The following is a 72089-nucleotide window of genomic DNA, read 5'->3' as shown; positions in this document are numbered from 1 at the left end:
ACTACGTCAGGAATTTGAGACCTAGGAACAACTGGACCACAACGAGCAGAAGAAATAAAAAGATATTATAGAAAAAAGAAATAAAGATCATCTCTAAGACGGTCTACAATTCTGTGAATCTTACAAATTGGTGCAGGAGATAGAATAGGACAAAAGAGAACTGACTAATCACACCAGAGAAGACTGCGTCAGGAATTTGAGACCTAGGAACAACTGGACCACAACGAGCAGAAGAAATAAAAAGATATTATAGAAAAAAGAAATAAAGATCATCTCTAAGACGGTCTACAATTCTGTGAATCTTACAAATTGGTGCAGGAGATAGAATAGGACAAAAGAGAACTGACTAATCACACCAGAGAAGACTGCGTCAGGAATTTGAGACCTAGGAACAACTGGACCACAACGAGCAGAAGAAATAAAAAGATATTATAGAAAAAAGAAAAAAAGATCATCTCTAAGACGGTCTACAATTTTGTGGATCTTACAAATTGGTGCAGGAGATAGAATAGGACAAAAGAGAACTGACTAATCACACCAGAGAAGACAACGTCAGGAATTTGAGACCTAGAAACAACTGGACCACAACGAGCAGAAGAAATAAAAAGATATTATAGAAAAAAGAAATAAAGATCATCTCTAAGACGGTCTACAATTTTGTGGATCTTACAAATTGGTGCAGGAGATAGAATAGGACAAAAGAGAACTGACTAACCACACCAGAGAAGACTACGTCAGGAATTTGAGACCTAGAAACAACTGGACCACAACGAGCAGAAGAAATAAAAAGATATTATAGAAAAAAGAAAAAAAGATCATCTCTAAGACGGCCTACAATTCTGTGGATCATACAACTTGGTGCAGGAGATAGAGTAGGACAAAAGAGAACTGACTAACCACACCAGAGAAGACTACGTCAGGAATTTGAGACCTAGAAACAACTGGACCACAACGAGCAGAAGAAATAAAAAGATATTATAGAAAAAAGAAAAAAAGATCATCTCTAAGACGGTCTACAATTTTGTGGATCTTACAAATTGCTGCAGGAGATGGAATAGGACAAAAGAGAGCTGATTAATCACACCAGAGAAGACTGCGTCAGGAATTTGAGACCTAGAAACAACTGGACCACAACGAGCAGAAGAAATAAAAAGATATTATAGAAAAAAGAATTCTGTGGATCTTACAAATTGCTGCAGGAGATGGAATAGGACAAAAGAGAGCTGATTAATCACATCAGAGAAGACTGCATCAGGAAGTTAAGAAAACAACTAGATCACGAGAAAAAAAAATGAAAAAGGAAGAGGGATCGCCCATAAGACGGTTTACCAATCAGTGGATCTTACAAATTGGTGCAGGAGATAGAATAGGACAAAAGAGAGCTGACTAATCACACCAGAAAAGACTACGTTAGGAAGTTGAGACTGGGAAAACAACTGGACCATGATAGCGGACTAAATAAAAAAAGAAAAAGAAAAGAGAAAGAAGGATCACTTAGTAGAAGGTCTACCAATCAGATCCTACGAATTGGTTTAGGAAATGAATAAAATTGTAATAAACTGACTGAATAGGGATGTCAGACCGAGAAACAACTGGACAACAACCAATAGAAGAAATAAAGATAGGGATAGAAAAATAAAGAAGGATCAACTATAAGACGGCCTGCCAATCAGTGAATAGTACAAATTGGTGCAGGAGATAGAGTGTGACAAAAGAGAGCTGACGTCTACCAACCAGAGGATCGTACTAACTGGTGTAGGAGAAACAGTGTATATATCTATAATACCATGAACTGTTACCATTTTTATTTTTCGGAACAAAAGGAAAATGGCGAAACATTAACGCTGGCGTCAACCAGTGAGGATTTTCGTTTTCCTTAAAAACGGAAACTCAATTTTTAAAAATCGATTCCAATTAATGCATTCCTACTCTTTACACATTTCAATTACCATTAGGAAATATACGAACAGATATAAATTAATTCTGATAATTTTGAAACAATTAAAATCCTTTTCAGTTCCTCACTCGAAATCCACAAGACAATGAAAAAGTTTTTGAAGTCAATAAAAACAAACAAGAGTCAAAAGGCATATAGAAAAGTGCATAGTCGTTTTGGTGTTTGTTCTTTTAAATATGCTGTTACTTTTTTTACCAAAAAGTCAGTATATATATAATAGTTTAGTTTTAGTTCAATACTTCATTCCATTAAATACTAATAATTAGAAATTATTACCACGAGATTTATCTAGTTACTGTAGGAAAGAATCCTTCCGTAGATGTTGGAGAAAATAACAAGGTTAGTGATAGAAACATTGATGACAACGAGGAACTTAACATGGAGATTGTGAACAGGTTTCTAGTGGGTGCAAATCCTAGATTGCTCGCTCTCTTTTTGGAAGATTTAATGCTACTGCACCTTCTAAACTCTTGGACATACTAGATGGTATATAATGCTTTTTAGCGATCCATTTTCTTTCATTTATTGCATAATTTCATCCATGACAAGTTTCTAAGAAAAAATCCCGCAGAACGATATTCGTATAATAGTCTAAAACAACTATATGCCTCGGTTGATGTTCTGATGTTATGGGTAGATAGATATCAAAAAATAGTTTTACATTTTCTTTAGTTATTGAATTGTTGAATAACTAAAATCAAATATAAATATTAGTTTTATCACGCCTAAGATGAAGCAGCAAGGTTTTTGCTTATCGCCAGTTACGCAGAAAAGAGATTATAGATAAATTAAATACGTAGTATGTCTATCTGTCACGTTTTTATGGGGGATGATATCATAAATACATATACGTTGTGATGTTTGACAGTGCCGCGTGAGATGTATTATTTATAAAGTCAATTTTATAACAACAAAATTAGAAGTTTTCTATGAAAAGAGTGCCGACAATGTTATAAATGTTGAGAATCAAAGTAAACATTGATAAGGGAGGAATTTATATAATCTCAAATTTTTTACTATTCCACTGAAATGTATCTTGACGTATTTCGACTTATATAGGGTGCCACGAGAAGTAATGGTTTTTCGCTTTGTTTGTGTAAAATAATTCTATCTATCAAATTTCGCCTTGTTTGTACAAAAATCTTTCGTGATCTCGGTGGCTGCCTCACCAATCCATATATTAGGAAACTTTATGTCCAAAGGGAAAGGAAAAACCATAGTTTCATTTACATCATCAAATGGGTTCGAGAACTATAATATTTTTTGTAAAATTAACATTGTTTTCGAAACATATGGTGGCTAAAATTACTAATCAGTGTGTGTGAAATCAAATTATTAGTTATTTTCTTAAAGAATTGAGAAAATTTACTAAAATTAGGTGTAATTTTACGATTTTTCAATATAAATTGCTTATTACTTTTCAATAAGATTATAAAAAGTTTCAAGATTTTGATTTACTATTTTTTAGTGTAGAATTACAAAAAAAAATGTGATGGAAACACGTCGTATACATTTGAGCTTGAGTCTAAAACACACAAGTCTCTTATTTTCAACTAAATTTAATTGAGTTTTTGATTTAGAATAACACGAGGATTTTATATAAACAGATAGTTTGTTGTATAGTGAACAAAAAAGTATTTTCAGTTTTTCAAATTGAGCTCAAGCTAATTGAGTGATGGTGAGTATCCCTATGATAAATCTTTGATTGAAATTACAAAATTATATAGTAAAATTGCTAATCAAATTTTCTAGGTACCGCTTAGTAGATTTCATAAAATGTTTTTTAATTTTTTCAATAAGAATTAAATTATTTTGTTTCGTAAATTTAGTAAATTAAAACTTCCTTCACATTTTTGGTAAAATTGCCAAAGAAATTTTTAACAGTATACCATTAATACATTATGAAATTAATGCCAACTATTCCTGTCCAAAGATTTACCACAAATCTATGTTTGGATAATCCAATGTGGATTTTCTGCAGTACGGGAATTAAAAATCAAAAAGAAAAATTAAAATCGCACTTTGGGGACTTATAATTGGAAAACTAAAGCTTGTATTAGAAAAGTACTCTAAAATTTTTTTGTCTGATACCACACGCCCTGTATCTAAACAGATTTTTTTCGAGAATCGGTATTAAATACTTTGAAAATCAGAGTACCATGGGTCAGACCACTTCCAGGATAATATTTACGTAGTTTTTCTTCGGTTTTTACTTTAATACTACATTTTTTACTTGTTTATTGGTATAATTTTAGAAATTTTGACATGTCTAGAAGAATAGAAAAGAAAAAACTTTCTTTGAAGATAAAATTCAATATTAAATGATTATAGGATATGAATCCCAATGAATTTATTAAATTATTAAGTGATTTATTTTGTAAAAAATATTGAACTCAGATTGGTGACACTTCTAAGGGTCTCCCGCATAAAAGATGGTAAAGACTAGACGCTTATAGGAGAAACAACTTTCATATACTTACTAAGCTTTCATTGATGACATAGATTCGGGTGAGATGTGCTTTCAACAGCATGTTGCTACGTGCCATACGGCAACTAACGACTTTGATTTATTTGAAAAAACGGACGTACCATATTGGCCTCTAAGTTCGTGCGAATTGACACTTCTTGATTGTTCCTAGAGGCACCGACATAAAAGACATACGATTCTTGAAAAATTTTGCAGAATCAACCATATACCCAAAATCAATTCCAAATTTCGTGGATGTTTTTACAAACAACACGCATTACTTCAGTTCAAATTGAGTTCATCGTATTTATAAAAGTCGTTGCTTATTGAAAAAGCGAACAATTTTGTTTGATGTATATTTTTTGTGTGAGGTATTATTAGTTGGCTGTCCTATGAGAACATACGCCTTGCGTAGCCCATCAGAGGGGAAAAACAGTAGCTACATTGGTCGACTACCGGGTACATCAACATCGCTTACCGTATTGGCTCACCATCGCACATGCCCACATACTCCTCGAAAATACACCGCGATGGCGTTCTTTTCAAACATGCTCAAAAAATTTCGTCTAGAAATTTAGGCCGGGTATTGATTATTCCTATTATCAATCAATCGACCGTTTTTTTTCTTTCTTCTATTTGAAGACTTCAAATCGGCCACGATGACTGTTGTACAAGACGGAAATTTTGAACTATGAATACCTCGGAAGTTGAAGACAAATCAGTAGAACTTCTTCAAATTGTCAACGACAAAAACATGGATATCTTAGTTGAACTTATTCGAGTTGATAGAAGACATGTATTGGACTCAAATCCAGCAAGTCGTTGGACAAGAATGTGTCCTATATCGATTGTTGCTTAACCCAAATTTTAATAGGAAAGATCAGTGACTAAATATGACAGTTGCTAAGACTTATAACTCATATCTCGAACGTGGTTCCTCACAGGAAATCATTACTGAGTCTTACAACTTACAATTGAGAGCGAAATCGATGGCCACAAAGGTGAAAGAAAACAACAAATCTCCGGAATAGATAACTGAAAACTTGCTGTTTTGATTGCTAACGTTAGGTAAGAGTGTTTTAGATTCACACAATTCAATACTCAATAAACTTTACCAAGTATAACTATATAGTAGATACTCCATACTGTTGATACTGTTGAGTTTTTGATGAACAATGTCCGCGCATGTCCAAATTTCAGCAACACAAATTTAGTTCTGCCACTTACCAATCGTGGTGCTATTGTAATTAAAAGTGTCATAACTGTCAATGTCAATTGTCAAGATAAACAAACATTTGTTTCAATTTCCCAAACGGTTTCCTGATGTATGTTTTAAATTGGGAAGAATTTTGTAAAATTGAATGGTCAATATCAAATTATCGCTTGTGTGAAAATCATTTTCAGGAAAGTGACTTTACAAATTTCAATAAAAAACATTTTTACCTCTCATCTGCCTTCATTGTCTACTTCCTTTTATGAAAAACATGCCAAAGTTCATGACTGTATATAGTACAGTAGATATCCTGTGTTGTAAATTTAAATGAACCGCGCAAATATATTAGTTCTGCCACGTACGATCGAGGTCACTGACATCGAAAATCCGCCATGTTGTTTCCACTGAATAACAACTAAGTTTGCATTTCTTCTTAGGGTATATTCTGTGGCTATACTGAGCGTCCTTCAGTTATAAGGGAACGTAGTCAATTCCTTTCAACCCTTTCCTTAATAAATAGGTGAAATTGCCTTAAGATAATTTTGTGTTCACACGAAAAGAATTATTCTTGTAGATCATCCGGTATAACTTTTGGAGTTTTATGGCATTACTTCTCACTTCCTTGCGATTACTACATCTTAACAAATTTTATGTCTTCTTAACTCGCTCAGCAATTGGTCGCAGATTGGAAATAAAGTATTACCTACTTCTCCCACGGGACTTTCATCGACTAGTGTCTTAATTATTCTCTTGTGAATGCTTCTGTATTTTTTCTGAGCATTTTCTTGTACCAGCTTCTTCAGAAGCACCTAAAGATCCCCTTTCGTTTGCTATGAGAGTGACGAGAGACTCGTGGAGCCTGGAAACTACATCTTCATCTGCTTGTAAAACTTTAGAGACTATATCGAATTGTTTTAACACAGATTCCCAAAAATCCCGATAGCCTTATAGCTTGTTTTAAACCAAAGATTTTTGGACCAATTTTCCAAACCCTAATACAAGTTGAAACAAGTGAAGAGCGAATTGCTACCAAAAATTACACCAGCCGATACCACCGAAGACGAAACAAGCAACGACGAAACATCGTGTCTAGTTCTCATCCACCCTACGTATCCTTTCGCCCTGAGTTATAGCTCCCATGGCCACTGGGGTGGTATACGTATTTTGAAAGCAGAAAAATGATATGTAGAGTCTTGTACAAAATACCTCCTAGGTATAGAGCTGCTAAAAAGCCAAAACGACTTCCTAAAAATCTAGATACAATGTTGTGTAGCTATTGGAGGGAATTGAATTTTCATTGTGCCTTAGGTAGATACCTATATAGTGGAAACGTGGAAATCGGTTATGAAAAATGAAAAAAACAGGTCGAGGTCATCGATCCCTAGGGCTGTTTCCCTGTAAAAGAGAAAGAAACTCCAGTACACATAATCTGCAACTGTCGTAGGAGAATTATCTGATTGTCTAATTCTATAGGGAGACTCTAAACGCTCTAAATCCAGTGACTCCTGGAGGATTATCTAATTCTCGAGGTCTGAGGTTATCAAGGAAACTGCGAAGGGATTTTCCAAATAATTAAGATCGACAAGGTGTCTCCATTGTTTGTAAAGATAAATTTCAAAGAAAAATAAACCATAGATTGACTCCTGATTTGAATTTGAGGAGACAAAGATATTTATGTATCCAAATACTGGCCTAAAACATTGTTGGAGTAACTTGACCTCTGAACCGACAGGAGTAAGGGCAGCTCGCTACTAAAAGCCCAGAGGGGCTTTCCCAGCATTCCACCTATGGCCCTGGGAAGTTCTCAAGATGAATCACATATTTCTTCGGCGGCTAAATGTGGTTTACTGTAGGAGCGTTTCATTTTATGGCCGATGACTAGAGGGCATTTTCTATACATTTTTTTTTTCTTCTGTCGAATCATTTGTGGGCTTCACACTGAGAAAAATGCGTTGAGATACGCAGATGAGCCCGTAATTTGCGATAATGTTTGTACGTGATTTGAATTCTAAAAGTTAATTACCTCAAGACGGTCCTTTTATATCGGCGAAGTAGCCCGAGGAGAGTATACTAAAAGTTTTTGATTGGTCTAATTGGTTTTATATAAGAGTGGATGGATCACTATAGTTATTGCAGTAATTTCGATGTAATGAAATTATATTTAAACGAACGGGGAAAAATTTTTCAGGGAAAGAACGTTTTGATCTGCTGAATAGCGAAACAACTTCTCCTAACTACAATTGAAAATGTCTATTGGTAGAATAATAAAGTAAATTCTCATTTATTAGATCCTTTTATAAATTTTTGTTGAAAACAGCCTCGATTTCAGGTATTTACAGATTGAAAATTAGTTTCGAAAACATCCGGCTGATTTCTTTGGTGATGAATTAGATCCAATTGTAATTGCATATCTTAGTTTATTAAACAATATCCTTTTTGTGTGCACAAAACGTTCGTTGATTATCAATTGAGTATTAATGTACAAAATGTGGCGAGTCCACAGCCTGAAGCTTCCAAAATAAACAATATTTTTTGAGTATTTTGTGTTGCCAGCAATTTCTTTCATATACCGTCACTCAATTAGTCGTGTGACGGACACACAGATGGCGCTGCTACTGTCAAATCCATATGACGTTTATGAAGTACCAACTTTGAGAAGATTATGTGTAAAATTTCACATTTCAAGTAGCCAGAAAAAAGTGACAGCAATGTAAGTGTTTGTTTGTTTTCAAAAAAATTACGTCTGTTAATTTATTGTTGGTTCTTGATGGAAAAAACCCTGTACAAGCTCAGTAATGGCTTTAAAAGTGTTATCTGAATTCCGCTCTATTGAAAAGTGCCATTTGGTTATTGGTTTGTTGAATTTAAACGTGCTCGTACAGACACCGATGATGGTGAACGTTCTGGTCATCCAATTTATCCAGAAAACATCAAAAAAGTCCACAAATTGGTTATATCTAATCGTAAATTGGAATTGCGTTAGATAGTTGAGGCAGTAGGGGTATCAGAAGGCAGTGTTTTTATAATTATATATGAAAATTTGACCATAGAAAACCTAATTCAAAGTGGGTGCCGCGTTTACTCAGAGTCAATCAAAAACAACAACGTGTTGATGATTCAGAGCAGTGTTTGGCCATGTTTACACGTAATAAATCAGCTTTTTTGCATCGATATGTGTCAATAAATGAAACATGGATCCATCACTTTACTCCGGAATCAAAACGATCATCATCTGAGTGGACAAAGTCACAACAGTCAACTGGTAAGGTTATGTCTTCAGTATTTTGGGATGCGCATGGAATATTGGTCATCGACTATCTTCAAAATGGAGAGACAATCAATATCGAATAAAAAACGCTGTTACATTAAGACAAGTCGATGACAACGATGGTTAAATTCAACGAATTACACTTCGATACGCTTTCTAATTCACCGTATAGTCCAGATAAAGCCCTCAGTGACTACTGTCTATTCGCTGATTTCCAAAAATGTTTGCTGGTAAGAAATGCAGCTCAAATAAAGAAGCAATTGCTGAAACTGAAGCCTATTTTGAAGTAAAAGACAAATCCTTCTGCAAACACCGCATGGAAAAGTTGTAATGATCTAAGCGGAGGTTACATTGATGAATAAAATCGATTTTTGACAAAAAAATATGTTTTTATCTTAGTAAATCACAGGACTGTGTGAGTAAGTGACTTAATTTTCTTCCCATTGGCAAAAATAAAACTAGAAGAATATCATCACTTACATTTCCAACATTTTTTGAGATATCGTCATTCCGTAAACGCCATTTTAAATTCTTGCTTCCCCACTTGTTGTTTCAAAGTATGTCTCATTTTCTTTTGTATCAATTTTAGTGGAATTTTAAGAGCAAAATAAAAAATAACGGAATCTATCATATTTGATTTTGATATTTTTACAGTTAATGTTGATGGGGATAATTTTTTAAATTTTTATTAATCAATATTGTCACTAATTTTACCAGACACCCATTAGTTAGAAGCTTCTATCTTTAGAATATTGAAGTAATTTTTTACTAAGTGATATTTTGGGTTTGTAAGTATATATTTCAAAATAACACCTTCCTTGAAGGTAACTTAGCTGTCGGTGAATTGTTTTCTTCTTTGAAAACACCATTAGTCACTTTTGTTTGCTATATGTATCGATTTTCGACACATTGGCGTCCGATTTATTCACTTCATTGGTACTAAACTTCAGAAACTAGAAAATAATTCTAACTAACATGTACGTTATCTTAAATGTTAAATGATTCAAATAATTTATTCCATTTCATATTTTTTTTTCATGGAAATTATTTTTGGATCACAAGTAGTTTTCCAGGCGTGCCAACGGCCATGGAAAATGGGGAAAACCATCTAAAAATATTGGTATTTCGTCTATAACTTGGAAGAAATTGAAAATTTCGATACAATGTTTGAAGTTTTGTTTTTCAATAATGGACTCCTGGTGCTAAAGTTGTGACAAACATGTTCGTGATTTGAGTAGACTGAAATCAGAATAATTGTTATCAAGTTGAAAGAAATTATAAGAAATTGGGATTTTCGAACTGGAATAAACAGAAGATAAGGCAAAAATTACTGGTACAAACTAGAATGACTGAATTATTATTATCAATTATTGAAACATCAACATTATCATCATCATAACCGTGAGATATGGTCTCTTGGAATTTCAAAATAAAACTGATTACGACACGAGATTTCGAAGAACAAAATGAAGGTCACTGCAAGAAATAGCAAGCTCTGAAATACGGATTCTCACGTAGTAGATAAGATAAACTTACTAGTCTTATAAAAAGAATTTCCACCAGACATCGATCAGAAAAAATAAGCAAACTAAAAAGCAACGTGTTTAGAAAAATGTGATTGAATTTGGACAAAGACAAGATGGGATGCCGTCAAAAAATCTTTTTTGACGGCACTTGTCAGCTGTATATATAAATTGCCGGAGGATTTTTCTTCAAAATCCCGTTTACTTTGGGACTTTTCACCCAAAAAGAAGAGATTTCAGTCGAGCGTCACGAGTTGTTTAAAAAAATAAGTGGAGACCTTTTTTGTGCAAATTTTCACATTCTACAAGTTTGTTCATATACATTGTATACACATTTTCAACCCCTTCGACGTTATTGTCAAAATACGAATTTTCCGGGAGTTTTTCCTAGTTTACATAGCGTGCAAGTAGTTTTTCAAAAACTGCTCGCGTATTTATATTGGTTTTACTGTCAGTTTAAAACACTTTGTTCCTGGACTATAATTTTTTTACCACACGATTTTGACGCCTATCTTTATCATCAAGCATTCAAAATCACTCAACTTATCCCCTTCTTAAACACGACTCATTTTCCGTTCATATCCGATGTTTTTGTAGGTTTTTTCTTTCATATCTCCAATTTTAATTGAAGTAGGATGTTCGTTCTAGTCTAAAGGCCGCTTGACGTGACGCAAGACAAAATATTTCTCGATGAAAAGTTTACGTAGATGAAGTCCAGTTTCTGATCTCCTGCCAAGGATTTCGGAGTTATCTTATATTTCATTTTTCTTGGGAGTTCGTCAAATGTATCTTCATCCATTTTAAATATATAATTTTGTATGTTTTCTCGACTAATTTATTTTTTCCCTTATTGTATCTGTCCAGGGTTTGGCCCACCATCCCCTAGGTGCTCTTTTCCGCCCCACAGACTCCAAAATATAAAATAAAATTTGAGGAATTTGTTACTTATGGAATTTTGACTAGTGGAAACCTTATGCAATGGAAAGAGACTTGCGAAATGTTAAGCAGCTTTTTTGATCATCCAAAAATTGCATGCAATTTCTTGCCCGTTGTCTTGCCTCGTGTAAAACGGTCTTAAGAACATTGAGTAAATCAATTCCTTTCATTTGATATATGAGTGAATGGGTCGAGTCACAATTATTCATAAATTTGTGTTCTCTCATTTGAAATTTCACCTCATTTATATAATTTTTTTTTCATTTCCTTAGAATTTCGCAAACGGACGCCTATGATTATATCTGGTCATACAAAATTGAACACGCCTCATTAAATATCCTGTCATCAAACTCGCTTTTTAATTTTTCTCACTATCTTGTTTACCTCCTTCATGGAAATTCCTTGGCATTTGTTCAAAGATTATTTTTAATTATTTAAATAAGTCAAAAATGAATATACGTCATTTACAATATAAATAAAAACTGATAATTGATTGTTTAGAAAAAGGACCTCCCAGTTGGATGTTTAAGCAATATTTGGATCACTACGTAGAAACAACAAATAAAAGATGAGACCGCACTACTTGGACACACTCAAAATATTTTGCATTAGCTTTTAACAGTTTATGACACCAACAAAGGTGTAAGAAATATTTATATTATCAGATCATTTCCTGCTATTCAAGTAAATATACACTTCAACACTTTTTACCATAGAACATTAAAAGTTTTTACATAGACAAATTAAAAATAAATATTGATAATTGGATATGGCTTTAATGTTGTTCAAAAATATTCGCCATTGAGATCATTACACTTTTGAGTGCGTTAGAACCAACTGTTGAAGCGAGTTTTGACCATTCCAACTGAGGTACCTCCAAAGCATGTGATTTAAACGCTTCTTCAGGTCTATACGGTGGAAAATCCATCGATCAATGTTCAAAAACGTTTTTTTCGAACACTTCTGTCAAACTAATGCTGATGTTCTGTGTTCTACGTTGCTGGAATGGAACGGAAGCAACATGTCCAGTTATTTCACAAAACCAGCTTCGTGCGCGAAAAGCTTTTATTGGATTTGGCTCGTTGGCTTTAATGTTGTTCAAAAATATTCGCTATTAGAACCAACCGCGTTAGAACCAACTGTTGAAGCGAGTTTTGACCATTCCAATTGAGGTACCTCCAAAGCATGTGATTTAAACGCTTCTTCAGGACTATACGGTGGAAAATCCATCGATCAATGTTCAAAAACGTTTTTTTCGAACACTTCTGTCAAACTAATGCTGATGTTCTGTGTTCTACGTTGCTGGAATGGAACGGAAGCAACATGTCCAGTTATTTCAAAAAACCAGCTTCGTGCGTGAAAAGCTTTTATTGGATTTGGCTCGTTGGCTTTAATGTTGTTCAAAAATATTCGCTATTAGAACCAACCGCGTTAGAACCAACTGTTGAAGCGAGTTTTGACCATTCCAACTGAGGTACCTCCAAAGCATGTGATTTAAACGCTTCTTCAGGACTATACGGTGGAAAATCCATCGATCAATGTTCAAAAACGTTTTTTTCGAACACTTCTGTCAAACTAATGCTGATGTTCTGTGTTCTACGTTGCTGGAATGGAACGGAAGCAACATGTCCAGTTATTTCACAAAACCAGCTTCGTGCGTGAAAAGCTTTTATTGGATTTGGCTCGTTGGCTTTAATGTTGTTCAAAAATATTCGCTATTAGAACCAACCGCGTTAGAACCAACTGTTGAAGCGAGTTTTGACCATTCCAACTGAGGTACCTCCAAAGCATGTGATTTAAACGCTTCTTCAGGACTATACGGTGGAAAATCCATCGATCAATGTTCAAAAACGTTTTTTACGAACACTTCTGTCAAACTAATGCTGATGTTCTGTGTTCTACGTTGCTGGAATGGAACGGAAGCAACATGTCCAGTTATTTCACAAAACCAGCTTCGTGCGCGAAAAGCTTTTATTGGATTTGGCTCGTTGGCTTTAATGTTGTTCAAAAATATTCGCTATTAGAACCAACCGCGTTAGAACCAACTGTTGAAGCGAGTTTTGACCATTCCAACTGAGGTACCTCCAAAGCATGTGATTTAAACGCTTCTTCAGGACTATACGGTGGAAAATCCATCGATCAATGTTCAAAAACGTTTTTTTCGAACACTTCTGTCAAACTAATGCTGATGTTCTGTGTTCTACGTTGCTGGAATGGAACGGAAGCAACATGTCCAGTTATTTCACAAAACCAGCTTCGTGCGCGAAAAGCTTTTATTGGATTTGGCTCGTTGGCTTTAATGTTGTTCAAAAATATTCGCTATTAGAACCAACCGCGTTAGAACCAACTGTTGAAGCGAGTTTTGACCATTCCAACTGAGGTACCTCCAAAGCATGTGATTTAAACGCTTCTTCAGGACTATACGGTGGAAAATCCATCGATCAATGTTCAAAAACGTTTTTTTCGAACACTTCTGTCAAACTAATGCTGATGTTCTGTGTTCTACGTTGCTGGAATGGAACGGAAGCAACATGTCCAATTATTTCACAAAACCAGCTTCGTGCGTGAAAAGCTTTTATTGGATTTGGCTCGTTGGCTTTAATGTTGTTCAAAAATATTCGCTATTAGAACCAACCGCGTTAGAACCAACTGTTGAAGCGAGTTTTGACCATTCCAACTGAGGTACCTCCAAAGCATGTGATTTAAACGCTTCTTCAGGTCTATACGGTGGAAAATCCATCGATCAATGTTCAAAAACGTTTTTTTCGAACACTTCTGTCAAACTAATGCTGATGTTCTGTGTTCTACGTTGCTGGAATGGAACGGAAGCAACATGTCCAGTTATTTCACAAAATCAGCTTCGTGCGTGAACAGCTTTTATTGGATTTGGCTCGTTGGCTTTAATGTTGTTCAAAAATATTCGCCATTGAGATCATTACACTTTTGAGTGCGTTAGAACCAACTGTTGAAGCGAGTTTTGACCATTCCAACTGAGGTACCTCCAAAGCATGTGATTTAAACGCTTCTTCAGGACTATACGGTGGAAAATCCATCGATCAATGTTCAAAAACGTTTTTTTCGAACACTTCTGTCAAACTAATGCTGATGTTCTGTGTTCTACGTTGCTGGAATGGAACGGAAGCAACATGTCCAGTTATTTCACAAAACCAGCTTCGTGCGCGAAAAGCTTTTATTGGATTTGGCTCGTTGGCTTTAATGTTGTTCAAAAATATTCGCTATTAGAACCAACCGCGTTAGAACCAACTGTTGAAGCGAGTTTTGACCATTCCAACTGAGGTACCTCCAAAGCATGTGATTTAAACGCTTCTTCAGGTCTATACGGTGGAAAATCCATCGATCAATGTTCAAAAACGTTTTTTTCGAACACTTCTGTCAAACTAATGCTGATGTTCTGTGTTCTACGTTGCTGGAATGGAACGGAAGCAACATGTCCAGTTATTTCACAAAACCAGCTTCGTGCGTGAAAAGCTTTTATTGGATTTGGCTCGTTGGCTTTAATGTTGTTCAAAAATATTCGCTATTAGAACCAACCGCGTTAGAACCAACTGTTGAAGCGAGTTTTGACCATTCCAACTGAGGTACCTCCAAAGCATGTGATTTAAACGCTTCTTCAGGTCTATACGGTGGAAAATCCATCGATCAATGTTCAAAAACGTTTTTTTCGAACACTTCTGTCAAACTAATGCTGATGTTCTGTGTTCTACGTTGCTGGAATGGAACGGAAGCAACATGTCCAGTTATTTCACAAAATCAGCTTCGTGCGTGAACAGCTTTTATTGGATTTGGCTCGTTGGCTTTAATGTTGTTCAAAAATATTCGCCATTGAGATCATTACACTTTTGATTGCGTTAGAACCAACTGTTGAAGCGAGTTTTGACCATTCCAACTGAGGTACCTCCAAAGCATGTGATTTAAACGCTTCTTCAGGACTATACGGTGGAAAATCCATCGATCAATGTTCAAAAACGTTTTTTTCGAACACTTCTGTCAAACTAATGCTGATGTTCTGTGTTCTACGTTGCTGGAATGGAACGGAAGCAACATGTCCAGTTATTTCACAAAATCAGCTTCGTGCGTGAACAGCTTTTATTGGATTTGGCTCGTTGGCTTTAATGTTGTTCAAAAATATTCGCCATTGAGATCATTACACTTTTGAGTGCGTTAGAACCAACTGTTGAAGCGAGTTTTGACCATTCCAACTGAGGTACCTCCAAAGCATGTGATTTAAACGCTTCTTCAGGACTATACGGTGGAAAATCCATCGATCAATGTTCAAAAACGTTTTTTTCGAACACTTCTGTCAAACTAATGCTGATGTTCTGTGTTCTACGTTGCTGGAATGGAACGGAAGCAACATGTCCAGTTATTTCACAAAACCAGCTTCGTGCGTGAAAAGCTTTTATTGGATTTGGCTCGTTGGCTTTAATGTTGTTCAAAAATATTCGCTATTAGAACCAACCGCGTTAGAACCAACTGTTGAAGCGAGTTTTGACCATTCCAACTGAGGTACCTCCAAAGCATGTGATTTAAACGCTTCTTCAGGACTATACGGTGGAAAATCCATCGATCAATGTTCAAAAACGTTTTTTTCGAACACTTCTGTCAAACTAATGCTGATGTTCTGTGTTCTACGTTGCTGGAATGGAACGGAAGCAACATGTCCAGTTATTTCACAAAACCAGCTTCGTGCGTGAAAAGCTTTTATTGGATTTGGCTCGTTGGCTTTAATGTTGCTCAAAAATATTCGCCATTGAGATCATTACACTTTTGAGTGCGTTAGAACCAACTGTTGAAGCGAGTTTTGACCATTCCAACTGAGGTACCTCCAAAGCATGTGATTTAAACGCTTCTTCAGGACTATACGGTGGAAAATCCATCGATCAATGTTCAAAAACGTTTTTTTCGAACACTTCTGTCAAACTAATGCTGATGTTCTGTGTTCTACGTTGCTGGAATGGAACGGAAGCAACATGTCCAGTTATTTCACAAAACCAGCTTCGTGCGTGAAAAGCTTTTATTGGATTTGGCTCGTTGGCTTTAATGTTGCTCAAAAATATTCGCCATTGAGATCATTACACTTTTGAGTGCGTTAGAACCAACTGTTGAAGCGAGTTTTGACCATTCCAACTGAGGTACCTCCAAAGCATGTGATTTAAACGCTTCTTCAGGACTATACGGTGGAAAATCCATCGATCAATGTTCAAAAACGTTTTTTTCGAACACTTCTGTCAAACTAATGCTGATGTTCTGTGTTCTACGTTGCTGGAATGGAACGGAAGCAACATGTCCAGTTATTTCACAAAACCAGCTTCGTGCGTGAAAAGCTTTTATTGGATTTGGCTCGTTGGCTTTAATGTTGTTCAAAAATATTCGCTATTAGAACCAACCGCGTTAGAACCAACTGTTGAAGCGAGTTTTGACCATTCCAACTGAGGTACCTCCAAAGCATGTGATTTAAACGCTTCTTCAGGACTATACGGTGGAAAATCCATCGATCAATGTTCAAAAACGTTTTTTTCGAACACTTCTGTCAAACTAATGCTGATGTTCTGTGTTCTACGTTGCTGGAATGGAACGGAAGCAACATGTCCAGTTATTTCACAAAACCAGCTTCGTGCGCGAAAAGCTTTTATTGGATTTGGCTCGTTGGCTTTAATGTTGTTCAAAAATATTCGCTATTAGAACCAACCGCGTTAGAACCAACTGTTGAAGCGAGTTTTGACCATTCCAACTGAGGTACCTCCAAAGCATGTGATTTAAACGCTTCTTCAGGTCTATACGGTGGAAAATCCATCGATCAATGTTCAAAAACGTTTTTTTCGAACACTTCTGTCAAACTAATGCTGATGTTCTGTGTTCTACGTTGCTGGAATGGAACGGAAGCAACATGTCCAGTTATTTCACAAAACCAGCTTCGTGCGCGAAAAGCTTTTATTGGATTTGGCTCGTTGGCTTTAATGTTGTTCAAAAATATTCGCTATTAGAACCAACCGCGTTAGAACCAACTGTTGAAGCGAGTTTTGACCATTCCAACTGAGGTACCTCCAAAGCATGTGATTTAAACGCTTCTTCAGGACTATACGGTGGAAAATCCATCGATCAATGTTCAAAAACGTTTTTTTCGAACACTTCTGTCAAACTAATGCTGATGTTCTGTGTTCTACGTTGCTGGAATGGAACGGAAGCAACATGTCCAATTATTTCACAAAACCAGCTTCGTGCGTGAAAAGCTTTTATTGGATTTGGCTCGTTGGCTTTAATGTTGTTCAAAAATATTCGCTATTAGAACCAACCGCGTTAGAACCAACTGTTGAAGCGAGTTTTGACCATTCCAACTGAGGTACCTCCAAAGCATGTGATTTAAACGCTTCTTCAGGTCTATACGGTGGAAAATCCATCGATCAATGTTCAAAAACGTTTTTTTCGAACACTTCTGTCAAACTAATGCTGATGTTCTGTGTTCTACGTTGCTGGAATGGAACGGAAGCAACATGTCCAGTTATTTCACAAAACCAGCTTCGTGCGTGAACAGCTTTTATTGGATTTGGCTCGTCTTCAAAGACCCATACAAAAATCCACGTTTCTTGGCTTGTCGCGATCACGATGTCATTTTTGCCACATTCACATCAGTGTTGCCATATCTTAAAATTTAAGTAGCAACCCTCGTATTGGACAACGAAAGAAAACAAACAATAAATTAAGATGAAGAAAAAAGAACTGGAGAAATTTATATCAAAGCAGATGAAGAAAAAAACAACAAGCTAATAAACATGATAGATTCAGAAATCTAGTTGAAGTTGCAATAGAATAATTCGAGGAAAAAGTAGAAGGAGAAGGTAAAAATATAATGTTTGGATCAACAAATAGTAGATGAGAAAGACGAAGAAGATAAATGATTGAGATGATAAAAGTTACGAAGAAATAGAATTGATCATATTTATAATATCACATAGAAAGAAGAAGAATTATATCATGCACAAAAATTGAAAATCCTCAACGTTTCTTCAATATTCATCCTCGTGAGATAACAAAGAAGCAAATTGGACTGATTCATCGCTCGTTACCAATCCTCGTTTGTATAAAAAGGAAATAAATGGATGCATGAAAATTGTACTTTCATCTGAAGAAAAAAAGCAAATTCAAAGGAAAAAACTGAAGACAATAAAAATGAAAACAAAGGGAAAGGGAAGAAGGACGAAGAAATAGTATGACCATCATCTACTTCTTGCTATGGCCATCTGACATTGTTTTCAATAAGTTATTTGGGGTAATTATATTATTAAATCCTTAGTCAGTATTGGTTAAACTATCAAAAGTTTTTGATAGTGATTCTATGAACCGTGTTTCGTTGGAATAAAAGTCGAAGAACGGTAGTGAAAGCTAGGAAGAGTCGCACTCTACTATTTCGCAGTGTTTGGCTTCCAAGAAGATATCAGTAACATCTCAGTCACCTAATCTATCGTCGTTTAACTACTCCCATTTCCCCAATATCAAAAACATCAGGAAAGGTACGTATTTTGAATTGATTGAGGACATCCAAGTCATTTCCGTTGATGTTTCTTAACTAATTACTTCCAATCATGATCAACAAATTTCTACAACTGTAGCATCGTCATTATCACTTCTATCGGTAATTTTCCCGTTTCATTTCTTCGCCCAGTTTTTTTTTTATAGTAATCTACTTATTTGGTGATTATTTGTACACTTCATATGAGAAAACTAATCGGAAATCTACAGATTTGTAGAGTCAATACCGTGGCTTTTATAACCGATTGATTTCTGGATAAAAAATGACTAATAACCACCGTATAATCATGATTTTGTTTCTGTCTGCTTTTTCTTTAGCCAAAATACAAACTACGACTCTTCGTATCCATAGAATATCTCATCTAGTATATGGTTTATGTTGGAAAAGAATAAAATTCATTTATCAAAAACAATTAGGATGAGTTTTTCAAGGAGTAGGTACCACCACAAGTGTCCAGCCCACATACCCGAGACCACAAATCCATAAGGCACAAAATAAAGTGCCTACCTACCATAATTATTCCGAATTATTTTAAAAACTTAATCAAACCTCAACAATGTCATCCTCCTAAAACAAGTCTTTATAAGACTCATAATCCCTTACCGAGCGAGTGACTTCTGGTATCTGTTACCTGCCATCTTCGTCCTAATAACCGAGGTCCATAAGGTGCATCTCTCGGTAGGCAGTGCTTGTGGTGTCGGGAGGGGTACCTCGGTTTCCCATTCTACTCACTACTTGTTAGAATCATTGAGCTACCAGCCATAGTTTGGTACAGAAGCAAAATTCAACTATCTCAGGCACTTTGTTAGAGACATTCTGACGGTTAATTGGAGACACTTTTTGCTGGAATTGTATATTCACCGACGCAGCAGATACACAGGTTAGTGAATTTTTGTTTAACAGTGATTGTGATTTGAATTTGTGTGCCATTTCTTTAATTTCGGATAATGAAGGGTAAACTGAATTTATTCAAATACTTTTTCGTGTCATTTATATATTAATTAAAGAAGTGGCTACGTTTTTGTCTATTATTATGTAATGCACTGATTTTTCTATCAGTATTCTATTTAATCCGTATAAAACAAAACCTTTTCTATTGTACAATCATCATTTGTATTGAAATTTATAATTTCTTGTAATGTTTTTCATATTGAAACAATGTACACTTATTCTACTTTGATTTCAAAAAGATATCAACAGTCACATATGGCAGAAACCCGTAAAACTATTTTAATTTAAATTTATTTAAATCAATTTATAATAATTTATATATAAGGGTTTAGTTTATTTTGCTAGCATTGTTTTTCGTATCATAATAAAAAAGAAATTATTAAGACTCAATATAAAAGTGTTTAAATAATATTTTTTAATATAATTAATTTCAAAAAGATATCAACAGGCACATAGAGTAGAAACCTGCAAAACCAGATATTAATTTAAATTTATATAAATCAATTTGTAATAATTTATATTTAAAGCAGTAGGTGTATTTTTTATGTATTAGGTTTTTATTTTCAAAACAGCAATAAAGTATTGTGAAAACCACAATGAAAATTGTTCGAATATAATCATTTTTAAAAAGATATCAGTGATCACATAGAACAGACACATTTAAATTTATTTAAATCAATTTATAATTATTGATATTTAAAGTAATCGCCTCGGTTCTCATGGATGTTTTTTTTTCTAAACAATATGAAACAAAATGAAAATTGTCCCATTATATCCGGAAATAAATTGACATAGAGCAGAAACCGTCAAAACTATATTAGTTTAAATTAATTTGTGATAATTATTATTTAAAGCAGAAGGTTTATATCTTGTAAATAATGTTTCTATTCTCAAAATAACATGAAAGTATTGTCCAAATAGAAGTTTTTTGAATATATCCGAAAAGAAATCAACAGGCACATAGAGAAGAAACCTGCAAAACTCCAAATTAATTTAAATTAATTTAAAGTGATTCATATCAATTGATACTTGAAGCAGTAGGTTTATTGTGAATGTTTTAGTTTCAAAAAATGATAGTACAGATTGGAAATTACTCAAATATATTTTGTGTAATTTATTTTCGAAAAGATATCAACAGGCACACAGACCACAAACATGCAAAACATCATATTCATTTAAAATTTATTTAAAACAAATTATGATTATTAATATTAGCAGTTAGTTATGTTTTTCGTTAAAATAAAACAATAAAACATGATGACAATTGTCCTAATAAGTATGTCAATTATTCTTTGTCGTAAAACAATATCAAGTTAAATTTATTTAAATAAATTTGTCATAATTAATATTTGAAGCAGTAGGTTCAGGTTTTGTGAATGTTTTTCTTATCAGAACGTTGAAATATTGTGATAAGATGAGAATTGTTGAAAATGTATTCGTTCATCTTTTGTAAATAATGCTCAAAACAACTAGAAATTTTGTCTAAAACATAATGGAAATTGTTTCCTAATTATTTCCAAAAAGACATCAATAGGTACATGGAAAAGAGACTCGGAAAGTTCTACATAAACTTAACTACAATACGATTTTCAATTAATTTCAATCAAATCATAATAAAATTCATATTTAAACTTGAATTATTCATTCTATAGATTGTGCTTCAAGTCTAAGCTTGTCCAAAAAAGTATGCTAAATTTTTTCTAAAACAAATCAATAGTAACATAGAGGAGAAACCTTAAAAACTAATTTTGGTTTGATTAAATTTATAGCGGTTCATATCTTGTAATGACAATTAGAATACACGTATTCTAAATTATTTTCTTATACATATTTATAGTCGCCTAGAGCGTAAAAACACGTGAAACATGTGTCATGAAATGTATGTTATTTTATGAATTTATTGTTCAAAATTATTGACAACTAAATTTATTTAAACTGAGAGACACAGATAGTAGAATCGGAAAGAAACCTTCGGGATTAAATAACATACAAATTATATTTTAAATATATTTCTTTCAAAATATTTCTCACATAAAACGAGAGTTGCGTAATTTAATATGTTAAAAACCTTGGATCATCTTATAGAAACAAATAATTGAGAAACTATTGTTGTATTTTTGGGATTGTTAATACAAATTGAGTTTTGTAACTTTCCATAGCTTTCAGTAGAATAATACATAAGCTTTTGTAAAACTAACTGAAAATTTTGTATTTTAACCATCTATTTGAAGCATTTTTCATCATTTTCAAGCTTTAAACTAGATAACCAGCATGAAAAATGCCTTAAAACGTTATTAATAAAGAATCTTATAAAAAAAAGAACTTTCTAATACAAAGTTATAGAAATAAATATTTGTTTTGGAAAAAAAAAATAATAAAATTCTACTATTCGAACCTAAATTATTCAAAATAATATGATAGGTATTCAAATTACACGTATTACAGCGCCCCCTTACGAAATCGACTTCATTTGTAACGCTTATTATTTATATAAGCTGTTGTTGAACACGTGATCGCTGAGCTACCGGTGTTACGCCTACGGTTCATCAGAACTACCTACCGAGTTACGCACAGCCCGAGGTCTGGAACCTTTTTATAGCTTAGTCACAACAGCGTTGTCAGATTAAACCGTAATTCAATTAATATGAATATTTTGAATAAAATATAACAGGCTTTTAGCGGACTAGTTGAAATTCCTATAAAAACCAATGCATTTTTTTATAGAATTATATTTGAATATTAGAAAATTCACATTGAATTGACATTCAATAAGGATTCAAGGATATGTATATAAATCTAAATTAAATATATTTTTCGATTGCTGTTTCTAATTTTGATACGTTTTGAACTGGTTTTATTCTTAAAGAATCAAACTGGATTTTTTTTGGGTACATGTTACAGTACATCAAATTATAGAATTTACTTCTTCGTCTAGAATTTCTGCACAAAGTTCATTGTTACTAAAAAGTTTGTTAGTTGTTCTGGCAACACTGTTTTAGTTGTTAGTAGCTTTCATTCTGACACAGACTGAGGATTTCTCTTTCTTCTGCTCAGAGTGTGTTCTATTTGCGATGTTTTATTTTGGTTTCACTTTATGTCAACGTCCTTAATAATTTATGAACCGATATTAGTTTAAACTTTTACTCTGTTTATTTGAATACATCATTACTTGGTAAAATATACATAAGAAGTGTCTTGAATAATACAAGACGGACGGTAATTTTATACTTTCGCGGGCCCCTCGTTTTTTGGCTCTAGAAAATCGAAAAATCATACGATTTCGTTGAATTTTGTTTTTAAAATCTTTGTTTTTACGTAGGACTTATGAAAAAAAATATGGAAAATATCTCATATAGTTTTATGACTTTGAATGTGATTATAAACGTACTTCTTCGCAAAATTAATCGTTTTTACAAAGCATCAAACGCAGTTCGTATATTTTTTTGTTAATCTACACAAAAAAATTAACATTTTGGAACAGAAAAAATTCGAAAAATGTTTGTTTATTCATTTTTTATCTCTAACATTCAACCTTAGTAAGATACAATTTTTTTAATGGTGAAAATTTTCAATTTTTCGAGGCTAACGTCTAATATTATACACTTGATTACAATAAGTGATTTTAAGACTGTTTTTGTTCATAAAAATTTAATGATTACTTAATAAAAAAAGTACAAACGATTATATTTGAGAAAAGGTCGATTTTAAACATGACAAATCAACATTTTTGTATAAATTTTTTTCAATTTGTTCGTTTTTTTGTGTAGATTATGAAAAAAAATATATAACAACTTTATTAGATTATTTGGAAAAAAGTTATCAACAATTATACGTGAAAGAGTGCATTTTCATGAACATTTAAAGCCCTGAAACCAATATAAGTTTTCATTTATTTTTATTTCCATAATTTTTGTCTTTTTGTATCCGCCATAGAAACGAAGATTTTAAAATATTCGAATTCGGATGATTTTTCGATTTTCTAGAGTCAAAAAACGAGGGGACAGCGAAAGTATAAAATTACCAGTTGGATTTATTGGAATAAAATCAACATTAATAAATTAATTTGTAAATTAAGCAAAAATTTGAGCATGAGGCAACATAATAATTTTGTTTTCTTCAATATGTTTGTGGGGTTTGACGTACGATTATATTTATTGTAGAAATACAATTTTTGATGCTTATTTCTACAACTACTTCGTAAGAAAATGTCTTATATAGTTATATTTCTATCCAAATACTTTGTAATATAATTGGTCTTACTCTTTTTCATGAGGTTTTTCAGATGAGTTTTCCGGCACTTTCGATCACTTCTTGCGCTGTTACATAGCTTTTATTTGAGGTTTAAGCGGCACGTTACAAAAGATTTCGCGCGCGCACGTTATGGGGCTTTTCAGATGAGTTTTCCGGCACTTCTGATCACTTCTTGCGCTGTTACATAGCTTTTATTTGAGGTTTAAGCGGCACGTTACAAAAGGTTTTGCGCGCGCACGTTATGGGGCTTTTCAGATGAGTTTTCCGGCACTTCTGATCACTTCTTGCGCCGTTTCATCGCTTTTATTTGAGGTTTAAGCGGCACGTTACAAAAGATTTCGCGCGCGCACGTTATGGGGCTTTTCAGATGAGTTTTCCGGCACTTCTGATCACTTCTTGCGCCGTTACATCGCTTTTATTTGAGGTTTAAGCGGCACGTTACAAAAGGTTTTGCGCGCGCACGTTATGGGGCTTTTCAGATGAGTTTTCCGGCACTTCTGATCACTTCTTGCGCCGTTTCATCGCTTTTATTTGAGGTTTAAGCGGCACGTTACAAAAGATTTCGCGCGCGCACGTTATGGGGCTTTTCAGATGAGTTTTCCGGCACTTCTGATCACTTCTTGCGCCGTTACATCGCTTTTATTTGAGGTTTAAGCGGCACGTTACAAAAGGTTTTGCGCGCGCACGTTATGGGGCTTTTCAGATGAGTTTTCCGGCACTTCTGATCACTTCTTGCGCCGTTTCATCGCTTTTATTTGAGGTTTAAGCGGCACGTTACAAAAGGTTTCGCGCGCGCACGTTATGGGGCTTTTCAGATGAGTTTTCCGGCACTTCTGATCACTTATTGCGCCGTTACATCGCTTTTATTTGAGGTTTAAGCGGCACGTTACAAAAGGTTTTGCGCGCGCACGTTATGGGGCTTTTCAGATGAGTTTTCCGGCACTTCTGATCACTTCTTGCGCCGTTTCATCGCTTTTATTTGAGGTTTAAGCGGCACGTTACAAAAGGTTTTGCGCGCGCACGTTATGGGGCTTTTCAGATGAGTTTTCCGGCACTGTGCTGACCTTAAGAAGTGGCGTTTGGTGATGTACTAAATTGGGGCCGCCAGTTTACAAGCTGAAATGGGGCGCACCTTATCGCTCCTGTTTTTTGTAGCCAGCTCTTCGTCTATAAAGCTTTCTACCCTTATATCTACTCATTTACTGGGTCATTTCTTGTGGATTATCAAATTATTTTTTTATTTTATACGTTTTAACAATGAGTTGTTTCTTGGTTTTGGTTTTGTAATACCAAATAGTATATTAAAGAGCTTGAGGGATTTTTAATGTGACCAGATGTTTGAATAGATGTTTATTTTAGTTTGTTTCTGCAAAATATACAACAAAACGTTAAATTCTTGTGAGAAACTTGTGAAAATCCCGTGCGAAACTTTTAAATGTTTATGTTTAACAATATGAGAATCCTTTAGATACGTGTCTGACAAACTTAACTCCGTACTAATCCTGGAATATGCGATTATACAAATCAAAATATTTAAAAGAGACAAGGATTTTGTTTTTTGAAAAGATCGGACACTGCAGTCAAAAATAAAAACGTCAATCAGTATTAAGTACCGAAAAACCGCACCGGAGAAATTCCTACTAAATGTACTTACTTGCTGTGAGGATTATAACCATTATTTTTTTGAAATATATTTAGAGGAGGTGTTTTCTACTACTGGTATTATTTCAGTATCCTCATGAGCAGGTAAAAAGGAACCCTATAGAGCAATGCTATTAGCCCCGAACAAAAAATACTATTTTTGTAACGTATCCTCTCGTTTTAAAAGGATTTTGCAAACTTCTGGGAAAATTCCGTATTTTTAATTAAATAAGTGTCGTGAAGGCGTGGTCATTCGACCAAAAAACAATTTTTGAAATATGACCAACCACCCGTCAGGCTATAATAGAATTTGTAATATTTATTGTTGGATTAACGTTTAAGGATATAACCACAACAAAACAATCATCATAACCCTATTCAGAGTCCTCTTTATGCTAAATGAACCTCATAGGTATCTACAGCTATGCAAGAAACCCAGTAGACCTGAAGCTCCTTTCTCAAATAATTTCTCAAGCGTGTTCTTTCGATTTTTTCCAGATATTCTGTTTTTACTTTGTGACTTTTATTACTTTCCTATCATACAATAATTTATTGACCCGTCTGGGAGAGTTTTATAGTGAATATTTTCGATTTTAAACAAGTGTTTTGTGGAATCGACAATTAAACATCAAAGAAGTTGAGGAAAATCGTCGTGTCCGTATCAGAGACATATCCAATATCTCTTATGGATTAACTCAACATATTTTGGTTAATATTTTGAGTATGGAGGGTGTCGACGTTAAACTTGGACTGAAAGAAGTGATTATTTTTCGAAAAGTAGTGATCTAGGAAAATTATTTAATATCTTAATACTGGGTTTATGAATATGATGTCTAAACTAACCAATCGTCTAGCGAATGGTCAATGTTGGTCGAAAATAAAATTTATGCTCATCATTTTTTTCGTTTACCGTGATGTGGTTAATCACAAATTCGTTCCACAGTATGAAACAGGTAATAGGGAGTACCATTCGGTCATCTTGATGACCGATTCGTCTTGAACATCGAGATAGACCTTTTACCACCTTTCCATTCTACCACGATTGGTTATTTGGCCATATATGACATTAGATTATCATACAGTTACCGTTTGAAGCTCTTAAGGTACCGAAGTTCCATCCAGCCGAAATGGGTGGAATATCATTGAGCTTATCTTGAGGGTATGTAACTAAAATTTTTATTAAAATACGTGAAAATGTTTTTGGGATGAAATTTAGTCAAATAGTACTTCTTATCTTATAAATATCATATGTCGCATAAGATTGTGAACCTTGGAAAGGACTAGAGTTAAATTAGAGCAGCAGAGATACAAAAAGAAGATTTAAAAGTTGAATCCATACAAGAATTGTTACAAAGGAAACAACTAGGTTAATGAGGCCAACTACAAAGGATAATGTCAGTTTGAATCTTGAAAAAGAAGGAAAGGTTATGGGTCGAAGCGAAAAATTTGGCGCAAGGGACTGGAGGGACTGGAAAGAAGTTGGTTAAATACTTAAATTAGCATTTCTGTACCCTATAAGGTAAAAAGAAAATAAACAATCATTCGTAATGACCAATTGTAACAAGTTTTTGCCAAAAATTTCATTCTAAATTTTGGAAAAACTGTTTTTACTCACTTTATCATATAATTGTCCCTGGGGAACCAGCTAGCAAGTATCCATGGAAACAACAAATATTTGTAACATCTGGTCACAAGTAGTTTTTGAGTTTTTGAACGAAAAATCCTGTAACTTATCAAGGAACCACCAACATATTAAATATAATCAATTTAACAACCTATTAAGATTTTTTTCTCTGATGATGGTTATTTTTTTAAGCCTTATATAGAACTTACGAAAGTCTTGTATTGTATTTTTCATACTTTGAAGTTCTGGCTTCAAATAAAACATTAAAAATTTTGAAAAAACAGTTTTTTCTTACTTTTTCCATATAATTGTTCCTGGGGAACCAGCTAGCAAGTATCCATGGAAACAACAAATAGTTTTAACATCTGGTCACATGTAGTTTTTGATATTTTGAACGAAAAATCCTGTAACTTATCAAGGAACCACCAACATTTTAAATATAATCAATTTAACAACCGATTAAGATTTTTTTCTCTGATGATGGTTATTTTTTTAAGCCTTATATAGAACTTACGAAAGTCTTGTATTGTATTTTTCATACTTTGAAGTTCTGGCTTCAAATAAAACAATAAAAATTGTGGAAAAACCGTTTTTTCTTACTTTTTTCATATAATTGTCCCTGGGGAACCAGCTGGCAAGTATCCATGGAAACAACAAATATTTGTAACATCTGTTCACAAGTAGTTTTTGATATTTTGAACGAAAAATCCTGTAACTTATCAAGGAACCACCAACATTTTAAATATAATCAATTTAACAACCTATTAAGATTTTTTTCTCTGATGATGGTTATTTTTTTAAGCCTTATATAGAACTTACGAAAGTCTTGTATTGTATTTTTCATACTTTGAAGTTCTGGCTTCAAATAAAACATTAAAAATTGTGGAAAAACCGTTTTTTCTTACTTTTTTCATATAATTGTCCCTGGGGAACCAGCTGGCAAGTATCCATGGAAACAACAAATATTTGTAACATCTGTTCACAAGTAGTTTTTGAGTTTTTGAACGAAAAATCCTGTAACTTATCAAGGAACCACCAACATTTTAAATATAATCAATTTAACTCCCTATTAAGATTTTTTTCTCTGATGATGGTTATTTTTTTAAGCCTTATATAGAACTTACGAAAGTCTTGTATTGTATTTTTCATACTTTGAAGTTCTGGCTTCAAATAAAACATTAAAAATTTTGAAAAAACAGTTTTTCCTTACTTTTTTCATATAATTGTCCCTGGGGAACCAGCTGGCAAGTTTCCATGGAAACAATAAATATTTGTAGCATCTGGTCACATGTAGTTTTTGATATTTTGAACGAAAAATCCTGTAACTTATCAAGGAACCACCAACATTTTAAATATAATCAATTTAACAACCTATTAAGATTTTTTTCTCTGATGATGGTTATTTTTTTAAGCCTTATATAGAACTTACGAAAGTCTTGTATTGTATTTTTCATACTTTGAAGTTCTGGCTTCAAATAAAACATTAAAAATTTTGAAAAAACAGTTTTTTCTTACTTTTTCCATATAATTGTTCCTGGGGAACCAGCTAGCAAGTATCCATGGGAATAACAAATAGTTTTAACATCTGGTCACAAGTAGTTTTTTGATGGTTAGTTTTTTAAGCCTTATATAGAACTTACGAAAGCCTTGTATTGTATTTTTCATACTTTAAAGTTCTGGCTTCAAATAAAACATAAATTTGTAGACTCAATTTCAGCAAACACTTCTAGTAAACAATCTAATAAAAAAAAAGTTAATTGGATTTGTAGGTTATCATATTTTTTAAATAAACAGCATCTCGTATTACAATTAAAATTTGTTTTTGTTTTTATCGTTTTTCATAAGCAAATAATACAAGTTGTTTACATAAACAAGTGCAGACAAGCTGTTAGTTTTTTTTATTTAATGAAAATTCCATGAATTGATTTAAATCAAATATATCTTTAAACCTAATAGAAAAAAATTTATATGATATACAGGCTGTAATAAAACATTTTTAGAAAGCTATAGGGGATGATAATAATTTGTCGATTAAACTTGACTGCATGACTACATATATCAAATTTTGATTGTACTAGGGCTAGCAAATGTTATGTGAATAAAGAAAATTTACACAAGAATCTGTTTTTAAAAACAAAAAATCATTTTAAGATCACTCACGTCAAGTAGTACCAACGTCATATTTAGAAACAATATTGCTTAATATAGATCAAGTATTTATGAATATTGATCTCTTGAAGGTTTTTTTTAAGTAATCAACAATAATTTACTAGCTTTCCCTTGATAGCGCTTTTCCATTAATAAAATGTCTTGATGGAACCTCTGGCTTTGTAAATCACTCACAATACCCAAATTTGTCGTTCTTAATCAGTTTCCCTCTTTGTATTCCCTGTTTGAAATTCTTGACTCGCTGAGCTTGAGGAATTTCTCTTTCCGATACACAATTTACTTACACTAAGCTTTAATTTATTCATATACATCGATTACTCGTCTATCTCGATGTGTTTGGGATAACATAAGATTATTTATTTGAAATATCTCATTGGCTGTAAGCAAATAAAAAAACCTTCTTAGAAACTGCTTATATAAAATATATTGTAAATAAGTTTTGAAAACAATATAGAGAAATTGCCGCCGTATATATAAAATATAACGTAATGGTCCTTCTAGGAATTGTACCCACCACATCCGCCAAACTTTATATTCTATAAATCTAATATAACAGAACCTGCATCACGGTTTATAGTCGTTCGTATTAGAATCAGCACTGAAGGAACCGTGCAGCATACAATCTGTCTTGATAGGATAATAAGTAGTGTTATATTAATTAAACATAAAGTTTTTAGATCGTTTTTGTGTTTTAAATGTTTTAATATGACATCTCTGTACGTTTTCTTAAGTTAGTTTCCTTGCGAGTACATTAGGGTGACCACTTATTTTGGTACTGTATCTTGAGGTGTAGTTCTTGGTTTCATCTTTAACCAGAGGCGCTTGAAGGTTTCTTTCGATGATAAAATTGAACAACAGTTCTAAATTTCTGGGTATATAAATAGTGTATTGATTAATTAATGGCGTAAACTCCCGATTAGACATTAAAAAGAAGCTGATCCGTTATGAGGAAGACTAGGAGTAACGAAATCGACAGAATTAATCAAAATAGAGGAAAGAAACGAGTAGTTATCACAAAAAAATAAAAGATCGGAAAGGTAGTGATAATTTTGTAGAAAGGAACTGAAAAAAAAATCAACCTTACGGCTTACACCCTCTAGGGTATAAAAATTAAGTCAGAAGTGAATAAGTTTTTGGGTAATTTTATAATTTCGCGGTCATCTCGTATTTTAGCTTTAGAAAATCGAAAAATGATCCGATTTTGATGAATTTTTTTTTCAAAATCTTCGTTTTTACGGCGGATGGATGAAACAAATATGGGAATGAAAAAAAAATGGAAACTTCCAATTCTTTTTAATTTTAAGAGAAATTTTTATCATTTTTAATTGTAAAAACATGATAAATCAACATTTTTGTATAATTTTTTTTCAATTTGTTCGTTTTTTTGTGTAGATTATGAAAAAAAGTATAACAATTTCATTTGATTGTTTAGAAAAAAGTTATCAATAATTATACGTGAAAAAGTGAATTTTTATGAACATTTAAAGCCCTGAAACCAATATAAGTTTTCATTTATTTTTATTCCCATAATTTTTTTCGTAAATCCGCCATAAAAACGAAGATTTAAAAAAAATTCATGGAAATCGGATGATTTTTCGATTTTCTAGAGCCAAAACAACGAGGGGACTGCGAAAGTATAAAATTACCAGTTTTTGGTATGAATTAGATAAGTAATTAAAATTCTATATGTACTTAAAATTCGAAAATTTATTTGTTGATAAAATTGACTTAGTCCGTTACTGTTTAATAAACTTTCATGACTCCACACCTCGGCGATGCTTGTAACGAGTAACGAAAAATCAATTACTGTAAGTAGAAACAGAATGCCTTAATTTTCAACGGATAAAAATTGACCTTTTTGTTCGTAGATGGCAGTGAATGCACGATTTTTCACTTAAATTTACGACCTCTTATTTGAATAAGGTTTACAGATAATGATTCGACGCGTTGATTTGGTAGTAAAACGAAGATTCACAGTAACTGAAACGTTTTTACAAAGAAACTCATACAGGTACTAAACATTTATTTACATTATACTCCAAAGTTGTGGTTTTTTTTAATCATATTTTCGTTTCGTTTAACATATCCGTTAATGCAAATTTCGATTTTTTGTAATATTGTTTTGTTTATTATTGTTATTAATCAAACTTTTTAGATTCCGATAGGGCTTTTCACGACAAATAAAACGGTGTATTTAACATTTACGATAACTTACACTACCAGTCAAAAGTTAATTAATTAATTAATTAACAAATAGATTAAATATTTTTGCTTTATTATTTCGATGCACAATTCTCAAATAATAGTCGTTTATTTGGTTCCATCCGTTTCTCAGGATATTCCAAACATGTGAAGTGGAAGTAGGACACTGTCATCTAACTTCCTCATCCGATTTATACCACAACAACTCAATCGGGTTGAGATCGTGTCATTGCGAAGTCCAAATCATCAATTCTTTCCAAAAACTCTTTACCGTTCTCCACGAGTCCAATTTTCATGTTTTTTTTTAACTTTTTAATTTCAATTTAACGTCTTAAAAGAAGTTTCTTCATTGCTACTTCCAAAAAGCTTTCCTCAATCTCTTTTTCACTGTAGAAGTTCTCGAAGGCAGATCGAAGTTGCTATCTCGGGGCTCGTCGACTACCATTACTGATCTATACATTACGTTTATCTTCAGCTGCCTTGAACGTTTTGTATCCAGCTCCAGGTGCGTCGAGGTATTTTCAATTCGGCTGCCTAGACTATGAAGACTTAAATGCCCGCTCTACAGCCCTACAAAAACAATTTTTATTGTCTTGTTCCAAAAAATGTAAATCGCAGCACGTTTTTGCGTGACACTGGGACTAAACTACAATCATAAACACCGAAGAAATTATTCACAATTCACAAGAAATCAGCAAGTTTTACCTTGTCGCACTCACCGAATAGGTTGGGTGAAAATCAGACTACTTCTGTTGTATCTTCATGGTCTGTTTTTTGATTTGAAAAGGATTTTTTTTTATTTTTGAAGCAGCTTCAATGACACAGCTACTAATACCTGTTCATTCAGTACCTTCTTCTTCTTCCGCGTATTAGGCATAGTCGACTGTTTTATCTTCGACATCCTTGCCTCCTATCCTGCTTCAAAGTTGTCGCTCCACCTTTTTCTAGTCTAGTCCTTCGACCCAATGGAGATTTATTGCGTGCTATCTTTTCCATTCTTTCTTTCTTGATAAAACCCATTCGTTGACGTTATCTATTTTGCACAATCTTCTGATGTTTTCACTTCTTTCCCCGTCCAGTTGGGTTTTATCGGTTATTCTGCGTAGCAGTTTCATCTCTGCTGTTTCCATCATGCATTAAAAGTGAGAACAACCAGAAATTAGATCAAAGTCTATTTATTAAAGAAAAATAGTAAACCAAAACAATGATCAGTGCGGGATCAGCACGTGAATATCCCTGGCGGTCCAAATCAGTGGCAACATATATACCACAAATAAAAAGGCGTGGGAGCGCCGCAACGCTGTGGAAATTAGATCAGGTGTAGAACAGGGAAGGCATCGTATGGCACTGAGATTGTTTATATTTGTCTGTTGCGTAATTTTCTTAAATATGTCTGACACGGAGAGAGATGATGAAATTTTTGACATTAGCTATACCTCGCCTAAGAAGAGAACTATAAAGCGTCATATAAACTCTCAAGAAAAACAAGTGGTTGTGAATATTTATAAAAATGAAGTATAAGAAAATGATGATAAGATTGTAGATGACATTATTAATGTACAAGTTGATCACGTGCATTAGCAATATTTGTATCATAAAAAAGATTGTGCTGAAGCATGATTTTTTGTTTTTTCTACAATATACTGTTCAGAAATTCGTCAGTATATCGAGGTGCTTCTCCCCGAATTTTCCATTCAACTACCTGTACATTAAATATTTTAATTTTAAAATGATTACCTATAATTTTTTTTCTAAGCGCTGCCCATTGACGTTTCAATCAAGAAATTAATTAGGGACGTTTTAATTAAAAACTGAGAGATCTGAAATCATGCAGAGTCGTTCCAGCATGATACAGCAACCTGATGATGACTTAATAACTCTGGTTAATTGTTGGATGCAGCTTCTAAATACCTTATAATAATATGCTACTTTAAACAAGTTTATTGAATGGTTATTATATCATATATTGTGATCGAATGATTTAGATGTCTGATAAATTGATTATTCATTCTGGAAAACTATTTTTTTTTTAATTTTAATATATAAATAACACATTTTAAAGTACAATAATTAGTGATATTGACAACTTTTTTATTATCAAGAGTTTCTGTTTTATCCTCAGTGATTTTTGAAAAAAAAATTATTTTTTCGTTAGTTTCTACATTTTGAGGTATTTAATCACCACAAACCTCAAAAGGTTGCTTGCTTTGATTTGAAAAGACTGATCTAGAATCAACAAATTACTTATGTGGTAATTGTGGAAACTGTCAGCGGATATACTAGGGGTGGTTATAGAAACTCATTGTATCCCTCGGTAGGGTCCAAAGAACACTTTTGGGATTTCTGCAAAGTACCAGTGTGTCAGAAATGTCAAGGAAAATATACCCAAAGGGTGTTTTAATCGCAGATTCCCGAGTTTTTAAGAACGTAAGGCGTCTGGATATTTGAATGTCCTTTTAGTTTTATTTCAGGAACTGTGGATAGGATACACTCAAGGTAAAATCGAAGAATTCTTGTCAATTTGTTTGAACTATCGTCTGCTACGTTTTTTCAGCAGCTAAACCAAGAATTTAGTTATTTCCTTTATTTTATTCTGTAAGTTCTCAAAAATTACAGTTACAGGCAAGTTTTATATTTATTTAAATTAGTTGACAGTCTTTATCTAGATTGTAGTGTCTTTTTATATATAATCCTCGTCCTATGAAGGTTTTTTCTGTCCCTACTTTAGCGAGACTGGATCGGAGAACGATGGACAATGTCAAATATGTTTAAAGCTAGGTCTCCAAGTAGTGGCTCAAGTATTTGCCACTACAGGTTCGACAAGAGCTAGATCACTCAGTTTTGAACCAATCCTAGTTTATTAATCAGTTTCCAAAGCTGGTGTTCCCAATCTTAGCTCAAATACAATGATGAAGATTTCCAAAGCTGGGTATTCAAGTAGTGGCTCAAGCATAGGCCACTACAGGTTCGACAAGAGCTAGATCACTCAGTTTTGAACCAATCCTAGTTTATTAATCAGTTTCCAAAGCTGGTGTTCCCAATCTTAGCTCAAATACAATGATGAAGATTTCCAAAGCTGGGTATTCAAGTAGTGGCTCAAGCATAGGCCACTACAGGTTCGACAAGAGCTAGATCACTCAGTTTTGAACCAATCCTAGTTTATTAATCAGTTTCCAAAGCTGGTGTTCCCAATCTTAGCTCAAATACAATGATGAAGATTTCCAAAGCTGGGTATTCAAGTAGTGGCTCAAGCATAGGCCACTACAGGTACGACTAGAGCTAAATCACTCATTTTTGAACCAATCCTAGTTTATTATTCAGTTTCCAAAGCTGGTGTTCCCAATCTTAGCTCAAATACAATGATGAAGATTTCCAAAGCTGGGTATTCAAGTAGTGGCTCAAGCATAGGCCACTACAGGTACGACTAGAGCTAAATCACTCATTTTTGAACCAATCCTAGTTTATTATTCAGTTTCCAAAGCTGGTGTTCCCAATCTTAGCTCAAATACAATGATGAAGATTTCCAAAGCTGGGTATTCAAGTAGTGGCTCAAGCATAGGCCACTACAGGTACGACTAAAGCTAAATCACTCATTTTTGAACCAATCCTAGTTTATTATTCAGTTTCCAAAGCTGGTGTTCCCAATCTTAGCTCAAATACAATGATGAAGATTTCCAAAGCTGGGTATTCAAGTAGTGGCTCAAGCATAGGCCACTACAGGTTCGACAAGAGCTAGATCACTCAGTTTTGAACCAATCCTAGTTTATTATTCAGTTTCCAAAGCTGGTGTTCCCAATCTTAGCTCAAATATAATGATGAAGATGTCCAAAGTTGGGTATCCAAGTCGTGGCTCAAGTATTGGCCACTACAGGTACGACAAGAGCTATGCCACTCAGTTTTAAACAATTCCTACTTCATTATTTACTGTCCAAAGCTGGTGTTCCCAATCTTAGTCGGACAATTGCTATATTTCTGCTTGAAAACCCCTTCCAGATTATCTTTTTTAGAGTTTCTTCTGGTTAATCTATGCATTTTGAATTAATAATTGATAGCTTACTGGGTTTATTTTGGTATTGATGTGTTCAATGAAAGTTCATTATTAATCACAGCAGAACCCAGAATTTGAGGAATTTGTAGCATTTCAAAAAAACCATTCTTTTCGCTTAGCATTTTGAACTAAATGTCTCTGAATAATTTTAAAATTATATTGCAATATCTTCAATACTTATTTTTTGGAATCTATTTTTTGTAGTATGATGTTTAAATTAGTATTTTCTTCAAAAATTTAATGCCAAAAAGATAGGAACTGCTGCCAAATACAGTCGTGATTTGATGAGGTATTTTTGGACTGGAAACATTTCTAAATAAAATGCGCCTACAGGCCAATAGAGTTGTTTACAAAAAATGAGAAAAATCTGTATAGCCACTGGTTATCTTTATGCAAAATGTTTTTACTCTTAGGGCATCTTAATTTTGGGGTCTGAGTGACGTAAAAAATACAAGTCAAGATTTAAAAAAATGAGTCTGAAGTTTGTATTTACTCAGGTTTACTGTTAATGAGGTAAAGACGAAGATAAATTTCCTCTAATGTTTAAGGGCAGTTTTCTTCATGAAATAGTTGAACCTCAGTTTGGTATCCCGGTAAACAAACGACGGAAAAACATTTTTTGATATTTGGTTGTAAATTTTATATTATCCGTTCAATCTAGGGTATTGTTTTATTTTGGAAGCATCCCACATTCATACGCCATTACTATTGCCTTATCTTAATAAGGAAATATGATGCTTGCCGTCAAATATTTGCGAAACCGACGATATTCGGTGTCGGTATTCCATATTTCAATGTTTTCACATCTTATCTCGACCTATTAGTGGATAGCAAATGTAAATACAAAATAATTCAGCAATTTCAACAACGTTCTTATCAATTGTTAGGCAATGGTAAAACAGTGGCGTCGATGGTGTATTTTTTTATAAAAAAAATACTGTCCATAATCTGATTTAAGAAGTTTTGAAACACCCACGGTGTTAAGCTCGTCTGACTATTTGAAACACAAAGAAATTCGGAAAATAACAAATTTAAAAAAGGGAGAAACGTAAAATCAATGGGCATTGAGATGGAAAAAGGGCAGTAAAGTAAATTTAAAAAAGTACCTCTACAAGGTATAAACATTCATTGTATGGTGTAAATAGGCTATTCAAATGGACAAAAAAGAACTGAAAAGATATTGAATGATTCAAATTTTTCATAGAGATGGTATTTTGGGAACTCGAGACGTATTTGTCCCATTGGGCATTGAACATATACATCCCTTTGGTACTTATTATTCTAATAAAGCGAATAATTACATTATAAGCTTAAAACTTTGAACAAAGCAGATAAAAACAGAATAGAGGCTTTCGAAATGGGGGTTTATAGACGAGCTTAGACCTTTCAATAGGTGAATGATTCATAAGCCTCGATCGTGAAGATGATGGCCTACCACATTGTCGTCGTCAAAGGAACAAACAACACTTTCTATTATTTTGTCGCCGTCGGTCCATAAATATGATCCAAGTGTTAACCACAGCCGTCACCACATGGTTGGATTCCAACTCAACCATCTTGGTTACCATCTTTGGCTTTTCTTTTCACTTCATTCATTTCATTCTATAACAATTAGAAAGTACTGTGACATCTTTAGTATCCTTCCAACAAACTGCACACGTACAAAACTGTTTCCACAAACTTTGGTATGATTTTTCCTTTTAATTATTGATGTACCAATTGCTGCAAAAGGCATCAATATCTCGAATGGTTTCTGTTAACTTTAGGGCAACATCTTCTCTTATTGTACTTTGATTTCTACCTGCATCTTCTCCGAAATATAGGTTCAAGACATGTGGGATGTTGATGGCTAGTTCTTCCTTTGAACCTAGTTTCATGGATACTTTGAAAAGCACTTTCACTTCTTGCTGCAAGAAAGGTGTGCTTCAAACACGAAAGCAATTCTTGAGTTTGAAACAAAGAAGTTGGGAGACAAATAGTGGTGTTTTTAAGACACTTTATTGTATGACATAATAAAAAAGCTCACAAAAAGGCTTCTAGAGAACAATTAGAAGGAAACATCAAGCTCGAAAGTTGACCTATCAAGATTTGCCAGAACTGTACTAGGTTGCTCGAAAAAAAATTGTTGTCTACAGCTATCTATAGATTCAATTTTATTTTAGTGATATTTGTAATCGATGTATTGGAATTTTCTTTGGAATATTTTGACGAACTATCATTGGACGACAACTTTTCATGGAGTTCAAATTTCGTTGGCATTTTTTCTTATCTGAACCGCTATCAACGATGTCAGAAATATTTTCAACATTGTTGAAGAATGTCTTATTATCAGAATTTCACTTTACTGGGACATATATTACCCCTTAGGACTGAAAAGTTTGTGAAAATTTGCACATTTACTATAAATAAAAATATCATTTTACTGTTTAAAGTTGAAAATATAAAAGAAAACAAATTCCACCTCACGAATTTCTGTATATATCTGTAAATGTTTTACCATCCATTCATTGACCTGTTTCATACTTAGTAAACTGGAATAGTTTCAAGAACAACCTAAACTGAATCAGCTTCACCATCTGTTCATATATTGAAAAAACCGATGGGACATGCCTCAGGACGTTGCATTAAAAAATTTGGTTTTGGGAAAAACTTTATCTCGATAATAAACTGCAAAAGCAAGTAGTACCAAAGCACCATACAAGAATTGACCATTTACCATTTACTATTGACCAAATGCCATTAAATGGTATACAGAGGGATCAAAAACAGCAGACGGAAATGGAATAGGAGCGTACGGCCCCAGAACCAAATAGCGGGCAGCGCTCCAAACATTTTTCAAGCAGAAATCTATGCAATTGAAAAATCTGTTCAGTTTAATCTAGAGTGGAGTTATTGCAAACAGGAGATCATCATTCTGTCCAATAGTTAAGCAGCCATTAGAACTCTAAGCTCCAATATCATAAAATTTAAATTCGTTTGGGATTTTATAGGGGGCTAGACATGAAAAATAAAATTACCCTACAAAGAAATAGCAGATCAATGGATTGGAGAATGGAAAAAGCACTGGAAAAGAAGTTAGATGTGAGGAAAATTAATTATTGGAACAACCTACTAGGGCTGAGACAGGCAAAGATTCCTCTGGGAAACTATAACCAGAGTAGATCTGCAGAATGTATCTGCAATTAATGGAGCGGGTAGAGTACGAAGCCTCTATCCACATTCTCTCCAAGTGTGAAATTCCAGAGCACTACATCTGGGTGCGTATGAAATAGAAGACGAAGATCTGTGGCAATTAAAACCATCCTACATTCTAGAGTTTTTAAAAGGAGTGAGATTGATGGATCAGCTATAAACACTGGGTTCTCGACACCAAATTTATATATACATACATATATGATTAAGTCCTTCTACATCTACCGTGGAAAATTTTATGGCATCGCCACTGGTATCTTCAGAGTTTAGTTATTTTCTTTGTCTCGTTCTATCAGTTGTCAAAAATTACAGTTATATTTGAAAAGTTGGTTAATCTTATATTTATTTAGTTCGGTTTATAGTTTTATCAAATATTAACATAAACTTTTAACACCTACCCCTAGATATTATTTTAAGACGAAAAACCCAAACGGAGTTTTTAGTTGACGCGACCATTTTTCATAACCAAAATATATAATCGGCAGTCGATAACCATATAGTCCAGTGATCACAGCTCCCGACCCACGAAAATTAGTTATGTCGCTGATTTTCTATTTGTTCCGAATTTTGCAAATAACTCGAAATCTATGCCAAATTCAGGAAAAAGTAAAGAGATAAAAAATGTAGTTTAAGAAATTTTCTACAAAAAAGTTTCCTGTGATTTTTTCCCTAAAAGTTTTCATTACGTTGTAAAATGCGCTCAAACTTCGGGTTCGGGGAAATTACGTTCCCGGCTGAACAAGAAACTGCTGTATCTCCTCGAAAACTCAACATTTCGGGACGAAAGAAAGTACATTTTACACGTTAGAGTCTCTACTTTTCAACTGTATCTGCGAAAAAATTCATACTTGTAAAATTTTCTTGGAAAACAACACGAACGGGATTGTTTTTTGGCTGATTGCCTGGGTAAATTTAAAACTAGTAGCGAATCCCGAATATATCGGCCAAAATTTTGATGTTAACTTTTACTGTATTGATAGAGCACCCTCAGAACTACCTACCACTACCACATAACTAATTTTCGTGGGTTTTGGCTCTAATTAGGTGTACTCACTTGGCTAATAAGTATAATCAATGGACTGAATTGTGGAAATATGTGTTGACAGATATTGAGACAACTATTTTATATTATAGTTTACGTTTCTTGTGTTTTTTTAGTAAACAAAATACTAAAGGAGCATAGGTGTTGTTTATATCGGTAAAGTAAAGCATTTTCCAAATACACTTCCCACTATCATTTACAATGAAAAAAATTTTCATTCCTTGGTGTTTTACGTTGAAGATTGTCCAAATTTATATCGATTTCTACAATTTCTTCAATTCTCTTTGCACCATTTTGCGTGGGCGTTCATGCATTTGGATTAGGAAATTATTTGTTGTTCATGCAGATGATTTTTGATTCATCTCAGGTCTGGTTCAGAATCGGAAGAGTAGTATGGTTTAAGACGCCATTTGATTGAAAACATGTCGTTCTATACCTAGGTCGTGTCAATAACAAAAAGACAATTCACTTTTATTATTGCAATTATTTATAAATGTGATAAATGTTTATTGCGATTTCATCTAAGATTAGAATATGGTATTATCATGGTGATACAATAGATTTTATTATATTACACATTATTTTAATAATGGCTTCTACTTAATTTATCAGTTTTTCCTATTTTTTCTTTATTATAAAGTCAGGGCCGGATTAAGATTTATAAGGCCCGGGGCTAAAATAATGACGGGGCCCCCTTAAGGAATTCGAAAACCCGGAAAAATTCACAAAATAATATCAATACGTTAGATTTGTGGTATCAACACATCAAAAAATACAGAATTATATATAGGCTATAGCCCTCCCAAGCCCCTAGCTTAATCCGGCCCTGTATAAAGTAGAACGAAGCTTTTATAGACAGTTTGTTATAATGAAATAATAATGGATAAACCAAATCTACTATAAAGTTGGAATGGGTTTCCTTGAAAACATGTCGGAAATTACAATTCGATATAATTATACATAAACAAACAAGCATAACAAATATTCAAAGCGTTGAATTATAGAAGGTGCTTTCTTAAAAAAATCCCTTTAACGATGTCTTTTTAGTCCTTATCTGCCGTTTTATGATGCCTTGAAGTGTGCCGCTAGCTAGATTTATGGCACCACACAATAAAGTTGTTTTCAAAGAAGTTGAAAGAAATTATGTGCATTTAATTATATTTAGCAACACATGATGGGATGAAAGGATATTTAGTCACAGCAATAGTTTTCATCATAATTATTAATTAGAATATTAATTATATGAGTTTAAAAACGGTACATTAATTTTTCTATATCGGTTTTTATATTTACATGATTAATATTACGGGGAACCAAAAATCGTTCGTACCTCGAAATCCTGTCACACACACATTTTCATTTTATCACTGTAACTAGTTGAATATTAGATTTGTTTTGTCAAATCGATCACAGTTCTGGCGAAAACTTACTTTAGAATATATTTTCCCTTATGGTTTTTGCTTTGAAATTCCATTTTCCAGAAAAAAATCGTATGGGATACAAAAAGGGTTCAGTTCACGACTGGTATCCTGTTTAAACCAAACGCTCTCACAGGCAGGTACATTTTACTCGTCTATTTACGTTTTAGAATTTAATATTCGGTTGTAGCAAGTTAAAAAGGTATAATATTTTTAAAAGTATTTTTAAAAATAATAAATTTTCAAAATTAGTTATCTACGCCTATGTTACATCAAACAAAATTGTCGGCAAGAGTTTTTATAACCTGCAATTGATATTGGAAAAACCATACTTCGTGATTTGCTTCCTTCGTAATTTCAGGTTCGCATAAAAAGTCTTGTATTTCACTTTTTCCATTACCAGAACTTCGTATCTTATCCATTATCCATCACAATATAGCAGATATTTGGTGGTATATTCGGCATTAATTTATTCTGAAACCAAACTACCATAATCCAGGGTGGTATCAGAAATATTCCTGACATAAGCAGATTTATTTTCGGTCAATTTGATACGCCATCTATTAAAGCAGGTATTAATCTTCGTCATGGTCTCTAACAAAGATCAAAATGGCAGTATAATCAGCAAACGTTGCATATTTATTGTATTCAGTAAATAGATACAGGGCCTGGTACCCTACCTTGAGGTACTCCTGCTTCAATTTCTGTAATATGGCAGTTGGTTTTTACTTGAAAATATCTGATTTATAAAATTTTAGTAGCTCCGAATATTAACATATTTAACTTGTAATTTAGGACAAAATGTCAATCTTTATGAAAATCTTCATGTTTGAAATTGATAAATAGCAAATTCGTATTCAATTCTATACAAAAATCTGACAATGTCACTTGTCATAAGTCATTTTTAAGTGGGAAATTTGAATAATACATCTCAAAATCATATGATACATCGATATAATTAAAATAAAATTTAATTTTCTGAATTTTTTGTTATATAAAATGGAAATATCGCTTTATTAAATTCTTCTTTATGCACGAAAGGCCTTACTAAAGTTACCCAACATCCGAAGTATGTAATTGGTGTAGCATGTTACCCAGTAGCGGGTCGATTATACAGAGATTGGTACTTACATGATCCCCACTCGACGTAACATAACCAGTAGCAACCCAGCGGGGTATCGTTAAAGTTGGTAGCGCTTTGAATCGGGGCCGTTATTTAAGAACTTCTTATTATGCGTTTTGTGTAGCGTAGCAGCCAATCGCCCTAATTTCAACCACGAGTTTACGTTAACACACAACATCGATTTAGTTTTGTATTATTAATCAACGAATTAATCAGTTGTCTTTAGAAAAATGTTGTACGACATTCGATGGAAAGTAACTTTCTCACACTTTCTTGAAATTTGTTACTGTCTTTCAAACAAAAAGATAGTGACAATGTTTGCTTCTAAACTTTGCCAAAATTGTTGATAGTACCATTTTAAACGTTTTATTCATCTGTAAATTTTCATAAAATCTTCAATGAAGTGATTAGTGATAGTGATTCGAAAGAAAGAGCTTCTAAAGAGCCGCAAACGTACATCCAAAATTAATCAAATTTTGGCAAAGTTTAGAAACAATCATTGTCACTATCTTTTCGTTTTTTGTTGAAATAAACCATCCAATCGTCTTTCCATTTGCGAATAATATGAAACGATACAACGAGAGAGTCAATAACAAATTTCAAAAGAGTGTGAGAAAGTTTTTGTTGCAGTTAACAACTTGTTACAAATTAATTTACGATGAAAAACATTTAGCAAAGCTTTCAACGTATAATACTGGAAACTGAGCGTCATTACCGAATTATACAACAATATTCGACGACGTTAGCTTCAAGTCATCCAAAAAAAAATTGTACTTTTATCTGATTGAAAAAATTTAGCGTTGAATTCGTTACGGGACGCTCCCTCGAAATGTCACCGGTCGGGTCGGCTCAAACGGCCGACAATACAACATATATTTATGCTAATACAATCAATGACGATATCCGCCTCTCATTGTTGAAAGTTCATTGATATTCAGCGTTGTCTGAACTATTATTCACTCTCCGAGAGAAGAAAGATTCTACCAGGAGATTTCTATTATTTTCGAAACAATCTCTTGTTGCGAAATGCCATTCGCCCAGACTTTGATGATGGCTCCACCTTCGCACATTTCTTTTATTTTGATGGTTACAAGGTGGAACGCATCCGTAGTAGATTTGAAATAAATTGACTATAAATTTAACTGGAAGATCCAGTAGTTGGAGTAGTGCTTGCCGTATGGAGATGTTTGTGGGTATTGATCTTGAACTATAGCTTGGAGCATTCGGGACCTCTGCCTGTCGAGTAGGTCTTGCAAATACTTCTCTATGGAAGAATTATATTTGACAGATCGGAAGATCATCTGCTATAGTAGCATCGGTAAAACAGAGTCGGGTCAGCGAGTAAAAATCCAGAATAATCAACATATTATCTAAATTTTTCATAAATTTACTTGAGATAATACAATTTTGGGGTTTTTATTGGTCTTTTATACCCATAAACCAACAAATATCACCAAAAATACGATTGTAGGTTTTTCTATTTCGTAAAGAGGTCCAAATATACTCTCAACAGTTTCGTTCAGTTGCAGTGTCCAGTCTAATGTGATTAAGGAAAATTTAGAAGGGCCACAAATTGATTTCTCGACATTTTTTCTTATAACTTGTTGTAAATTATCTACAGACAAATATTCATGTGAAATTGTTAATGACATAGAGGAATTATAGTTTATTTCAGAAAGGTATAGAGTAATAAAACCTTATTAGGGTATGCAAAGGGATCACAGAGTGACCCAACGAATATTTAAGCCGATTTCATAGTTTGGCATTGATTTCGTTGTAAAATTCTCTTTCTTTTTATCAAGTGCAGGTAGTACCACCCGGGTTGGGGTCAATATATATGTTTAGCCTATTGTTATCCATTGACAAACAAACGGAAAGCCGAATCTAAAATATTAAACGCAAAACGTAACTGTATAATCTACTACCTAACTGTGTAAACCCTACATAAGACCGAAATTGAGCCGAACTGGACGGTATTCCTCATTTTATTACTCTATACCTTTCTGAAATAGACCATAGTTAGTGTAGAAAATCTATGGTTCACAAACAAGGAATGTGGCGGGTTTCAAACAGCACGTAGAGCTCTAGGAAAAACGAAACGTGATTTGAAAGGAAAGAATTCCAACAATAGACAAAATTATTACTTCGAGATGATAAGAATTATCCTAAAATGAGTAGAAGCCCACTATGGAAACTCTAAAATAAATAAGTTTTGGCTGAAAAACGCATTTCAGAAAGTCTATTGTATTAAAAAGAAACGGTAATTATTTAGAATTAGGGCTCCACCCCAAACTTACTTCAAACATTTTTTCACGCATATAGGGTTGTTTTTTAGTGCTCTGAAAGTACTTTAAGGGTAGGGGAGACATATTTTCCGTCATAACAATCATTATCTTAATTATATATCAATAATTATCTAATCATATCGGAATACACGGTCATCTAGAGCAATAGCACATGAGGTTAGGTTAGATTAGGTGAGGTTAGGTTAGGTTAGGTTAGGTTAGGTTAGGTTAGGTTAGGTTAGGTTAGGTTAGGTTAGGTTAGGTCAGGTCAATCGTTGGAAGCTCATCATGAAATATGTTAATGAAATGCTAAAGAAATATTGCCCCCACCTTGACATAACTTATTTTATCCCCTAAAAGGATCTGAAGTGCAGCAAAAAATTTGGAGTAAGTTTGAAGTGGAGCCCCAATTCTGAATAATTGCCAAAGAAACAATATTATATTACGGAGAGGAAATCAGCTAAGAATTATACAAGAAATGACAGTGCATGAAACCAATGAAACACTGATACGAGGGTTGTATGCAGAGTGATGAGATTGTTGCCTCTCGTAGGGGTTGTCAAAATAAATATTAATGTTTCTTTAGTTATAACCACGTAAAAAACTGTTCACGATAGCTAAATTTACTCAATTACTCAATTGCTGTGGCCTCCTGACTACCTGAAATGTCTTCAATACGCCGAACGGTTTCTAGCTCAGACAGATTAATGAAAAAGTGATTTTTAAATGTGGTTTATACGATGGTTTTAATATTTCTCCTCAAAATATGTGTTTAAGTATACGATAACTTCCTCGTCGGATAAAAATCTGACTCTTTCAAGCGAAACTTCAAAATTAGTAAATCGAAAACAGTCGCTGAGGGCTAGATCTGGCGAATAAGATGGATAATCAACCAACATAAAACCCTGGCACGGAGATTTGTCTCCATAATAATCTATCTACATCATCTAAAGTATTTGCATGAAACCCAAGAAGATTGAAAAGCAAAGATGGACACTAATAACCTCAAAAATGTCCTTTAAATTATTTAAATTTCATGAGGTTTCCATTGTACAAGTTGATAATTTTTTTCACTTTCGTTTGAAAATATGTTGGCGATAAATGACTTTTGAAAAATGAACAATAACGTAACATTAATAACAATGTGAATAAATAAATGAGATAACGAATGATCTATTGAGCAATTACTTTCATTTCAATGTGAAATAAGAAGACGATCCTTTAAAAGTAAGGAGCGTTGTCGATTTCGTTACCTTCGTGTTTCAGAAGCAATGCAACCGAATGTTAATTTGCACGAGCAACAAATTGCCGTAATAACCATTCTTTCATGACGTGAGAAAATTTAAAAAGTTACCTTCGAACAAAAACTATATTTACAAAAAGGAAATATTTTATTGTTACCTTAAAAAATTAACGGTAAATTCTTTTAAAGATATAATATAAAGCTTGGGTCGATTTTAAGCAGGGACGTATCTAAAAAATTACGCCCACAAAAAGAGCTTGTTCGAGCGAATAGGAATTTTACATCGGGCCCAGGGGGGCTGCATTTTTTTATTGGGCTCCACTCATAAAAATATTAGAAATTTCAAACCAATTTAAAATCAACACAACAATCAATTGATTAAACATTTCATGTACCACATTATTAAATATTTTCAAAGTATATTGCATTTTTTAGTCTTTTAAATCTATAAACCTATCAGCTCATGGTTTTGGTCCATTTTGTCACGGGAGGGGGCAAAAGTCGGCCCTGCCTCCACTCCCTAGATGCGTGCGTTAGAGGGGGCTACTTTGCACTTTTTTTTAAATGAAAAATCTGCCCTTAATAAAGTTTCCTCACAACATTTTTGTAACACTCTACAGAATAAAGTAAACCTAACCTAACCTAACCTACTTAAAAATCTATCAACTTTCCCTCTATTGGGTTATTTTATGACTCGACCTACTTGCACTTCTTGGCGCCGAAAATACATGTCGGATTATCTACCCTTCTTGGTCAGACAGGTAAAGAAGGATGGTTAGCGTCCAAATTACACCCGCCGGTGTATCCAAAGTTTGTGGTGATTATATAGCGCAATAAATTCTCATCCTAATAAATATTTTGTGCCAAAACAATTGGGACATATATTAGTGACTATATCACTATTGAATTCACTTTATTTCATTTTGTTCCAAAATCTTCAACATAGTCCACTTTCAAGTCTTTCTACTCAAAAAAGGCGTTCACGTATGCGATATCATCACTGTAGTCTAGATATGGTGAATAAGGTGGCTGCTTAACAAATTCCTCAATTATAGTAAACACCGAAGTGTCCTGATGGAAAATCCCTTTCCTTTTATTCAAATGCGGTTAAAGCGCGTTAATAAAATCTGGAACATGTTCATTTGAATACGCTTTCGATCCAGAATTGTTTCTTCAATTTCTTACACTTTCTTATATATTTATGCTTCTAAATGTTCTTGATTTTAGGTCCCTTCTGTTTTAAAATTAGTTTTTTATAATAATTTTATCTGTCGTTCAAAAATTATTGAAAAAAAATTTTTAAAGCACAAAATCAAGAACATTTAGAAGCATTAAAAGGATTTTTTTATATGTTATAACCTCTTGTATATATTTAACCTCAATCCTGCTGTCGTCTAATACAATTTAGTGTACTACTTCGAATATATCGGTTGTTATTGTAGATTTGGTCGTCATTTAAGCTGATACTGATATGTACTGACATCTTCTGGCAACCTTCGTGTTCTATTTAATAGTTTTTCATGTAACAAGTACAAAAAAAATGCCCGAAAAACATATCAGACTCTTATTTGTTTAGATTTAACAATTTACTTAGACTAGAATTAAATTTTTCGCTTTAGATTAGAATAAATATAAATAATTATAGGATAACTAATATGTAAATTTTCGAAATAAATTCATTACAAATAAGTACATGGAGAGTCCAACACGCAGGTACAAACCATAACCTCGGATGTACCGTCATTGCCAAATGTATTAACGCGAGAAATAAATGGATGTAACAAGCGTTTCGTACGAAGACAAGAAACACTAAACGTAGAAGAACGAACAGATCCTTTCACTCTATGCGGAATCCTGCAATCGGTGGCAAAATCCACTTATATTGATATAGGCGCCACTTTTGTAACATCTCTTACAACGCCAGAGATAACAACAGACTGTGTAGTCTTTGTGAGTAGGTGAAGAAGCACCGGTGAAGCGCAATTGTAGTTTATTGTGATCGGTGTGATATCGAATCGTTCATATTTTGGCGACAGTTCGTAAAAAAACGTGAGTCGAAAATTATAATTAACAAAATTAAAATTGCAAATCGATTAAAACTAAATATCCAAAAATATATATTAAAAGCTTTCGAAAACTATGTTTTCATCATCGAGGAATCAATTTTAAATTATTTAACTACAAAATTTAGAATCCAACACCTTTGATTAGCATTTAATTACTAATTTTAGTTATAAGAATTTAAAAAAAAACTTTATTTACAGTAGAATGATTTTATTTTAAAAATATCTATTCATATCTTTAAAATTATCAATCTTGTCGAATAAATTGTTAAATATTAGTTCATCAGAATTATAACTGCTTTTAAATATAATGATTGGAGAGAGTTGTACTTTACTTTGTTAAATGGGGGATATCCAAAAGTACTGCTTGGCTTTGATCAAGAAATTTCCCACAACAAGAAGCTTTTACTATTAGAAGAAAGATAGAAAATAAAATGCGAGTACTGGTTTCAAATTCAATAGGAGCAGATCCTAAACTGTCACTCAGAAATCATTACAAATATCAGTAAAACAATTAATTAAAGTCAAAATTTTGTACACTTTAGATGAAGGTGTCTAAGCAAGGTGTCTTAAGTGAAGCAGGTTTTAGAAAATTTAATAAACAAAATGTTAATGGTGATTTCCGTTTCAAATACTGTCTATATTGAAGCGGAAGTAACCTCCATTATGTAACCAAAACAGGAAAGCAGTATTTCAAAAAAGGAAAGTGCAATACGAGCCGTGGAACCTTACATTATTATTAAAATTAAATTTTTATGCCTTAGACCTCTTTTATACGATTTTTTTGATAAATTTCGTATATAAATATATTTTTTTGTCGATGACCGAGAAGGCTAATAACGGGCTATTTTAGTGGTTGCACTGTTCATAAAATTAGAGCAAAAATCAAAGAACTGGGCAGTTGTAAATCTGTCTTAAGTGAAGCAGGTTTTAGAAAATTTAATATACAAAATGTTAATGGTGATTTCCGTTTCAAATACTGTCTATATTGAAGCGGAAGTAACCTCCATTATGTAACCAAAACAGGAAAGCAGTATTTCAAAAAAGGAAAGTGCAATACGAGCCGTGGAACCTTACATTATTATTAAAATTAAATTTTTACGCCTTAGACCTCTTTTATACGATTTTTTTGATAAATTTCGTATATAAATATATTTTTTTGTCGATGACCGAGAAGGCTAATAACGGGCTATTTTAGTGGTTGCACTGTTCATAAAATTAGAGCAAAAATCAAAGAACTGGGCAGTTGTAAATCTGTCTTAAGTGAAGCAGGTTTTAGAAAATTTAATAAACAAAATGTTAATGGTGATTTCCGTTTCAAATACTGTCTATATTGAAGCGGAAGTAACCTCCATTATGTAACCAAAACACGAAAGCAGTATTTCAAAAAAGGAATGTGCAATACGAGCCGCGGAACCTTTTATTATTATTAAAATTAAATTTTTACGTCTTAGACCTCTTTTATATGGTTTTTTTGATAAATTTCGTATATAAATATATTTTTTTGTTGATGACCAAGAAGGCTAATAACGGGCTATTTTAGTGGTTGCACTGTTCATAAAATTAGAGCAAAAATCAAAGAACTGGGCAGTTGTAAATCTGTCTTAAGTGAAGCAGGTTTTAGAAAATTTAATATACAAAATGTTAATGGTGATTTCCGTTTCAAATACTGTCTATATTGAAGCGGAAGTAACCTCCATTATGTAACCAAAACAGGAAAGTAGTATTTCAAAAAAGGAAAGTGCAATACGAGCCGCGGAACCTTTCATTATTATTAAAATTAAATTTTTACGTCTTAGACCTCTTTTATATGGTTTTTTGATAAATTTCATATATAAATATATTTTTTTGTTGATGACCAAGAAGGCTAATAACGGGCTATTTTAGTGGTTACACTGTCCATAAAATTAGAGCAAAAATCAAAGAACTGGACTTGCCAAAAATAGAAAAAGAAAAGTATAATTTGTAAATAAAAAATAGTTCGATATGAAAAATATATTATTATTTTGAAAATTTTTCGAAAAAGAAAAAGAGAGAAAAATTGTTTATAATTTGTAGAAAAAAGCTTGTAAAAAACCAAGAAACAAACAAACAAATAATTAAATAAAGACAAATAAGAGAAAATTTATTTTGAAAATATCTAAAAAAATCTAATTCTATTATGCATCATTTTTTAGTTAACAATCAACAACTTTTCTACTTCAATGAGAGTTTGAAAGGCAGTAATAGAAATAGTTAGTTATATGTGGAATTTCAGTCAGTTTTAATTGTCATTACTTCGAATTGAAACTTGATTATTTTGTGGAGGATGACGTGTGGGTGAATAAATTATAAGATATTTAAAAAAATACTATATATATTTGTCTTAATTTGTTGGATTATTTATTTTAAATCAAACCAAAAATCAGTTTGCTTCATAAAGACTTAACAAAAACTTAAGAATCTAAGATAATTCTTGTTTCCCCTGTAACTTTTTCTTTGGATATCTAAGTACATATATGGTTATAGGATGTACCTTATTTTATTTTGTTCAAAATTATTCCAAAAAATTGGAGTGGCTAAAACATTTTTATCAAAATAGTTGACATTTGACAAAAAAGTCAAAATTTCAAATTTTAAACCTTGATTTCGTGGTAAATCGTCTTGACTTTGGGTCCTTTCAATTGAAATTAATTTTTTAACCGATAAAAATCTTGATTTTAACTATTTTCCAATTACTGATTGTTACAGAGTTGTGCAGTTATGGTAAAATTGGAAAAACATTATGTTTTTCCAAAATTTTTGAAAACCGGTGAAAATAAGGAAGAAGAACTTCAAATAAAAGTTGTAGATCTTCTAATTTCACGCAAAAACGGTCCTCATAGATTTTTTGCTAATATTAATATTTAAAAAGTTAGGGCAGCTAGGATAGAAGTGATAAGTATTTTTTCAAAATTCAATTTAATAATAATCTCCATCACGTTATTATTTTCAGTTTCATTATTAATATTGAAGAATTTAATTCACGTCTTATATAATTAGAACTTTCTCTCCCGTTTTAAGGCACCCGCACCTCCAAGTTGGTATTTAGTTTCCCCGCCTGTCGACGATTACAAAATTTTTGGATTAAACAATTCAACCGTCCATCATAAATAATTTCGATGATTTATTTATAAAATAAACAAGAAAAATAAATTATGACACGTACATAGAAACCTATTGTTCTTTTCAAGATTGAATAATTGGTGAATCATACAGAATCAGATATATGATTAGAAGAATTAATAGAAATGTACATTCATCGAAATATTTTCTAAGCAAATGTTCATTGGAAAAGGTACTTGAAATGAACTGACGAAATTTCGTCTATGATCTATTTTTAGGAATGAGAGAGTAATAAAACGATGTATCTTGTTATCAAAGGTCATCATTTCTTTTAGAAAATTTTTATAATAATATTCACGAGTAACGTACTAAGTTTTGCATTGCAAATTAGTTTTATTACTCTCGCGTGCATAAAAATAGACTATAGTCTACTCTTTTATGACCAGTATTTAAATTAGATCCCTGGATAATATCGAACAACTGCTCACGGTGAATATAAAATCATCGTTGTTTTAGACATTAATTTTTCAACTCGTGCAATATTTAACAATTCGTATCTCTTCGATCTTCTATATTGTGTAGTTGAAAGTGTGCCTTCTGATTCTCATACCTAATCTTTATGCTTTATCGAACTTCCCTTATTAATAACTTATAACCATCTTCCAAAAGACTCGTAGATCTATTATTAGCCTCTACATAAAGTTTTTTCAAACCAGCTTCAAATATTTCTCGCATATGTTATTAATAATTAATAGCCATCTTCCAAAAGACTTGTAGATCTATTATTAGTCTCTACATGAAGTTTAATCAAACCAGCTTCAAATATTTCTCGCATATGTTATTAATAATTAATAGCCAGCTCCCAAAAGACTTGTAGATCTATTATTAGCCTCTACATGAAGTTTATTCAAACCAGCTTCAAATATTTCTCGCATATTTGCACATATCTTATTAGTAATTAATAGCCAGCTTCCAAAAGACTTGTAGATCTATTATTAGCCTCTACATGAAGTTTAATCAAACCAGCTTCAAATATTTCTCGCATATGTTATTAATAATTAATAGCCAGCTTCCAAAAGACTTGTAGATCTATTATTAGCCTCTACATAAAGTTTTTTCAAACCAGCTTCAAATATTTCTCGCATATTTGCACATATCTTATTAGTAATTAATAGCCAGCTTCCAAAAGACTTGTAGATCTATTATTAGCCTCTACATGAAGTTTAATCAAACCAGCTTCAAATATTTCTCGCATATGTTATTAATAATTAATAGCCATCTTCCAAAAGACTTGTAGATCTATTATTAGTCTCTACATGAAGTTTAATCAAACCAGCTTCAAATATTTCTCGCATATGTTATTAATAATTAATAGCCATCTTCCAAAAGACTCGTAGATCTATTATTAGCCTCTACATAAAGTTTTTTCAAACCAGCTTCAAATATTTCTCGCATATGTTATTAATAATTAATAGCCATCTTCCAAAAGACTTGTAGATCTATTATTAGTCTCTACATGAAGTTTAATCAAACCAGCTTCAAATATTTCTCGCATATGTTATTAATAATTAATAGCCAGCTTCCAAAAGACTTGTAGATCTATTATTAGCCTCTACATGAAGTTTATTCAAACCAGCTTCAAATATTTCTCGCATATTTGCACATATCTTATTAGTAATTAATAGCCAGCTTCCAAAAGACTTGTAGATCTATTATCACCCTCTACATAAAGTTTTTTCAAACCAGCTTCAAATATTTCTCGCATATGTTATTAATAATTAATAGCCAGCTTCCAAAAGACTTGTAGATCTATTATCACCCTCTACATAAAGTTTTTTCAAACCAGCTTCAAATATTTCTCGCATATGTTATTAATAATTAATAGCCAGCTTCCAAAAGACTTGTAGATCTATTATCACCCTCTACATAAAGTTTTTTCAAACCAGCTTCAAATATTTCTCGCATATGTTATTAATAATTAATAGCCAGCTTCCAAAAGACTTGTAGATCTATTATCACCCTCTACATAAAGTTTTTTCAAACCAGCTTCAAATATTTCTCGCATATGTTATTAATAATTAATAGCCAGCTTCCAAAAGACTTGTAGATCTATTATCACCCTCTACATAAAGTTTTTTCAAACCAGCTTCAAATATTTCTCGCATATGTTATTAATAATTAATAGCCAGCTTCCAAAAGACTTGTAGATCTATTATCACCCTCTACATAAAGTTTTTTCAAACCAGCTTCAAATATTTCTCGCATATGTTATTAATAGTTAATAGCCAGCTTCCAAAAGACTTGTAGATCTATTATTAGCCTCTACATGAAGTTTAATCAAACCAGCTTCAAATATTTCTCGCATATGTTATTAATAATTAATAGCCAGCTTCCAAAAGACTTGTAGATCTTTTATTAGCCTCTACATAAAGTTTTTTCAAACCAGCTTCAAATATTTCTCGCATATGTTATTAATAGTTAATAGCCAGCTTCCAAAAGACTTGTAGATCTATTATCACCCTCTACATAAAGTTTTTTCAAACCAGCTTCAAATATTTCTCGCATATGTTATTAATAATTAATAGCCAGCTTCCAAAAGACTTGTAGATCTATTATCACCCTCTACATAAAGTTTTTTCAAACCAGCTTCAAATATTTCTCGCATATGTTATTAATAATTAATAGCCAGCTTCCAAAAGACTTGTAGATCTATTATCACCCTCTACATAAAGTTTTTTCAAACCAGCTTCAAATATTTCTCGCATATGTTATTAATAGTTAATAGCCAGCTTCCAAAAGACTTGTAGATCTATTATTAGCCTCTACATGAAGTTTAATCAAACCAGCTTCAAATATTTCTCGCATATGTTATTAATAATTAATAGCCAGCTTCCAAAAGACTTGTAGATCTTTTATTAGCCTCTACATAAAGTTTTTTCAAACCAGCTTCAAATATTTCTCGCATATGTTATTAGTAATTAATAGCCAGCTTCCAAAAGACTTGTAGATATATTATTAGCCTCTACATGAAGTTTAATCAAACCAGCTTCAAATATTTCTCGCATATGTTATTAATAATTAATAGCCAGCTTCCAAAAGACTTGTAGATCTATTATTAGCCTCTACATGAATGATTAATAATTTTTTTCTCGCATATTTGTTGTATTTTCATAGAATTGAACAAATTACACCGAAGAATTGGTTATGATTATTTGCTTTTTGGCTCTTTTGGGATTTACTAATTTACCCAAAACACGTTCCACTCAATGATCTAAATCTTGTTTGTGAATCTACCCACTTTGCGATCTGAGTCCACAACGCGTTGTGGGTTATAAATCGTCCGAATTCGCCAATTAAGTACAATGTATATAAATCCGAAACTTCACTACTTTCGTTTGGATTGCGATGTTAGTAAGTCTGGTTTTACCTTGATCCTTTTTCTCTTCAACCACGATGTTTTTTCTTTCCTTACATCTTTATTTTAGTATATCCGTTTAGTCAATTTTTTCTTCGTTCTTAGAAATAATCCGCAATCTAATAAATCGCCATATTGTAATTATTATTGTTTCTTTTCAGATCCCATCACCCAGACCGGATTCCCACATCTGCTTACAATTTTCCTAATCAAGTCGTGATTTCACGTGTTCCTAATAATAAAATAAACAAAAATAGAATTACGTGTATCGTATCCTCGTTAACTCATCGTTTCTGGGATAAACTTGCGTTAGATTATAATTTTTTTTTATCATTAGTGTAGCGACTATAAAGATAAAAAGCCAACATGTTTGCGATCATGCAGATTGACAACGACGTTAGCGGAGGTCAATTCAGGAGGAAAATGAGGTCCAAGTGCGAGTTCGTGTGCAAGTATTGTCAAAGGAGGTTCACTAAACCGTATAATCTCATGATACACGAAAGGACGCACAAAAGTCCTGAAGTTACTTTTAGTTGCGAGATATGCGGAAAAAGTTTCAAGAGACAAGATAACCTCAAACAGCATAGGTAAGATATCGTTTTATTTTTTTAATATTTTATAATTAATTATCGATTAATATCTTTCTCGTTTTTATTTTAATAAAATTTTGTCGAAAAAATTCAAAATTTACGAAATTAAATATAGAAAAATAAAATTATATCGAATTATCATAAATTTCATCAAGTTTAAGTTTAATCATACATTTTTACAAATGTGCCTTTTATTTTTAGTCGATTTATTTGATTTTCTTAACGTCTATGACCTTCGAAATACCTACGCGTCCAATAAGGCCTCTACGACAACTAAAATAATTTAAATTAAACAGAAAACGCAGTTTTTAATCTTTTGATTATACTTTTTTCATTGAATTAAAGTACATACGATATTTATGGACAAATGACCTTCACAGCTGTGGTTGAATTTTGTAGACGCAACTTTGAATCTTCCAGCGTGTGTTGACGAAGACCTCTGATTTCTAATAACCTCTTAAAAAGAAATCTAATGTTATTAAATCACACGGTTCAGGAGGCCAAACGAAATAGTACACGACCTGGAAATGTCTCATGAAATTATTTGAGTTTTTCATAGGTTGTACGACATATGGAACCGTCTTGTTGACACCACATCAATATCCTCAGTCTGTATTATCATTTCGCGATATTGAGCACAGTCACTGATCCGGAAAATCAGCTATTCGATATTGACTTGTTTTTGATCGACCAGTTTGCTTGGCTTCTCCAACAGATACTGCATTTTCACAGTTGAGCGAACTTATTTGATGAAATGTTCGAGATACTTTTGAAACTTGATCCAAAACGTGCTCTATTTCTTCTTTCAGCTGTTTTACCCCTATACAATACAGTCTCGAGGTCCTGTTGTCGTTTTTCCTTTACAATTAGAATTAGAAAAATCGATTGTGGTGGAAATAAATATAAATGAGTGGATAGCCTGTAAGAAAATCAAATACCTCTCAATTTCTTTTGAATTTTTCGTGTTCGAAATTTTATTATTTAAAATCATATTCGTTGATAATTTATTTCAGTATTATATAATCTGAGTTAGTTAACACGCATTTTTTTGTCCTATTTAAGTTATCAAAGTGTGGCAGTAAACTTGAAGAACGTACAGAATGAAAATATAGATTAGATAAAATTAGATCCCATTTTCTTTTACAATATAACTACACTAGTAAATATTTTTAATTAGATATGGCTTTATTGTTTTTTAAAATATTGTGTAGAAAAACCTCGCAATTTATTTTCCAAACAAGGACTTATCAATTCGTCGTTTTGACTGATGGTACTTTAAGAAGATAAGACCCATACAGTCCATTGTTGTTTAGTTTTGGGTCCATATGCATAAATCCATGATTTGTTACGATCTTATAGACGTGGTAGCGTGATTTGAAACCCGAACCAATCTTTTTGAGAAACAAATGTTTGTGCAATATTAAATGGACATAAAGCCCAAATTTGCCTCAATTTCTCATCACATGATGATTTCGCAATATCAGTTTGCGCATAGCATCGGAGTTTGTAAACTGATTGAAAATCAGCTAAACACGATGACTCGAGATGGTGCTTCATCACAAAAAATCGAAGACAATCATCGCACAAAAATGTCTGAGATCTAATTCCATTTTTTTATTAAAACGAATGTTTCAAGTGGATGAAAACTCGTATCAAAACACATTCTGATCCCAAGCTTGGATAATCATTGGTATGGCCAAGGCTGGGTCAACCAACCTTGGCACGAGCCTAGGTTGATAATATTGGCCAAGGCTGGGATACCCAGGCTTGGCACAAGCTTGGGTGGCCAATGAATGACCAAGGCTGGGTATCCCAGTCTTGGCCCGAGCTTGGGTGATCATTGGTATGGCCGAAGCTGAGTTAAGTAGGCCAATACAGGTACGCCGAAGCTAGACTTCCCAGGACTGGCCAAGGCTTGGCCCCTTTGTCAACTCTGGACCAAGGCCATTAATGTTTGAAAAGATTCCCAACAGTTTTACGTCATACATTTAATTTTACGGTTACATCGTTGATAGGCCTGTCTCCCTTTGCGAAACGTTGCGTAAAATTTTCTTTTCCCGTGATGCACTTTTCAAATGTATCAATTTTTCATTACAGAAAACTGTTCCTGGAAATCATTTCCTCGATAGTTTCTTTCTTGTTCGCTAGCTTATAAAAATCGTCGTTGGTTTCCTCCATAACTGCCATTAGAATGTTTTACCTCAACCTCTGGAACTTCACTCTCACCAACGAAATATTTGAATAAGGTGAAGCTTTCATCTTTTTTGTTGAGTTTCTTAAATTTACTTTTACATTAATTGTTTCAATGTATTAAACTGCTCAATTGGTTTGAAGCTTCTAGGTTATTGGCGTTTTCTTTATAATTATTATCTACATTGTCTTTATTATCATCTTCATCTTCAAGTTGCCTGTTTCCTGGTCACTATCCATCGACTTGTCTTCGTTTTTTTTACCGGAGCTGTTTTTCTATACCAAATTCCCTAAATACCGTCTTCAACTCTCAATCGGTTCGTAGATTTGCGACAAATTATTTTGGAATAAGACAACAACATGTCCAAACATGGCAGTATATGGAACCTTTATCCATTAACTGGACAAATTTCAAATCTTCTGACGATCATCGCTTGCAGTTTCCATCGTCAATCCACGTCATGAGCATATTTTGTGTATCCTGATTTGTACTTTCCACTCTGCCTTATGACTAACTTTGATATGGTTTGCTAAAGCCACAACCACTTGGAACATAATTCTTAAATAACTTCGTTGATTTCAATTATTTGAATTTAGTTTACTGGCCCTAATACACTCCATCCGGATAGGAATGCATGTTGATTAAGTTTATCTCAGAAAAAACGTCGGTTCAACCCCAAGTCCTTTTTTGACAAATGTTTGATGTCATTAATTTGTTTTATTAATGTAAACAACCAGTTTTATCAACTATTAGTTTCGATACAAATTAAAAATAGCAACGATTACACTATAATTATGTTTATTAATAAAAACTTATTTGACAATGACAATTATGTATAACGCAGTTTTTTTTTATTATAACGTAAACTATCAAACTTCTAATAGCATATCTTATAATTTAGTGGCAAAATTACAATGTTTAGACATATGGATTTTATTATCTTTTAGTCATACCATCGTTTTTGTTTCCTACGGTTTTATGAACGTCGGTAAATCAATTTTAGATAGCGATTTACATCCAGATGAAATTTAAATATTACTTATAGCTTTATAATAAATTTATTATCATAATTAAATTACTTACATAAATTTTAATGGAAAGTATCGATTATTATGTTGAAAAATAACATTACAGCTACAATAAATCCACCACGTTCATTTTCAGCGATACATTATGAGATTTAGATACTTTTGGCATAGATATCAAACTTACACATACCATACTGAGTCTAAGTATACTCATTCCACCTCTATATCATGTCGAAGAATCATCAGAGATTAAGTAACACACTGCAAATGTCTCAAACTTTTTACTGATGAAGATCAAAGGGAATCTTAAACCATAAGCAAAGTCTTTCAATATCATAATTTCAAGAATGCGATTTAGATGCCGCTTAATAGAAAATTACGTCAAGTCACCAATATGCATGTATTACTTTTTGATGTTGATTAACTCGATCTTCCAAGAGTTAAAAATAGCAGTGTTGGATTATTTGCGTTTCAAGTTCCCTCCCAAGTTTTGCAAACCATTATAACAACTGTTTTTATCGATGAGAAATGATTGGAATGCGATAGGGAGTTTTTGAACACTTGAATTGGTTGAGTTAGAGAGGACCTAGGCGCGGAGTTATGTGGAGTTATGGATTTTTGTAGATTTTTGACAATTTTTCTACATTCAAAGATCTATATCTCAGATTCTAATATAGCTACATAGTTCGTTTTGGTTTAAAAACACTCACTGAAACACTTTCTTTCTTTTGAGTTTTTGAACACTTGAATTGGTTGAGTTGGAGAGGAGCTAGGCGCGGAGTTATGTGGAGTTATGGATTTTTGTAGATTTTTGACAATTTTTCTACATTCAAAGATCTATATCTCAGGTTCTAATATAGCTACAGAGTTCGTTTTGGTGTAAGAACACTCGTTGAAACACCTTCTTTCTTTTGAGTTTTTGATCATTCAAATCGGTTGAGTTGGAGAGGAGCTAAGCGCGGACATTCAATGTGGAGTTATGGATTTTTGTAGGTTTTTGACAATTTTTCTACATTCAAAGATCTATATCTCAGATTCTAATATAGCTACAGAGTTCGTTTTGGTGTAAGAACACTCGCTGAAACACCTTCTTTCTTTTGAGTTTTTGAACACTTGAATTGGTTGAGTTAGAGAGGACCTAGGCGCGGAGTTATGTGGAGTTATGGATTTTTGTAGATTTTTGACAATTTTTCTACATTCAAAGATCTATATCTCAGATTCTAATATAGCTACATAGTTCGTTTTGGTTTAAAAACACTCACTGAAACACTTTCTTTCTTTTGAGTTTTTGAACACTTGAATTGGTTGAGTTGGAGAGGAGCTAGGCGCGGAGTTATGTGGAGTTATGGATTTTTGTAGATTTTTGACAATTTTTCTACATTCAAAGATCTATATCTCAGGTTCTAATATAGCTACAGAGTTCGTTCTTTTCTATTATAATGATTTTTGATACTTATTTACTGGATTCGATGCGAGCGAAGCTGCGGGTAAAAGCTAGAAAGATTTAGTGGAGGAACGAGAGATAAAAGTCTTAAGAGACAAAGGATATTTGAGAGAAATAATGTGGAAAAACAATAAAGCAAAAAGGACGATTGGAATGAGGAATCTCAGTTATGATAAGATGTGATGAGAAGGGCTAGAGAATGTAAATTTGGTCGAGGAGGATATCATGTCAAAAGACTGCCAGAAAGTAGTGGAAAAAACCACAAACCGTATACATGGAGATCCGTAGGTAGATGACCGAAAAGATGCAAGCGTCTCAAGAGGAGTATGCTAATTATTAAACTGAAAAGGGTGCCATCGAAAGAAGAAGACATATTTGTGTTGATGATAAAAAAATTTGAATTTTAGTAGTGGCTTCACAAGAATTGCCACCCTTCTTAAACCTTAGGGGTTTACTTCGACAGACAGATTTATGTGATTCAATTCAATTGTAGAAATAGATTCATAGATTCATAGTTTCATTTTGTATTAATGGGAAGGAATTCCAGGTGAGAAAAAGAGCAAAGAATGTATATTTGCTGCAAAAACCTAAATAAATAAATATTCGCTCACGAGACCACCAAATGTCTCTTCCAATGGACCAAATAAATAATAGTGGAGACAAATCTGGACTTTCAAGAGGATGTTTAGTGTTTCCTAAATCAATAAGTCCAACGTTTTCTTCGTAAGCCAAACTGTATGCGGGTTGGCGTTGTCTTGAAGCAATATCGCGTCGTACAGGTTTCACCGTATATTTAAGAAGGTTACTATAATATATCTCGCTGATAATTGTTGTTCAGTGGAAAAATTAAGGGTAAAAACTCAGATCACGTTTCCCATTTATCGTGTGACCTTCCCTTTAACTGGCGCGCCTTCGTCTTCGTATTCCTCCACTCCATAGACACGCGTTTATATTCCGAAATATAGTGATGTACCCATACCTCGTTTGTGGTCAATATTCGGTGCAAATGATTTTCTTTTTCCTCTTCATACCGCTGCTGAAGACACGTGCAAACTTCCCGGCGTGTGAATTTTTACTCAAAAGTCAAAAGTCTTGGCACTTATCTGGCTAAAATTTTGCGGTCTCGCGTACAGTACTGCGTCGGTCTTCTACAGCGTTGACTTTTCCGGAAAACGGAACAGATCAATCTAACATACAGTGCACCAACTACCACGACATTAAAGTTTTCGCGCGTTTATTCAAAAATTCCGGTTTATATCCGTATAAAGTACCGGATTTTATTAAAGGTTACATCTAATAATAATTGATAATAGTTCTTGTCAAGTCCACGGATAATTTTTCTCATATTGCCATGTTGTTTTGACATAATTCGAGATTATTTTGTTTATTGACGTGGATACAAGGAAATTAATGATATGAAATATACTATTTCATATCTTCGATGATAAGATTTGTTCTTGATTCAGCGTTATCCGTTTTAAAAAGGTTTTTATTTGTTATTTACAAACCATGACCCTACCTTTTTGATCAATATTATTTGTTTAATTCCTTTATCTATTTTACCTATTTTCTAGTTAGAATATTAGAAACGTTATCGAGGAATTTTTTGTAATTCCAGACTAAAATAATTAAGAATTTTTATGTCGAAATGTACTTTTACGCAGTTGATTGAACATACACAAGTTGTTGAAAGATTTAACAGCCTTTTTTATGACGCGTTTCTACATAAATCAAAATGTCTTCGAAACGACAAAATGCAGAGGTAGTTTCCTAAACGTTTTAAACTTTTTATCCGGCGGTATTACTAAACAGTTAAGAGATTTTTTATGTCACGAGGAAGTCGTAAAAAAAACGCGATGATTCGTAGGTGTTTAAGGAGTATAATTTTTATTGTTTTCTTATAAAATAAACCAATTAACATACGTGTTTAGGTTTGTAACACTTGGTAGTTAGCACAATTATAAAAAAAAAACAGAAAATTAACCATCATTGACTGGTATACGCAGTTTAAACGTTAAAAAAGTATTGGAATTACGCATAGTGAAACTTTAGATGTCCCAAGTATCATCAGAAGTAGTATAAGGGACAGAGGAAAGGGCTGTTACCTGGATAACACCAATTTTGTTGTGAAGACCACGTCCAAAGTCATTTAAGTCACACTCTGGCAACCAACGTTTGCCACTTTCATGTATCTTATCATATGATTGGCTGCCTGTTTTATTTTCACAACCATTTGGCTATTCCGTGGTAACCATGTAGCAGCTACTAATAGCGACGCAGATTCAAGTTTTTCCATTGGTTACATCCACATGGCTTCTACTAAAAATGTTACTTAAGAGGTTGATTGCCGACTACTCCGATCAAAGTGTACTGGCATCAATCAACGATGGCGTCGCTGAACATGGATGTCCAATCTGGACCTTCATGCCTAACCTGGACCATCTGGACTGCAGAAAAAAGAGGATGATTGTTCGAAAAACCACTCAGATTAAAAGCTATTGTAGTATTTAGAAGGGGTGACGAATATGAAGATGAAGATTATCAGAAGAATCGGGATATAAAATGATTCAGATGCAGACGGACATGATGATGACTAGTCGTTAGGAAATCGACCGGCTTCGCCTGTAAAAACTGGTACAGATCAGACTGATGCTGAAGCAAATTTCCAGCAAAATATTACTGCCTGACGCCGACCACTCCGACCGGGGTATCTTTTTTTGAAAACCTGATGAAACTATAATTTACATGAATAAATGCAATAAAACAAATAAAACCTAATGGCGTCTGAGAATGCCTAAAATATGGTCGGCAAAAAACCTGTTAAGGTGTATATGTAATTGAGAAAGTTTCTATTCAAATGGTAGACGCGTTTCTTCACGAAAAACCAGATATTGATGACTCAAACCGTCTTATAACGTCGAGTACGTGTATTTTTCTTTAGGTTGAGCGTAAATAAAAATCACACGCGGTCAAATCTAGTGTGTGGTGTGAGTGTTGAATAACTTTTACTTTATACAATGTAAAAATTGAAAACCAGCGAAGTTCACCTTGTCCTTCCCTTATTACTACAAGAGATGAGGAGATCAAAGAGGTCATAGGGGTCAGTAACAGTTTTGAAATGGTGAGGGTGAAAACTGATTTAGCATGAAATGTATTGACAATATTGATAATTTCTTCATTCAGGTTATCAAAATATTTCAGGTGATTTTAGCAGAACTAAAACCTTCACTACCTCCAGACCACCGGTAGATTAAATTAGATGAGTTAGGGCGCAAAGGCCGTGAATCTATGTCGTTAACATTGACGTATTGATTTATTTTGTACCCTGGACTGTTCACCAGTCAACCAAGTGAGCTACTTGTCTGGGAGCGATGCTGCTCACCTCTATGAACATCCTGGCACTCATATTCTTGTATAATAATAGTTTTCCTGATGTTATTCAGTGTCCAATGAACAAACCAGTAACTTTTCTTAGCTCATCTTTGCTTAATGGAAGGGTCTTTGGTTTCCTTCCGTTTTCTACTTTGTATGATCATGTTTTGTCGGTTTTTTATTGAAGTTATAGGTGAACAGCTTTTTTATAAGATTGGATGCATCCCAATACTAGTTTCAATTCAATTATTATAAGAGTGACCCCCCGGTAACTTTTAAGCCGGGTTAAGTTTGTCGGTAGAACCATCTGTAAAAGTCGATATCTTCGGTTTAAACTGACGTTTGAGGATTGGACTTAACTTGTTAATTGCACTTGAGGAAGATGCCAGTCGATAAAGAAAAAGAAAAAAATACTGTTTATAATATTGTATGGTATTGAGTGAGATTTATTATTGCGTCGCATTTATGAATAAATTATAGTTCGGTCTTTATTTGGCATTGGTCATAAAAGAGCACAAATTAGTCCTCAACTGTTTTTTCACTACGATGTCATTTATTTTTGGTGACAAGCGAAAAGTGACGAGAGCCCAAACCCGCTTTATTATAAGTAATAAACTGACATTTTGCATGGTCTGTTGCTTGTCTATACCAAAAATTTATTCGTAAAAAATTTACTGTCCCCAATTATTTGGCAATAGTAGAAACACTTTTAATTTTCTGTAACTAATTCTCATCGGTCGACGACAAAAGGTGAAAGAGTAAAAATTATTAGTCGTAAAAGTCTTCCTTGGAAACCTACCAGAGGCGTATGAATGAATAAAAAATTTTACTAAACTCTTAATTATATCAAAAATTATTCGTCAAATGAATTTTTTATTAACAACATTCAGTTCCACTTAATGTTGAGAATCAAAACTTCTGTAACATCCTGTATATTTTCAGCAGCAAAAATTCAATCTACCAGAGCGGTTTAATGATTTTCATAGTTTCAGTCATATTTTTAATATCATCTGTCAAAGGTCACCTCGATCTAAACTAGCCTTGGTTCACTCAAAGGGCTTAGGTCTATTCCGTTACCCTTATTTTCCAAAATTTGGCAACTTAGCTAAATAACTAACCAGTCTACTATCTTTTTACCTTTTACACATTATTTTGAAGCATTTCAAGCCAGAATGAATTTTCTATATCAAAGCAGATGACTGTTCTTCTTCTTTACACTCTTTGCAATAATTATCCCTATTTATTGAGACGTGTCCCAACGTGATTACGTCCAATAATCATCCCAAAAGTTTTCTCATTATCTCTTTTATTTTCTCATCATTATCGTTGACCAAATCGCTCTGGACATGGCGCAAACACTTTTCTTTGACCATGTGTACTAAATTTTGACTCTGATTCCTGTGTCAATAAAATCCTGCTACTGTGTCTTAGCTCCATAGATAGTAGACCTGCTACTATATCTTCTGAATCCTCTTCCATCGTATCATCCGACAAATTTTCACGTAAATCTCACCGACAGATGTTTCGCGTTTTGTGAGTGATTTTCTTCTTTCAAAATTGTTCTTATGAATCCGGTTCATGCTAAACCTTCGGCATAGTCATTCCAATTCCAAAAACTATCTGCGAGGTGGGTACCGCGTTTCATTAATACTGATTAAAACCTCGATCGCATTAAAAATCCAAACATATCTTTAAATTTGATTCTAGTGAATTTTTTAGTCGATTGGTCACAATAGGTGATAGTAGGGAACTCCAGAAACGAAAATATAGTAGAAACAAGAGAAGAAAAACCGTTTTTTAGGTTAATAAGTTAATGATAACATCCTTTCTTTCTAGTTCGATACGTTGTTAGACGGTTGGGTCCAGCGATTTCCTTAATTGTAGTCTAACTTTCAATTCGAAAATGTCTTGAAAAAAAAAGGGCTTTTATAATAGTTAATTAGCTGATTTTATAAATTTTATGTGTTATAAGAGTTATTTTTCTAACTATAATGGGAGTTTAAATTAAGTATATTCAAATTTTATACCACTGCTTTCAGAAATTTAGTTCTTCACCCGGTTATGGAAGTAATTTCGTTCTCACTGACTCGGTGTGATGTGGTGATACATATTACGAAAGATTTTAATTTATTGGTTTTTAACTAGCGGTCAAAACACAATATTCTTTTCTTCTCTGCATCCAACTTTGTCGAATAAACAATAAAAACTTGAGAGCTTCATCTTTTATTCAGTACAACGAGAGTTGTGTGAATACGATCCGAAGATGTCAGGACTTATCAGGTCATTTTTAACGTTTTTGTTCTACAATCGTATTAGCGAGTCGTGGTGAAGATTTTTTTAAAAATGGAAGAAACTGTGAATGCATTGAAAAGAAATAAAACTACGTGTTATAGACTTTGTATTATCATTTACGACCATGAAGCTTTGGGTATCTGATTTCTGACGATTAGCGTTTGAGACAGCCATAAAACTATGACAATATCACTGATAAAGTTCACCAAATGGTTCTCAGCAACTTTTTTATGTATCCTAACTGTATTAACTTCTAGAAGAACGCCTATTTTGAGGAAAAAAAGTGTCTAGACTTAAACAGAGATTATGGTCTTGTTTCTTTGTTAAATTGGAAAGTTTCCTTTGGAACGACCTGATCATGTTATGGAGCACGAAGCAACTGACTGCTCTTTTGCAGCAGTTTGATCCACCTTATTAGTTTCGACATCTTCTCGTCTGCCTTGTTGTATATACTCAATATGTTTTCGGAAACTTAGTCGATTACCTACTAGGATCCCTAGGTATCCAATTATATTACTGGGAACTATGGTAACTTCTTCCAGCGTATTGATCCGTTTCAAATTCTCGTTGATGTTCACCACAAGCATTTATTCGTACATATTAGTGCTTCTTGTCAGTTCTAGGCTATGGACATCGTTGTAGAGGATGTTCGGCTGGTTATTGAACCATGAGGAGTTACTGAGCCTATTTCGATTGTTTCTTGAAGTAACTGGTGACAAGTTTACATTCATGTAAAGCAGCAATTATCACGTCTACTGCTACTAGTGCACTGACGTTCTCGTTTAGGTTCGTTTGCGCTAAAAGGTGTTCCAGCGCTTAGTCAGTACAAAACAACAAATCTACTATCCAAATGAAATGTCTAGATACGACTAGTCCACATAGAGTAAGTGATATAACTTCCCAGGAAGTCAAAGGAAAGTCTAAAGCTTTATAAATAGTTTCTTTCCAACGCGAAACAGAGTATCAGCCCGTGCAAACCAGTTTTTCCGCTTTTTTTGAAAAAACGAAGGATTCCTGCTTAAATTTTTTTCAAGCTCAGAGTAGACTTGCTTTAGTTTGATTCTGAGGTATCTGCGTGAGATGTAGGATCATAAGATAACGGATCAACCATATTATAAACGCTTTTTCTTATTTATTAGACATCTCAATACAAAAAAAGGACTTGTCTAACTAATGTCAAGAAAATAATCTTTTTTTCACAAAACTATTTTGATATTGTATTATTACAACTTTCAACTCCAAATTTTGTACCATAGCTATTATGAAAAAAGAAAATTATAATGTGGAACGTAAAATCTTGTATGGTCTGGTTTAGTCCATGCAAAGTATCAAGAAATTCTCCTCATGCAGAACTGAATTGTTGAAATATATCCTTAAATTATTAATGAATTATTAAAAAACTTGTTTCTTCAACGTTTACTGCCTCTGTATAAATACAAATATTGTAAATACTGACAAATGGTTGTATGTTTGGTAATTGCTTAACTAAATATTTGTACATATTTTATTTATTTATTTTTACCTATTATTTTAGATGTAATCAGTGCTATTGGAGGTAAAAGGGGTCCTGTGGTCAAAAAGGGCTAACCCGGTCCTGTCTTAATTTTAAAAGTGTAAGACAATCTTTATAATACGACTAACATTTCTACTGTGAGCTCAGTTCCAATATTAATTTGTATGATAATCATATAAAACAATTTTTTTAATACAAAAGGAATTGGTCTAAGCAGTTTTTACTATTACTAACATTTAACATTAATGATAATTCTTATCTTATTTCATTTTTTTTTTGTACAAACCGGCTGTGGACGTGTTTATCGCGAAGCTTCATTTTTGTTTTGGAAACACCTTTTTAATTTTGGATTGATGACTAAATAGAGAAACATAAATTTAATTCTAACAATAAAACAGACACGTATAGTCCAAAATGAATAAAATCGTTTCAATAATCCACAAAAAAATGACAGATTTGTTTGTTGGTAGCAGTGAGCAAGCCACAACCAATTCGAAGCTGCATACATACAAGAATTCTCCATAAAATAAGGTTCTCAAAAAATTTTTACAATGAATAACAAGTTGACATTAAATAATTAATGTTTAGAAAGTTCAAATTTCTTTCAGCTGTTCGTCGGTTGTGAAATCATCCCTCCCAAGTGTTTTTTTGATTCAGTTAAGAGATAATAATCACTGGGGGCCAAGTCCAGGCTGTAAGGGGTGTGCGAGACAGTATTATATCGAAATGTGTACATTTTCGCACTTTTTTCTCATTTTTGGGAATGAATCTTTATCGGAGAAACGTTTTCTTAGACATGAAAAACGTAGTACTGGGCGTGGGAATTATATGGGAGCTTCGTCTTGCACAGCTACCAAGACAACAATAAACGTACCTAGTAGACAGCTAACCGCCAAATACGGTGTTTTCAGCTTCTCAAGAATCTTATTTTATGGGAATCCCTCGTATAATTTGAGTTCCAATCTCGGTCAAGATGATGACATCATCAGTTGATAAACATTTTCTGTCAATCAACGACTACGAAAGAAGAAAGCATCTAGCTTGTATGAAGGTCTTTCCTGTGGTTCTAAACTCTAAAGCCTACAGACCATAGATTAAATTGCTACATAGATAAATAAAATTATTTCAAGGAGATAAATATTATCTAGATTATGTTATCTTGAATAATAAATCAACCTTTCACATTAATGGACATAAAAATCTGCGGATTTGAGGCTTTCAAAGACGATATACATACATATATAGCAAAGCGGAAAGTTTATAGGCTATTTTTGGTAACGAAATTATAAGTAGTACTTCTTATATTGCTCAAAAGTAGGCAAATAAACTTTTTTCAGTCAAATTATGTGCCTTTTATCCAATATAACAAAGTATTGTTGATGTACCTGACGGCTGAATTGATCGCGAAAGGCATAATCTCAAGGCTTGTTTTTTAAACTCTCCCGATCTAATGCTGTGTGATTTTTACATTTAGGAGTTCATAAAGGATCGTCGGGATGTGCTTCTTCTATCAATTGACCTTTCTGAACCAATAAAAGGGTTGATAAAGCGATTACCTCCAGGGTAGTATGGCGATAAAGCAATAACTTTGTCATTGGGATAATAAAACTGATTATAATATGAATTATACTCATCTTTATAAATTATTGACAGTTTTTTTTTCGTTTTTATCTTTGATCTCTTCATTATTGCGGAATTTGTATTCCTTCATGACTTCTGAATAGTCACACGGTGCTAGGTCAGGCCAGTAAGGTACGTGGTGTAAAACATGCAGGCTGCCCGCTACATAAGCCTGAATATTTATACAGCGTAACTCGTTTATTTTGTATGAATCATCTTCAGCATCGCTTCGGCCATCTTGAAAATGCTTAACCCACACAAAAAACGTGAACGCGACAAACAGTCATTGACTTGTTTCAATAAATTATAAGTTTCAGTTGCACTTTTTCTAAGTTTCAGTAGAACATTTCATTGCACTCTTTATAAGAAAACCACGGCTACACTGGTTTGTCTACACGCACGGTGTATTCGAATAAGCAGCAGCGTTAGTCTCGTTATTTAATAGCCACTCCTCGTATAAGAGATTTGACTTGGAATGAAGACTTTGTTTTGAAAATGTGGTAATTGAAGACCAATTTTACGCCTAATTCCCATTTTGAAGGTTGTTTTTTGAAAGTAATGATTTTGAAATAATATGAATAAATATATTTCATCGCAATTCTGGTTAATTTTCTAATGATGAATACGTAATTATTCGAAAGCTTGCTATACATATTGCAACAAGTACATTTCGGCGTTTGATTGTCACAATCCCACAATCATATCATTTTTAAAGGATTTATATAGTTTGATAGTTAATCTAGCGAGGAAGAAAGCATTTTTAAGAATGTAAATATTATTTTCTTGTGCGTTAATTATTATATTTTATAAAGATTTCTAATTATTTCTTTTTTTTTTTATTTTCAGGACCATACACTACCCCGCCAATACTTGTTTCAGCAGCAGATACTAGTAGTATACGTTAGATGCCTTTTAAAACTTTCTTACAGTATTTATTGCCTCTCAAATATAATCTTGTAAATATATGTTTTAGTATTAATAATATTTATTATTAAAATTTTAGTTTTTTAATAATGGACTACCGTTGTCTAGTCTGGACGTTGTATTCTTAATTTTTTTTCTATATATATATGCAATATAGTGAAACTAATAATGATTGTATTGAATACAATTTGTGATCGTATCAAAAATGAGATATGGGAAATATTATTTCACATGAAAATCAATTACCTTTCAAATCTAATATTTAGTTTAATTTATTGGATGGGAAACGTTTATTCCGCCTTGTGTACTTTGTCTATATTTTCATATTACAAATTTTTTTTCATATAAAATTTTTTGGTTCTCCTTAAATTTTGAAAACAATATTTCTTGTTATCTCATTTTTTTGATAATAGCAGTAGTGCAATGATTAGTTTTATAATATTTGTGACATCCTGTACAGTTAAAATTAATATATTGCTTTTGCATAATTTAATGAAATTTAAGTATCGATGAAACCTGTACCCTTTTCGATTGTATGCGAAAAAGGTTTCAGTTTTACTATTATTTTTTTTTGTAAAAATTAAAATATTTATAGTACCTAATTGTACAATAAAAAACTTAATAACAAAAACTGCGTGTTATTTATAACCCTCCCTCGTATATATTATCGATCCTTATACGTTGAAATAATGTCTCATTCTTCGGATACTGACGAATTTACATAAAGGGGTTGCTTTAAGGCCGCCTTTTCGTTTACCGTTGCCGGATGACGTTTGACGTTTGACGTCTATTGACTCAATTCATAAAATTGACGTTGTTGCCGTTAACCTTATTTTTTTTGACTACTGCTTTTTGTTATCGTGATATTTTTGTTTGTGAACCGGTGTCTATGGACGATATTATGAAAAATAACAAAAAAGAAAGAAGCGAAGCCAAAATAGCACCATAAATAAACAAACAGAAAGAAAAATAACCCCAACATATGTCAAAATCACGTGACAAAGGCGAACGGATGTAATAGTTTGGAAATTAGTTTAAAACTATAGCTTAGCTTCTATTTCACCCCAAAAATATATTATTTTAAGAAAATTAGGTTTTTTACGTTAGTACTTTGAGTTTTTAGAAATGAATTTCAAATTGACCGCGAAAAAGGCCAAGACTGTCATGGCGTCTTGAATGTCGTCACACCTGCGACACAGCTGTGTTTGTTTATGACAGTCAATTGTGTTTTTTAATAAATAATGAATTTATAAATGTAGAAAATCTACCATAATATACCACATATAACATATAGTTAAAGTTATTGAAACTTTGTATTCGCTAACCTCAAAATCAGTTGAGAATTTTTATTCCCCAATGGGTAAATGCGGCTCTCTGACTGGTAACTGCTAATTAAATAAAACTTTGTTTGTTTTTCATTCAATACTTACATATAAGTTTTAACACCGCGAATTTTCGATGAACAAAAGTAGTGTTCATTGCAAAAAATTTGTCAAGCATCACGGCATCAATTTTGGGCAAATTACCGCAGTTTGCTTTGTTAAATCCTGATTCCACGCCAAATTATACCTGTTTTTTAAGGTTAAACTAAAAACATTTGACAATAATTGTTGAAAACTCGAAATAACCTATACGAAAATGACAGCTACAACATAGCGTTTCGCGAGGTGTGACGTCACGCTTTTCTGATTGGTGTTTAATGTCACGCGATTAAACGCCTCATTTTGTCGATTTTATTTCCCGAAAATATTATTAATCTCCTATTATTTTTGTAGAGAAATTGTTTTTTGATTTACTAATTATCATGGTTAATCATCAGAAACTCAAATCCATCCGATTTATTCTTAGTGGAAACTGGCCTATTGGCTCTTTTCTATTGGAAGGCAACAACGGCAAACCGATCAGCAAACGGAAAGTCAAGTTTATGAACCGGAATTGAGAATATAATAATGCCATGAAAAAACTGTTTTTTTCAAAATTAAATAAGTTAAATTCGTCGCCAAGTAATAGTCAATTAAATATATGATATATCAAATATTAAAAAGAATGTTCTGATTTTAATAAATAATTATAGGTAAAGTGAGTTTTTTTAATAAAAATTGAATATCATTTTGTGTGAGTGCTTCGAGGTTGAAAAGAATTAGAGCGCCTCAAAATTCCCGTCAAAATTGTGAGAATACAGTGCGGATTGACTCGATAACAAACAATGAAACAAAGCGGAGAAAAGAATGTAAAAAATAAAAGGAAAACAGATTATGCTAAATTATGGTTTGAATAGATTGATTCCCTCCTATTTGTTTAACTTGAAAATATCAATGTAGGAGTATCAAACCCAGAGCTCAAAGACCAGGAATTTCAATTTTTTCGCAAAAGCAAATTCCTTGATATTTGTAACAATTGTTTGACGTTTGACAATTCAAAATCCTATATTCAAAACAGCAACATGTCATG

General features: G+C 33.1%; 1 protein-coding gene across 3 annotated transcripts; it reads left to right on the top strand.

The window, feature by feature from the left end:
• Positions 1 to 19673: 19673 nt before the first annotated feature.
• Positions 19674 to 70269, top strand: LOC130891226 (protein drumstick). 3 transcript variants are annotated; one of them, XM_057795840.1, is made up of 4 exons: positions 19674 to 19793; positions 54826 to 55251; positions 67116 to 67194; positions 69561 to 70269. In XM_057795840.1, exons 2-3 carry the CDS (start codon positions 55031 to 55033, stop codon positions 67138 to 67140), a joined length of 246 nt encoding a protein of 81 aa, XP_057651823.1. In that variant the 5' UTR covers positions 19674 to 19793; positions 54826 to 55030; the 3' UTR covers positions 67141 to 67194; positions 69561 to 70269. The 3 variants fall into 3 exon arrangements, with proteins under 3 accessions (XP_057651823.1, XP_057651820.1, XP_057651821.1); XM_057795837.1 differs by lacking the exon at positions 19674 to 19793 and adding an exon at positions 31500 to 31560; XM_057795838.1 differs by lacking the exon at positions 19674 to 19793 and adding an exon at positions 48063 to 48151.
• The last annotated feature ends 1820 nt before the right edge of the window (positions 70270 to 72089 follow it).

This window comes from Diorhabda carinulata, chromosome 3 (assembly GCF_026250575.1).
Source record: "Diorhabda carinulata isolate Delta chromosome 3, icDioCari1.1, whole genome shotgun sequence".
Lineage (NCBI taxonomy): Eukaryota > Metazoa > Arthropoda > Insecta > Coleoptera > Chrysomelidae > Diorhabda > Diorhabda carinulata.
Note: the sequence above shows the minus strand (reverse complement) of the source record. Positions and strands in the feature narration are given on the sequence as shown.

Excerpts from the sequence above, each read along its gene's own strand:
- LOC130891226 (XM_057795840.1), top strand. The coding sequence starts at position 55,031 with ATGTTTGCGATCATGCAGATTGACAACGACGTTAGCGGAGGTCAATTC. Across the intron at positions 55,252-67,115 it reads GATAACCTCAAACAGCATAG|ATGTAATCAGTGCTATTGGA; the intron begins GTAAGATATCGT and ends CTATTATTTTAG.